The 70,399-nt window shown below is 37.7% G+C and overlaps 3 protein-coding genes and 3 long non-coding RNA genes across 42 annotated transcripts in view; 2 read left to right on the forward strand and 4 right to left on the reverse strand.

Annotated features, from left to right (window-relative positions):
- The window catches only part of LOC125278663, a 14,030-nt gene extending 7,580 nt beyond the window's left edge, over positions 1-6,450 (reverse strand). For 2 of the 31 annotated variants that reach the window (XR_007187202.1, XR_007187200.1), the window contains exons 1-5: positions 6,224-6,304; positions 5,273-5,303; positions 2,952-5,144; positions 2,625-2,798; positions 618-2,400 (exon numbers count right to left, since the gene is read on the reverse strand). This is a non-coding gene — a long non-coding RNA (uncharacterized LOC125278663). Of the gene's footprint in view, positions 1-617; positions 2,401-2,624; positions 2,799-2,951; positions 5,145-5,272; positions 5,304-6,223; positions 6,312-6,424 lie in introns of those variants that run through there. The other 29 variants (XR_007187212.1, XR_007187222.1, XR_007187227.1 and 26 more) reach the window with 29 other exon arrangements.
- LOC125278662 overlaps positions 1-7,218 on the forward strand; it is an 8,591-nt gene extending 1,373 nt beyond the window's left edge. The window contains exons 2-10 of the mRNA XM_048207990.1: positions 2,577-2,811; positions 2,970-3,063; positions 3,643-3,788; positions 4,016-4,072; positions 4,559-4,633; positions 5,088-5,156; positions 5,266-5,319; positions 6,242-6,310; positions 6,418-7,218. Of these exons, the coding sequence (XP_048063947.1) occupies positions 2,619-2,811; positions 2,970-3,063; positions 3,643-3,788; positions 4,016-4,072; positions 4,559-4,633; positions 5,088-5,156; positions 5,266-5,319; positions 6,242-6,310; positions 6,418-6,506 (846 nt within the window). The 5' untranslated portion in view covers positions 2,577-2,618 and the 3' untranslated portion in view covers positions 6,507-7,218. The remainder of the gene's footprint in view (positions 1-2,576; positions 2,812-2,969; positions 3,064-3,642; positions 3,789-4,015; positions 4,073-4,558; positions 4,634-5,087; positions 5,157-5,265; positions 5,320-6,241; positions 6,311-6,417) is intronic.
- A 9,517-nt stretch (positions 7,219-16,735) lies between these two features.
- Positions 16,736-34,950, forward strand: LOC125278665 (gastrula zinc finger protein XlCGF49.1-like). 2 transcript variants are annotated; one of them, XR_007187231.1, is made up of 3 exons: positions 16,736-19,043; positions 19,518-19,611; positions 34,817-34,950. XR_007187231.1 is itself a non-coding variant. In XM_048207992.1 (3 exons), exons 2-3 carry the CDS (start codon positions 19,518-19,520, stop codon positions 31,954-31,956), a joined length of 534 nt encoding a protein of 177 aa, XP_048063949.1. In that variant the 5' UTR covers positions 16,736-19,043; the 3' UTR covers positions 31,957-34,658. The 2 variants fall into 2 exon arrangements, 1 of the variants encoding a protein (XP_048063949.1); XM_048207992.1 differs by lacking the exon at positions 34,817-34,950 and adding an exon at positions 31,517-34,658.
- LOC125278666 lies at positions 27,686-31,523 on the reverse strand. The gene is made up of 3 exons (XR_007187232.1): positions 28,132-31,523; positions 27,960-28,003; positions 27,686-27,870 (listed from the first exon to the last, which is right to left on the reverse strand). It is a non-coding gene; the product is annotated as an uncharacterized LOC125278666 (long non-coding RNA).
- Positions 34,951-37,131: 2,181 nt separating the features above from the next.
- On the reverse strand, positions 37,132-48,739 carry LOC125278667. Of its 6 annotated transcripts, XM_048207995.1 has the most exons (14): positions 48,602-48,739; positions 48,370-48,502; positions 48,137-48,287; positions 47,931-48,040; positions 46,167-47,092; positions 44,584-44,765; positions 43,375-44,368; positions 43,227-43,298; positions 42,954-43,093; positions 42,730-42,867; positions 40,186-40,334; positions 39,264-39,381; positions 39,037-39,150; positions 37,133-38,134 (listed from the first exon to the last, which is right to left on the reverse strand). In XM_048207995.1, exons 1-13 carry the CDS (start codon positions 48,633-48,635, stop codon positions 39,040-39,042), a joined length of 3,258 nt encoding a protein of 1,085 aa, XP_048063952.1. In that variant the 5' UTR covers positions 48,636-48,739; the 3' UTR covers positions 37,133-38,134; positions 39,037-39,039. The 6 variants fall into 6 exon arrangements, with proteins under 6 accessions (XP_048063953.1, XP_048063952.1, XP_048063951.1 ...); XM_048207996.1 differs by lacking the exon at positions 39,037-39,150 and having other exon boundaries at positions 37,132-38,134; XM_048207994.1 differs by having other exon boundaries at positions 37,135-39,150.
- Positions 48,740-64,978: 16,239 nt separating this feature from the next.
- The window catches only part of LOC125278676, a 10,913-nt gene continuing 5,492 nt past the window's right edge, over positions 64,979-70,399 (reverse strand). Inside the window, exons 2-5 of the long non-coding RNA XR_007187234.1 lie at positions 70,096-70,316; positions 69,840-70,001; positions 67,113-69,377; positions 64,979-66,061 (exon numbers count right to left, since the gene is read on the reverse strand). This is a non-coding gene — a long non-coding RNA (uncharacterized LOC125278676). The remainder of the gene's footprint in view (positions 66,062-67,112; positions 69,378-69,839; positions 70,002-70,095; positions 70,317-70,399) is intronic.

The raw sequence follows: 70,399 nt of genomic DNA on the forward strand, positions 1-70,399 counted from the left end.
TATCCCACTGAAATCCATACCATTCTTAAATATTTAAATAAAATTACATTTTTTACAATTGTTTTTACTGTATTTTATCAGATAAACATAGCCTTTCTAAACATAAGAAACTTCATATCCTCCTTACTAGTCCCAAACTTCAAAAGTTTGTGTGCGTGTTATGTATGTGTCTGTGTAGACTTCAGATGCAAAAGCCTCCAAGTGCCATCTGAAATTTTCTTATAAAATGTGCATCTTTATCAGGCTTCTATGTTTAGGTTCAGTAATTTAACTTTAATGGCAGTTCTATTTAAAACAGGAGCCTGATAAAAATGCTCACTTTATAAGAATATTTTAGATGACACTTAGAGGCTTTTGCATCTGAAGTCATCATCCTTTGAGTTCAACTGATGATGCTTTATAGTACATCAATTGTGTTGATGCAAATATATTGGTAGGCCAGTAAACAAACAACAAAAAAGGGTTTTTTTTGTGTTAAGGTCTTAATACTATGGCTTGCAATGAGCCGTCCTATTGGACGCTGAGGAGAAAAGCCAAGGAGAAGGTGGATCAACAACTGCAGACAATAAATGCAACAACTTCAGGGAAGGAGTTGAGTTGCATGCACAGTGACTCACGTAACGCCTGTCAATGTCAAATCGATGATGAAGACACATTTATGGACTGTCTCTCTCAGATTGACGAGACTGAAGCTGTCAATATGGCAAGTCTTCTTGATGATAGTGAATCTGACCCCGAGTCGGAGTCTGAAACGGATCCAACTTCCCTAGAAGAAGATCTGGCAACCTGGGCTACTGAAAACAAAATCTCACACGTGGCATTAAATTCATTACTAAACATACTACGTCAACATAGTTTAAATCTGCCAAAAGACTCAAGAACGTTGCTAGGAACGGTGCGTGGGAACCCTCAAATACAACACAAAGCTGGTGGCCAGTATTACCATTTTGGAGTACTAAATTCAATCACAGAGGTGCTACATCAGAATGTCAAGATTCTGAGCAACATTCACACATTGGAGCTTCAGGTCAGCATCGATGGTCTGCCCCTCTACAAGAGTTCGTCAACACAGTTCTGGCCCATTCTTGGAACACTGCAAAATATCAGACAAGAAGAACCAGTGACAATAGGTTTATTTTGTGGCACAGGTAAACCTACCTCACTGACCGAGTATCTCGAAGACTTCATCACGGAAGTAAATGAATTGGGTAATGGATTTGAGTTTGAAGGAGTGAGGTTAGCTTTACAACTTTCTTCGATGGTTTGCGACGCACCTGCTCGTGCATTCCTAAAAAACATTAAAGGTCACACAGGCTATCATGGATGCGAAAAATGCACACAGGATGGAGTGTACCTGGAAAACCGGATGACATTTCCAAGAAGCGACATGCCACTAAGAACCAATGAGAGCTTCAGAAACAAGACCGATTCTGATCACCATCATGGCACGTCACCCCTTGAACAAACTTCCCTGGATATGGTCTCTGGCATCCCCCTCGATTACATGCACCTTGTGTGCCTTGGAATCATGAGAAGACTTCTCCACTTGTGGTTGAAGATGGGTCCTCTCACTTGTAGGCTGTCGGGATTTCAAATAAACACATTAACAGAAAGGTTAGTGAATGCTCAGAGAAGCGTGCCCATGGAGTTCGCAAGGAAACCAAGGGCACTGAGGGAAATTGACAGGTGGAAGGCAACAGAGTTCAGGCAGTTTTTACTGTATACCGGACCTGTTATGTTGAAAGATCTCCTTACCACAGAGGTGTACAAAAACTTCTTGCTGCTTTTTGTGGGAATCTTCATCCTGTGCAACAACAGTCTGATGGAAGATTACTGTGATTATGCCAATGACATACTGGTTCTCTTCGTCAATCACTTCGGTCAACTGTATGGGCCACAATTCCTGTCCTATAATGCACACTGCCTTGTACATCTTGCAGATGATGCAAAAAAGCATGGCGTGCTAGACAACTTCAGTGCTTTCAAGTATGAGAATCACCTGAACAAACTCAAAAGACTTCTGAGGAAACCAACATGCCCTCTGAGTCAAATAATAAAAAGATTCTCAGAGATGCAAAGAAGCTGCAAAAAACCTCACAAAACCAGGCCACATCTGCTCAAAAAGCAGCATGCAACTGGTCCTCTACCTGCATCCTTTCATGAAGCGACACAGTATAAAGAGTTAAGGACAAGCCCTTACACTCTTAAACTGGACCGGGCAAACAGTCACGTTTACATCAGTGGCAAAGTTGCAAAGCTGCAAAATATCATTTCATTCAGGGATGAAATTTATGTAGCTTACAGTTCATTCAACCATCAGGAATCTTTTTTTGACTATCCCCTGCCATCCTCTACACTCGGCATTTATTTAGTTGACGATCTCTCAACCACCGTCGAGTTCTGCAAATTTGAGGAAATAGAGAACAAAATTTTTCTTGTCCCATATCTACGCCATTTTGTTGCAATTCCACTTTTACATACAGATTAATTCTTTATCAGCACTTTTTGTTCCATAGTTTATGCATTTGAATTACATAGTTGAATTTATCGAATTTAATACACAATATGGGTTTCAGGCTGGCAGTTCTTAAAAAAAAAAAAAGAAAAAAAAAAGAAAAATGTACCTAATAGTGGAGTTTGAGGGAGAAGGGACGACTGGACCAGTTGCCAAGTCCTGGTATGCTGACGGATACTCTTGGTGGCCACCATATAAAGACATTGACAGGCTGTTAAAGAGTGTTAAAATCATGGAGACACCACAGCCAGAGAAGGGGTGGACCCGGCATAAAACAAGAATCCTGCACGAGTCAGGTAAGAGTAAATTATACTGTAAATTAAACATGATCTTGCCCAGCATACCTGCATTTCATTTTTCAGAATCTTTGTACATTTATCTATACTGTAAAATGTGGTCTCACATAAAGCTTTAATAAACAAAATTGAAACCGTACCTGCATTTCTTTTTTCAGCATCTTTTCACAATGTAGCCAACAACTGGAAGAAGGCCAGTTATACATCCGACATAAATTCAGAACCTGAAATTGCTGGAAAAAGGATTCCAAAGTAAGTCCTCATAAAAGACAAAGAAATGTTTTGAAAAACACATGAAAATGCCATATACTTTCGTTTCAACCACCTTTAACATAGTTCAACTGAATATTTAAATTATTGAATAACAGCTTCAGTATGATTGTTACAGGTTTTAAAGTGTTAGTTCGCTCAGAAATGAAATTTCTGCGATCAAGTACTCACCCTCAAGTCGTTTCAAACCTGCAAGACTTTCGTTCATCTTCTGAACATAAATTATGTTGATGTCTACGCTCAGACATCAACGCAACTACCACCTCAAGGCCCAGAAAGGTAGTAAAGACATAGTTAAAATAGTCTATGTGACTAGTGGTTCAACCACAATTTTATGAAGTGATGAGAACCCTTTTTCTGAGCAAGATGTCATCAAAAATATTTTCATTTGTGTTCTGAAGATGAACAAAGGTCTTACAGTAAATTATGAAAATTATTCAATTTGGGTGAACTATCCCTTTAAGAAATAAAGCAAAATGTTTTTAGTCCATTTATGAGTATTTGCTATCACACAAGGGGCAATTAATGTGTGCAGTTGTACTTTTTTCTCTGTGTTCCTAGAAAGAAACTGTGCTCCAACCACATCTACTCATCGGATGATGAGGCACCAGAACAACCACCTCTTAAAAAAAGAAAAAGTGCAGACAAAGAAAGTCTTCCACCAGCACCAAAGCCTCCTTCAATTCCAAAACGCACAAAGAAAAAAGGTAATGGAAAATAAATTTAAAAACATGCAATGGTAATAAAATGAATGCTATGAATAACAATACACATTCCATTTAAACTCAACCAGAGGTTGCTTTTTTTTTTAATTTTTAAAATCTAGGTAATTCTCAAATCTGGTTGATTTTACACAGAATGGCCCAGTATGAAATAAGTAAGATTAAAAGTGCATAACAGCCAGAATACAAAAAATAAATTTCCCTTTTATCAGGTCCTGTTGTGCAACCTCAGGTTTTGCAGAGCAGAGCTGTAAACTCTTTAAGCAACTGTAAGTCTGAAGATCTCTTATCTTTAATCATTTTAATTGTTCTATCCACATCTACAATGATTATTTAAAGCTACAACTATGTCAGCGGTTCTTAATCCTGTTTGTCACACATTTTGTGACATCTCTTAACACATCTCTTATCACTTCAGACATTTGTGCTATTCAACCGTGGATTTCACAGGATCCACCATGATTCCAGTTCCAAGGGAGCATATATTTTCCATTCAAAGGACATTAAAGTGCATAAGACATCCCTTTAAATTGTATTTATTCATAGAGTTATATTACGTCACACTTCTCTAGTTTCATCAGGCAGTGGCGTTGCGCAAATCCGTGAATGAATGTTCCTAATTGAACTAAACTTTAACAGATTTCCTGTGCAGGAAAAGAATTAAGAACCGCTGAATTAAATAACTGTTGAAACATACAGCTGCAGAACTGTAGCTATCAAAATGAACATCACTAATGACCCCCGACTGTCAACAGCATTTGTCAATCAGCAACAATGTGATATGGAAGACCAACAGCAGACCTGGTGTGAGAGTCTCCCCAGCTTTCAAGGTAAATTATTAGTTGTATCTGGCTGGTGGGAATGCTCAAATGAAGTCCAACATGTGATCCAAATAATGGGTTATTTGACTCAAAGAAAGTTTTGTGAATTGTGTCATTCCTAACCCATAAACTATTTTCTAATTTCATTACTTTAAACTAAACTCATTTAAGCCTGGCTAATTTAAATATTCAAGAGCAAGACGCAAAAGAAAACTTGCGCGTGCTGTGAGAGCGCACACACACTTATTTCAGACAACGTGCAAATACCGAGTTCTCCATCAAGTCTTGCGTAGCAGTAATATTGGAGTGGAGGCTATCAATACATAGAGAAACTTCATATGCATTACTTTTACAATTATGTTTATCATCTTTAAAGTGTGCAAGTTATGGGGAAATGCCCTATTGATGGAGGAACAGTAACCTCACAATTACATGTGCAACTTACACACTCCACCTTTTGCAGCTCCAGTGCGTGTTTCTCAGCCAGACCATCACGGAGACGGTTGGAGTGTTGATCCACCTAACACACAAGGTACAAGAGCACAATCAGGGATGAGGAAATCAGAAACACATTCACAGCATTTCAAACTAAATAAAATTTTTAAAACTAAATAACATAATATTTTGCGTTCAATCCATAGAGCACACCTTTTCTGTCATGAGACCCTCAGGGGACCACCTTGGACGAACGCAGAGTAAGATAAATGCACATAAATTCACTTAAGTAAATTTTACACCTCTCAGCCAAATAGGATAAAGTTAATGGAAGGGAAAAAAAAAAAAAAAAACATCAGTTCAAATTGCAATTGCAATTTTACTATTAAAGGGTTAGTTCACCCAAAATGTTCCACACCCGTAAGACCTTCGTTAATCTTCAGAACACAAATTAAGATATTTGTTGAAATCCGATGGCTCAGTGAGGCCTCCATAGGGAGAAATGGACACTTCCTCTCTCAAGATCCATAAAGGTACTAAAAACACATCTAAATCAGTTTATCTGGAGTACAGTGGTTCAATATTAATATTATGAAGTGACGAGAATATTTTTGGTGCGCCAAAAAAACAAAATAACGACTTATTTAGTGATGGCCGATTTCAAAACACTGCTTCAGAAAGCATCGAAGCATTGTGAATCAGTGTATCGAATCATTAATTGGATCGCGGTTCAAACTCGCCAAGCTGCTGAAATCATGTGACTTTGAAATGCAGATTCGACACAAAAGATTCATAACGCTCCGAATCTTCCTGAAGCAGTGTTTTGAAATCGGCCATCATTAAATAAGTCGTTATTTTGTTTTTTTGGCGCACCAAAAATATTCTCGTGGCTTTATAATATTAATATTGAACCACTGTACCCACATGAACCGATATAGATGTGTTTTTATTACATTAATGGATCTTGAGAGAGGAAGTGTCATTGCTGGCTATGAAGGCCTCACTGAGCCATCTGATTTCATCAAAAATATCTTAATTTGTGTTCTGAAGATTAACGAAGGTCTTACGGGTGTGGAACGACATGAGGGAGAGTAATACATGACAGAATTTTCATTTTTGGGTGAACTAACCCTTTAATTCGCAAATGTAACAAGTCCAACTTACCCACTCCAATTTTCTCAGCGACTGTGGGCATCTCTCAGGCAGACCATCACGGAGCCGGCTGGAGTGTTCATCCACCTAACACACAAGGTACAAGAGCATTAATTACAATAAGGAGGAGGAAACAAGAAAAGCTATTTAGAGCACTATACAGAATTTTAAACAGCATAATATCAGATGATCTTTTCAATCCATAGAGCACACCTTTTCTGTCCTGAGACCCTCAGGTGAGCACCAAGGAAGAACACAGAGTAAGTTATATTTGATCACTATTACAGAGTTGTAAAAAAACAATAAGCTTCAAGAAGCTGTGGTTTTCGGTGAATTTATAACAGCTAAGGAGATGCACACCAGTAATGTTTTTTTTCTAGTGTACGTTTATAAAAGCTACATAAATATCCTAATTGAACTAGGATATAAGTTTTAAGATATATAACTAAGGCCTAATCCTGGCTTAGCCTAAGCCCTGATTGTGAAACCGGGCCTATATCACATCGAATCATATCGCCGATACATATCATCGCGTTTTATATCGCAATCGTAATATAACGATGTATCGTTACACCCCTATTTTTAACTGTTAATGTGTTTGATTGTGTTAACTTTGATTTTCCTTACACACACAGCAAGATTTGCAGTCTAAACACTTTTTTCCAGCCCGTTTTGATTGAGAACATATAAACTGTCCTGATTATCAGCAGTTTCTAAACAATCAGATGATAGTATATGAAATAATGAAATAATTGCTTGTATTGGCTGATACATCGGTGCATCTCTAGTTGTAATTCATGTAATTCTTTGGTTTTATACTAGTGGTGCGCACAGATTAATTTTTTTCTCACATATTCTGAATGTCTTCGGCAGATTTCAAATGAGCCATTTTAATCTAGATTAATTCCAAAATTAATCTAGATTAAAATGGCTCATTTGAATTCTGCCGAAGACATTCAGAATATGCGAGATACCCAAATTGTCCCTGCGTCCCAATGTCCGTACTATCCATCCTAAATAGTATGTGAGATTAAAATAAGTGTGTCCCAAAGCATAGTATGTTGAAAAGAGTATGCCAAAAGTCCCCGGATGGTCTACTATTTCCGGTAGATTTTCAAAGTGTGGATCCGTGCACACTATAAAGGCTAATATTGCCCACAACCCATTGCGCATTGGACGAGGATTCAGTTCAGAACTACAAACACGAGTAAAAAGTGTTAAAAACTACAAAACATGGCGAATATGCACGATCGACGCTGAGAGGTTGTTTGAGTGACTAATAATCAGTTCAAACTGATAGAAAATATTTATTTAATGTTATATGTGTTATTTTTCATCTGCAAATACCAATGTGGACTTTTATAAAGATCTGATTGGCCATTAACTTTTAAATGCATCATTATGCATTAATATGAGGAGAGTTCTCCACATGAAAGACTCGCGACTGCAGATCAACGTGCTGCATTTCTCTCNCTTTTTTTAACTTGTTGCTAACACATTGAAGTTGTTTAATTGCAAACGGATTTTGGATATCTCAAACGGTTTGGCCGTGGCGAGGCAACGAATTTATGGCAAGAAAAGGGAAACAAAGTGTTATAACTTCTGCATACATTAATTGATTTTGATGAAACTTCGGCTTAGTCTTCGTTGTACAAGGCTGATCACATGGATGTGACTATTGTGATTCAAAGTCATAGCGCCACCAACTGGAAGCAGAAAATGTGTCACTTTCAGCATACATTGAGATCACCCTCTTATTTTTACCTGATTTGCTTCAAAATTCATCAGAATAATGTTAAAACTTGGGACATGTAATCCTTTGAAAATGGGCAGGGAGGAGGGGCTCTATAGCGGCACCTTGTAGTGCAGTAAATGTGGAGTGAATTTGACATAGTCCTTTGTTTAACCGTTTTAAATGCCTATTGCCCGCTGTGCACAGTTGCCCTGAAGCCACCGGGGTGGCGGTGCCACCGGGCTTGGGCCCGCCATCGCTGCTCGCAGCTATATTTTGTATATTGACATCTTTCCGCGTTTGAAACATCATTGATTCTCATGTTCATTCATGGTTATTTGATGCTATAAATGGACTCGTAGTAAGAGATGATCGGTTTACGAGCCTCTTGAGCTGAGGCGCTACAGCAATCTGTCACGACCATGGTCATGACACATTAAAGAAAACGGGTTTTATTGTTTGAATTTCTTAAAAAACTACACAGTTTTAAAGCTGGGACTGTGTTAAATATCATAAGTTTCCTGCTCTGTCTTGTCTGTCGACGTGTTGTCAGTGTCCTCCTTGCTCCGCGATGCATTTATCACTGTGTGTGGCATGACAGCACCACGGCTTGACAGACAAAGCAACAGTAACTAAGGGGGGCGGGTCTTTGCGAAGGGTCAGTTCGGCTAGGTATACATCCGCGCTAAAATATCAAAGTGAAAGTCATCATAGCTTGCGTAGAATAGACCCAGCTCCCAACCCCAATTTGAGAATAGATTAACAGCGATATTTTTTTTTATCGCCCGATAAGAGTCTCGCGTTAACGCAGCACGTTAACGCCGTTAACGGCCCACCACTAATTCATACACAGCGCAGATCATAATCAGAGAGTACGTTTTTAAATAAAATTGTTTTTTTTAAAATAAAGATTGAGGAAGCTTGCTGGTGGTGACGTTGATCCATGACCATGGTGTGCTGTAGTCGTACAGTTATCTTGTTTAGCACAACTGATTTAAAATAGTTCCAGTCTTCACATACACCCTTTACATACCACCCCAATTAGATAATATCCTATCCTTAACCCTAATTATTCTCATTCCTGCTTACTTACAAAGCTGCAAGTATCTTGTGGAAAGCAACAGCCAGCTGCCTGGAACTCATCTGACACATGAGGGAGCATACTTAAAATAAAAGGCTTTTAGTCTAGCTACAGTCTTGGCACAGAATTGCTCATTGTATGGGACGTGTAGCAGAACTTGCTGTGAAGGAATCCAGATGAGCAGCTTACAGGCCCTCAGCCAAGCTGCATTTGCACATATATGCCCTGTGGACCACTTGGCTGCAGATGAGGTGTCCTCTCCACCATCTTCACTTCATACCTCTGACTTCTGTACAGGCCCTCCATAGACTCAGCACTCTTAAGGAGAGGGCATTTGATCTCCAGCAGTTCCTCAGAGTTCAAAACTCCATCGAGACTGGCTGACAGTCAGGGCTTGCTTGCACACATGACTGTGCCTCTGTGGCTGACTTTAAACCCACAAGCTCTAGCCACAGTAAGGCAGATGCCTCACTTTCTAAGCAATGGTGAGTTGCCGCATTCCCATGGAACCTGGGGAAGAGGTGCTCTCTGATAAATGTTTGAGAGTTGCCTCTGATGGGGACCTTCTTGGCAGCAATGAGACCTTACGAGAGTCATGCCACAGGTGAGAGGAACTCTGCTCAAGAGTTACACACTCCAGTGGTGTACATTTGTTGGGACCAATGGTCACGAAACTGTCATAAAACATCATGCACCTCTGGCAGATGTTGGTACCATTATGGTCAGCATGTGGTGAGGATGCAGGCTGTTCTGGCTCCTGTCCCTGCGCAGCACTCAGACATTTGTGCAGAAGGCTTGACCACAGGCAGTCGAAGAAGCTTGAGACCCTCTCTCAGCTCATTCTGGGTGTGAAATGAAGGAGTGGGAGGCAGAGGATGATTGTTGCGCATTACCTCTGGTCTCAGCAGCACATCAGCAGCTCTGTGGTGGGAAAAGGTGATATCCATTAACCTCTTTGGGCAGAGGTTCCTCTGGATCCCCACATTCCAGAGTCACTGTTCATCTGTGCAGGCAATGCCAGCGAACCCACTGGACACAGCATTTTCAACCTGAGACCAAACATATTTACTGATGAGTTTGTATACTTAAAAGAAATTTCAAAACATTCACAGTTGTCTTATTCTCATTCATTATTTTTACACTTGATGTTTACCAACATTATTCCTTATATCAGGTGATAGCGTTTTGACTTAATGTTAACACTAGGGGTGCAATGGTTCTCGGTAAAAAATAAAACCGTACGGTTCTCCACTTACGGTTTGGTACGCACTTGCACCGCGGTCCATCTCGAATGACGACGCATCTATTGGTTAATATGGTTTGTTGAAAATAGCAATGTGGAAAACAGTCAGACAGAGTTCAGATAATGGATGCCCAAAACCTTACAACAACGATAATCAAAAAGCATGGACAAAACAGTCACTCTTTGTAAACTGTTAACTGCGAGTACCGTATGCTCTAATGTCCAGTCGGTCGGGTGTTGATAGCGTGCGAGCGCAGGTGAGACCTGAACAGCACATGTTGCTATCTGTGTTTAAACTAAACTCATTTAAGCCTTGCTGATTTAAACATTTAAGAACAAGACGCAAAAGAAAACTCGCATGCGCTGTGAGAAGATTTGTGTGCGCTCATCCGAAGCGCGCACATGCTTATTTCAGTCAGCGCGCAAATACTGATTTCTCTTTCAAGTTTTGCGCTTTAGCGGACAAATTCATACAAAAATGATGTCAGCATGCCCGTCTTGGCAAGTATCCTAGCAAACATAGACGGTTATAACTTAAGTGAATGTATATTAGTCGAGAAAGACAGCGCATATGTAACAGTATATGTACTGGATCGTGCATGTCTTAAAGGGAAAAAACTATTCCTGCCAGGAATAGTTTTTTTTCCCCTTGCTGCCTGTTTTTAATGTTAAATCAAACAACAAATAACAAAGAAATCACTTACTGCTCTTGACTGAATAATTTTTGTAATTTCAACAATGATTCATCTTTATTTATTTTATATAGTAAAGATAATATGCAGTGTTATTTTATATTTGATTACTTTATCCATTTTCTGTACCTGAAAACTACTGTAAGATACCTTAAAATCCTGAAAAGCACTGTTTATTTTATTTGAATATTTGATTTATTGTACTTATTTGTGATGTTGCTTGTAGTTTAATTGTTTGTTCTTATTTTCTTTATTTTTATTTGACAGTAGTCCTATTTTCCCTGAACATAGCACATACCGAACCGTACCGAAACCGTGACTCTAAAACCGTGATACGTACCGAACCGTGAGCAATTTGAACCGTTGCACCCCTAGTTAACACTAATCTGCTTTTTGCATTGTTCTGTGTTTTGCATTTCAAAACACCAATTTAAACACCAATTTATGTCCAATTTAAGAAAGAACTTGCCATCGGCTGGTGCAACCCTACCCTGGACACCATTCATTTACCTTACTCCACTGTACAAGTAAGAGATTTGACAAGATACTTAGCCTGCAGATGGTCATCAGTTCACATGCTAATATGCTTAAATTTATACATTTGTAACAGACTTATGTTAACAAAACGAATGTTGCAAAATATTATCATGAATAACAACAATAACAATAATAGTATGTGTGATAAGTCTTACCTTCCATAATATCGAGGCTGCCTGGCTACACGACCTTCCCAAAAAAACGATACACGAACATCCAGTAGTCTCCACTGATCCCTGGTTACTAACTAGCACCCACACAGAGTGGTTCCGACTGCTCGACTGGCTGGAGTGCACATTTGCTTTTAAAAAGACAAAATCACCCTCACTGTGTAACAGTACACGACCCACTTTCTCACTATGTAAATATTGGTAGGCCTCCGTACTTTTATAATTCTTCATTGCTGCTCCATCAACTCCTTCTGACAGGACGAAGTAGTTGAAAATGTCCCCATAGGTTACCTCTGGCCACTTCTTCATATCGTCTACCCATGTTAACAACGACGATGGATGGGACAATATAAGACCATCTGATCTTCGTATGACATTTTTTCTGTGCTCCCAATTTAAAACATTTACGGGATTTACTTTATTTGTCTTTTTGATAAAGTAATAGCGAGCTATAAACAATCTTATAACCACTGATCTATCTACCGGATGTGCCACGTCAGTATAGTGGAAGTCGGATGACAAAATGCGGAAGAGCGGAGAATTAAAAATGGGCGTGGCAGATTAAGGTGAATACAGTGATGAACCTGGATGATAACAAGGTGACAGACATTCAGTTAATCCAGGTAAAAATGCAATGTACTATTGCACTACAACAAAGCTGTAATGACATTGTTGTGTATGTCTTTTTCTCAATGATTGTGTGTATACAAAGAAAGCAATGCTTTGATAACTATCGAAATTCAAAAAGATTATGCTAAATAGAGATTTTTTCCTCTCTCAGAGTAATGAAGTGGGTGGAAGTCCTCGCATGGAACGTGAAGGTTTTTTGAGAAGCCTCCAGTTCCTGGATTCAGCAGGGTTAAGGGTTGGTGCAATCGTCACAGATCGCCATCCTTCTATACAGAAATACCTAAGGGAGCAGTGACCTGAGATCCAGCATTATTTCGATACTTGGCATGTCTCTAAGGGTAACTTTTTGCCAGCATTTCAGATTAATCAGATATAGACAACATAAACGTAATATCACAATTTGTGCCTCAAATGACAAAAGTGCTTTTCCACTGCATTATCCGGTTTTGGACTGCTCACTTTATTTTGGTGCATTCCACTGCATGGTTACGGCTTGGTGCGTTACAGCTCGCTTAAATAGTACCTCGTTTGAAGTTCAAAGTGCACCATACTGGTAATAAATGTGACGTGTAAACAATGCAGACCACTGATTGGTCACAGAGAATTGTCATTGGATCTGAAACACAAGACACCAAACTCTCTAGATTTAAATAGTCAATAACAGCCACCACAGAATCTTTTTTAGACAACCATCACATGCAACTTGAAAAAAGAAATGGCTGTATCGTGTTCAGTAGACGAGGTGCAGAAGTTTCTCTCATTGGTAGTTGAGGAATGGATCCATGGCAGTAGAGGAGGAGCAACTTTACAATCAGTCTATAATCCCACCCACTTTGAAGCAGTACTAAACTGGTGTGGAAAATCAAACTGAAATTAAACAGAGCGGTGCCATTATATAGAGCCGAACCACGCAGAGTGCGCATCCACCTCCAAGACAGGTGAAGAGGCTGTGGAAAAGTGGAAGTCTAACTAACCACATGCAAAATGTGCACCATCATAACAGCGACTTATTATTGTCTGCACCCACCCACCTCTCGAGATGCGAGCTTGGCTGACACCAAGTAAGGATTTTATTCATTTGTAATGCTACATGATTGTTTGATAACAACCATAAAAAATAACAAATGCTGGGCCAATGCTTTGACAGGCCCGACCTGCAGGAATCTGGAGGTAGACCCTGGTCACGTTTTTCTCAGATGGAGCGGGAGCCGTTTTAGATAGATTGACAGTGTGTATGTCAGTGTCATTTTGGTGTAATAAGTATTGGTATTAGTCATTTGTCATTATTTATTAATTAAATTTAGTATTACTAGCTTGAAGCCTTTTTATGTCTCTGATGGGAATGTAGATCTTATTTTCACAACTACTCAAGATGGGAGGACAACACATATTTTTCTTCCCAATTAGCCCCAACACCATCTGACAAAGGTCCTGTAGGCAGTATGACAGTATCGCCTAAAAAAAAAAATTAGTAAACTGTAGATTAATAATGCATTTAATGCAGGACAGAAACTTTTGTAGATATGATTGATTATGCACTTACTCTTCAATAGTAAAAATATCTTGGTTTTAGTCACCATAATACTGAACCATGGATGCATATTCAAGTTGAAGAACCCATGGGTTCAAGCAGACGGCTTCAAAACCTGAGTGTTGAGTCATGTATCCAGGTTGAAGTTCTGCTTCTACACATTTGTCCACAACCTGTATATATATAAAAAATATTACTTGTAACATTTAAATAGTTTTAGTATTTTACCCTGTAGTATTAGAAATTTATTCTATAGTATAAATGTCAATTAATGTAATAACACATAGGCACTGTCTTACAAATGTTAAGTTTCTTTGCAGTCATAGAGTGCTATCTTCTCTCCTACTCTGCTGTTGTGTCATTTATAGGCTGGCTAATAACATGATACCCATTCTCTGCACTTCTGTCACAAACCTGCCTAACCTCCCTACAACACAGTCTTTCAGGACCAGTGTCCATGTGCTGACAGTAGCCACAGGAGCACCTGAATGAGAAGCATAGTACAGTTTAACATGATAAATAAAAGTTGCTGGTTAATTAGGGTAAGTTGCATTACCTCTCAATTATAGATTGGATAACCCCCCCAATGTTCAAATGCCTCAGTTACAACCCCCCTATTCTATTCAAATATGAGTTTGTCCAAATAAATTAGAGAAAAAAATACTCCCCCTCCATTGAACCGATTGGTAACGTCCAACCAATGCGCGTCGCACTTTCACCAAAACAACGTGAATGGCACTCTACTGTTTGAATGAGAGTGAGCGGTTAGCTCATAAATGAAGAGAACCGCTTCCCAGCCGACTATATTGGGACGTTAAAAAGAATAAAAGCATGTACTGAGAAGGAGGTATGAGAATATTGATGGATCCGAAATGGTTAATATTCATATTCATGCATTTTATTAATCTTTATGATAATCATTTATGGCTTATGATTTATCAATTTTACTTTTGCTTTCATATATTCATGTACTCCTACTTTATATATTAATTCTCATCATATTTTCAAGTATTTACACCCTTATGGTCATTATTCTTTTATATTTAAGAGTATTTATGCTTGTTTATATTCAATTGTTCTTTAAAGGGTCATGAAACCCCCCTCTTTCAGCTCAAGTCTAGCTCACAATCTTTTTGAAAAATGCAACTTAAATGGGCGTGGTGGCTGTGAGAAGAGGGGAGGGGAGAGGAGAGGAGAGGAGAGGAGAGGAGAGGAGAGGAGAGGGGGGAAACTCTCATCGCCAGTAGCCCATGCATATTGACTGTCACTAAAAATCAGTGGTAAAACGTGAGGAAATACTACATTTTTTAATAAAACTGGAAAAGTTAAAATCTAATGAAATACACTGACACTTTATTTTTGTCTTTTCAAGAGTTACTGAATGCCCTGCTACATACAGTAATCGTAATTCTATTTAAAACATATTAATGTACATGTGTAATTACAGTCATTATAAAATATATAGTTGTTTATATACACACTATACATGCATATATTTGGAAAAAAAAAATAACGCTTAAAAAAAAACCTTGCTTACATAGCATAGATCTACGCGCCGAACCTGCAACACGCTCAGTCAGTCAGGCTGCGTGTCGACTGGAGCAGAGCAAGCGACCAGAGCATTTTTAGATTCATTCCTATGGAAGTTGAGCGTCACATTTAACTTACGCGCGGCTTAACTTCCATAGGAATGAACCGAAAACACTCGCGCTTACCCGCTCGCTCCGCGCCAATGGACACGCACCGTCAGTCAGTCAGTCTCTCTCGCTGTGTTTAGTGCCGTTAACCGTCCTCGTCATTGGAAAGATCCTCGTGGTGTCATGAATAATTAAGAGAGTGTCTTCTCATTGGATAAAAAACTCAGTCTCGTTAATAATTATGAAACACCGATGAGTCATCAAAGAACTATCATGCTCTGCCACGTCACAGCCTGTGACGTGGACAGGATGAAGATTTTAAACCCGGAAGACGAAAATAGCGTATAAAAACTAAAATTTAACCATTTCCCCCCTACTATTAAATCTAACAGATGCTAACATTGTCTTCAATGGTGTTCAACACACATACCTCTGTTAAAATCTCAGAAATTTTGGTTTAGGGTTTCATGACCCTTTAAGTATTACAGTGTGACAGGTCACGCTGACACGATTGTGCAAAACATTTGAAATGACATTTGAAAAGTGTAAGATTTGCAAAATACAAGGGAAAGGCCCCTATGACATCACGGATAAATCCACTGACCTTTCTAAATTAAAGGTCCCGTTTTTCGTGTTTTTTTTGAAGCTTTGATTGTGTTTATAGTGTGCAATATCACATGTGTTCATGTTTCGCGTGTAAAAAAACAGTATTTTTCACATAATTTACTTATCTGTATACCGCTGTTTCCACTGTCATAAAAACGGGCTGATGACTTCCTTGTTCTATGAAGTCCCTCCTTCAGAAATACGTAACGAGTTCTGATTGTGCCAGCGGTTCCTGTGTTGTGATTCGACAGCAGTTTAGCGCATCTTGCCCGGAAAGGTCACGCCTCTTACCATAACGTGGAGATGCACGCGCTCAGTGTTATTGTAAACATGTCTTTAATTTTACCCTATCAATTTGAGCCGGAATCAGACCCGGTGATTGGACTGCGGGATGAAAATAACAGCGACGACATGGCGACAAACACACTCTACAAACGCAATTCTTGTGTATTCCTGTGGGCGGAGGTTAGTCAAAAAACTGTTTTAGTGACGTCATTAAAGAAGGAAGTAGAGGGATGTAGTCCAAACTGGCCGTTCGATGTAGGCGACTTCTGTTAAATAAAATATCTCGCTTGGCATTGAACTTTGAGCTTTAAAATTTTACAGATTTTATTTATACTCTAACAACAACATTACACACTAACTAAAGTTTGAAACATGGGATCACAAAGAACGGGACCTTTAATTTATCACTTAAAACTTGCATATGAAATAATAATTAGATTTAATTTAAATCCATTTTGTTGGCCATTTTATTTATTGTTTTTTCCATTGCTGCTGACACAATTAGCAGATATAGGACGGCCGGGCTGAGCAATTGAACGGTAATTTTACATTTATTTTTAAAGCTTTAAGTCTAAAATAGCAACACAAAGGAGGATTTATAGAGTAACTTACACACTCTTCTTAGATCTCATTAAGTTTATGTGATGTCAGTTCATAATTCACAGTCATTGGTAAAGTGCTGTCAGGCAGATTCACAATCAACACAATGTGTTTCTTGTATTTATAAAGGCTACACTAGTATTTTATTCACTGATGTTTTTTTCTTCCTGTTATTCTTCTGAAAACAGGCCATTGCTTCTGAACAAATTTTAATTGACACTTTCTAAATTCTCAGTAAATGTACACACCTATGAAATATAGATATGTGGTGAGTATTTCTTTTTTTCCTTATTGATTATCTCTAATTTATCAGACAACAAACCTGACAACCACATAAAACCATATAATCTATGCAAATTTGCTCAAAAAGGAATCATGAATAATTAATCACAACTCATTTTAATTAATCATCAATATTTAAATCAGTTAATCAAATGAACTTGCTGAATTAATATTACAATCATTAATCTGTTCAGCCAGTACTGATTGTCCATCAACTCTTCAGAAAGGATATTTACCCGTGGCCACAGAGGAAATAACTGTCTTCAGTAGCTGTGATCGTAACCGTTATCAGTGTCATTGATTAATAAGCAGATCAGAATCAGCTCGCAAGAGTGTGCTCATAAGTGTTATTTAGCTAACTCAGGAAGAAATACTAGACTAAACACACATAAACACTTACACAGGAAATGAGAGAGTGGACATGAGTTGAACTGTATCATAACGGGAATGGAGCGATGAAAAGAGTAATTTAACCAGCTGGAAGAACCATCAGTTTCTCTCTCTAAAGCACATTTGTTAATAAAGGGGTTCACAATCTTAATACTAAATCCGTGCTGTGCAGCCTGTGCTGTTCGGATCTGCAGTCTCAGGAGAAATTCTTGATGGTCTGGTCCGATGGTGCTGAAGTTGTAATCAATATCTTCATTAAAATTAGAAAATGAAGACACCTCGTATCATTAATTGAGCCGGTTGACAAGGAAGTTGCGCATGGCTTAAAGGGAACGAGGCCTGGAGCCGGGTGGGATCTCACGTGAGCAGTCCGTAAGTGTCAGCGGGAACAAAGAAGAACCAGAAGAGAGAAGACGATCTGCGTGAGGCTTTTTAAGAAGTCACACCTCTGAGTTTTGGCATGACCAATGAGAAAAGTGCGATTCTCAGGCGGGAGGGTTTCTTTGTTTGAAAGCGAGTTCATTTGCATAAGGGGAGTCAACTAGTAAGTTTGTGTCCATTTATGCTCTGATACATATAACAAATATACAATGCATTCTATGATATTGAGATGTCCACCAAAGTCATTAGGAGTAATTTAATATGAAACACTACCTAGATGGACTACAATATCTAGATGTATCTATAAGTGTCTTTTTAGTGTGTAAGTGTGTGTGTGTGTGTGTGTGTGTGTGTGTGTGTGTGTGTGTGTGTGTGTGTGTGTGTGGCAAATGGGGCAGACCTTCAGGAGTCTGCATGCTGTGAAGTTTGACGTGTACAACTGTGTGTTTGATCGCTCTAGACTCTACAACAGAGAACCAGAAAGTCTCTTTTAAGAGCGTCCACATCACAATTTGATTTGCTAAATAGGCAGCAACTCACACAAATGACCCTTGACATTGAAGACTTTACTTGTTATTGATTTAATTACAAATATGCAAAAATTTCATTTTTAATTGGACTGAACCTTTTAGCAATATTTTTGGTATTGAATAAACTACATTTATACATGAAATTTTGCTTATTTTACTTGATTACTGATTCTTGAGAGATAAATTGTGTTTCAGTTTGGACGGACACATGAATGAACTCATACAACCTTTTTAACATGTTTCTTTCTATCTTATTTGTCACAGTTTTTATTTCAATACAAAGATTATCTGGTAAAACAGATTTCTATGCACTTCTGTGATTGTAGACAATGCAGCGTGTGAACAGGACTTTTATTTTGGAGTGACGACATGACGTCATAAGACGGCGCCGCGCTCCTGCATCTGCTGTGATTCTGCTTAAGAAAAGTTTGTTTTAAAAAGTTAAGCTGTTTTAAATGATAGAAACAGTTCAATAGTTGTTACAGTTTTTTAAAAGCGATGTGAAGTGAGTTTATTTACTATTTAATGCAACATTGTGATTCTTTATCTAACATTAATGAAGGGTTATTGTGTGTAAAGCTCATCCACTGATGAGAAACAGTAAACCTGCGTCTCATTTCTCTCTCTCTATATATATATATCATAAATCAGTTTATCATGAACACGAGTTCAGTCTCTGGAGAGTAATGATGGAGAAACTGAACTTTTCAACTCCGAGTCAATTGAATCAAACACTTTGAGAAGTGATTCAGTGAATCACGACACAGTGAACATGAATGACAACAACAAACAGTAACAAACTAACTAATCATGTTTTCATCAAAGTGTAATCATTTAAATATAATATATAATTCATTAAATTACCAAATGTAGATAATAAATGCCTAAATATTAAGTGTTTATTAATTTGCAGCGTTAGTTTTGAGTGTTTTTTAACAGGTCATTGAAGACCATTAACTCTGTTATTCTCTTCTTAAAGATGGCGTTTATTAAAGAGGAGACTGAAAATATGAAGATAATTATTAAAGATGAGACTGAAGACGTGAAGATCGAAGATATTGAGGAACAAACAGGTTGGTTTTATTCTTATTGTTTTATTGATCCTAAAATGTCCAGCTCTACAGAAATAGAGAATATTTTGTGCAACATTAAACCCAACATCTACTTCTGAATAGACAATGAAAAAAAATCTTTGAGCATCTTAATGCTCAAAAGTGCTTTACTTACATTTTAACATACCTGAACATAAACAGCAGTAACTGAACATTAAATCAGGCAAAAAATAATTATTTTATAAATAATAATTTAATGGGTGTGTGTGTGTGTCATATGGAGAAGTCAGCAGGGGAAGTGTGTAAAACATTTTGAAGTAGAATCGAGTGAACTGCTAATATTTGATGAAACCAGTGAAAATATTCACCTTGTCATTTGTGGTTCAGGTGTAGGTTGGAAATCAATAAGCGCTGGCAGATGAAATGGTGTGAAAATGACATGTTGTGACAAAATTATCATGGTTGTCGTTTACATGTTTTTGTTAATGTTCTGCAAAAGTTCTGATACAAACTGAAATAAGTTCAAAAGGTCTTTTATTAAACTAACAAATTAAATTAGCAGTGTACAAATTTTAGTTGAAATCCGATGACTCTGTGAGGCCTTCATAGGGAGCAATGACATTTCCTCTCTCAAGATCCATAAAGGTACTAAAAACATATCTAAATCAGTTCATATGAGTACAGTGGTTCAATATTAATATTATAAAGCCACGAGAATATTTTTGGTGCACCAAAACAAGAAGATAATGACTTATTTAGTGATGGCCGATTTCAAAACACTGCTTCAGGAAGCTTCAGAGCACAAATGAATCAGTGTATCGAATCTGCTGTTCGGAGCGCCACAGTCACGTGTTTTCAGCCGTTGACGGTTTGACATGCGATCTGAATCATGATTTGATACACTGAACAGAGCTGTTGCAAACATATCCACATTGCTATGATCAGATGCTTTCTTTATGCTGCCACCGCCAGTGGCATAGCGTCTGGGCATGCAAGGTATGCATGTGGATATGGGCCCGGGCGGATTGGGGGCCCGATACGGCCTACCCCAAAGTAGGCTATACTTAGGGTGTCTGCGCACCATCCGCATTGTGAAATTTTCGCCATTAGGAGTGTTCGCGGACGACTGCACTACCCATCCACGTGCACGTCTGCACATTTTAAGATACTGCACAAGATGTGAATAAACGTAGACTGTGTTGAGAAGCCGTTTTATCACTCCTATAAATATTTTAACCATTTCCGTCTGCATGTTAGTGATAATATCTCATTTATATTAAAGTCCTGGGACTCTTTCGCATAAGACCCCGACCCCACCCCACCCCATCCCCAAGGGGGACCCGTAAAAAAAATGTGCATATGGGCCCGGGGATGACTTGCTACGCCACTGGCCACCGCTGTCATTTTTTGTTGTCTGTTTATTTTGTTATTGAGAGAAAAACGTGCAGTACATACTACATATTCTATCAAACGCCTCTCAGGAGTGTGTATATATATATATATATATATATATATATATATATATATATATATATATATATATATATATATATATATATATAATATATATATATATATATTTACTCTAGCCAATCATTTGTAAGTGTGAACTCATGAAAACCATTGCCACAGGTAATCAGACAATATTTATTTATTTTTTTGAAGCTTTATTTTTGGCATCTCGTAGATTCAAATCTATAAATCAAAATGTATTGCATTTATGAAGAAAAATGTTCAGCACCCAAGGCTCTATTGCTATTGCCTCAATGGTGTTCAGTGTCTTTAGGTGGATTAGGATTGTTTGTGATTTGGTCTTAGTGATTTAGGAGTCCTCTTGACTACTCCTAACGCTTCACAGATTTAGGAGCTAGTTTTAGTGCTAAAATGCTTTGTGAAATACTCTCAGAGCAAAAATCTAGGACTCCTAAAATTAGGACTGACACGCCCATTATTTTTAAGAGTTTCTCCTAAATCGTTAAGTTAGGAGCTACTTTTAGCCTTAAGATGTTTTGTGAATACGGCCCCAGGTTTCTTTCTGCCTGCCGCTCCACAACAAACTAAAAAACAACTTCCTACAAGTCATCCAGCTGTAAACAATGCAGAGAAAAATGGTGGGAAAAAAAATTGGGTTAATAATGTATATATTACATATTAAACAACATCAAATAAAAAAATTGGGTTAATAATGTATATATTACATATTAAACAACATCAAATAAAAATATAGCTGCAAGCAGCAATTCGGGGCCAAGCCCCAGAAGGGGCAGTAGCGCAATACGGAGCAGGTAGAGCAAAAACATCAGAAATTGAATGTACATGCAAAACAGCTGGTTCAGAAGGACAGGTGGAAATGAAATGAAAATCAATAGAAGTTCAGATGAGAATGAACACAGAATGAACTAAAAACACTTGTATCTAATTCAAGAGGAATAAAGATTAGTACAATGCTTATTTGGATAAAAAAGGAATCAAAATGACTCATTACACACAATTGCATAATGACCACCCAACACGGGATTCGAACCCACAACCTCCAGGTCCAGTGTCCATTGCGCATGTCATTGCACCACTGTGCAGGTGACTGTTGACACAACTGCCGAAGTTCACTAGTTTATGTGAAAATGGACTCAAAAAGAAGAATTTTTATGAAACTGCACTGAATGTTATATTTAATAACTTTACTTTAGATCATTCTGCAGCTCATCATGCTGTAGCGCAATACAGAGCAGGAAGAAGAAAAACAGCAGAAAATGAACAAACATGAAACACCTGGTTCAGAATTATGGGCGAGAATGAACTCAGAAAGTATAGAAGCTTAGATGAAAATGAACACAGCATGAAACAAAAAGCATTTATTTCTAATCTAGAGGCAATAAAGGAATCAAAACACACAATTTCATAAAACCACTCCACCCGAGATTCGAACCCACTATCTTTAGGTACAGGGCTCGTCAGGTACCTGGCTTTACACATTGAGCTACATTATGACACATGTTCAACATGTTGTGGAAGAGAACTTTTAGTGTAACAAAGAATTTACAAAAAAAGCATTTCTTAGCATGCTAACCATATTAGCATGCCAAGCTAACTTAATGCTAATGAAGCTCATGGTTAACTTGATAGCTGAAGAGCCACATTAAAAAGAATGACAACTGGTTAGCATGCTAAGCAATTAGCATGCTAAGCTAACTAGCATAAGATAACAATCACAAGGAAGGTCACATTCAGAGACAAATATCTCGGGAACGGTAGCGAATATCAAAAATCCGTTCAGTCATTTCTATGCGGCTCGGTCCAAAGATCTTCTGAGCTGATTGTGGACAAAATAGGACAAAATTTGTGGGAGGAGTAGCGAAAAAACTGTTTTTCATTTATTTCAATATGGCAGACAGGTACATTTAAGGAAAATGACAAATGACACATCGTTGGAATTGGCATTAGCCAGGGAATAAAATGACATAAAGTATACACGTTTTGGAAAGTGTTTTCAAAAGTTATAAGCATTTTTGCAAAAAACATTATATCTGTGGAACAGTAGGTGGCGCTGTGTTGAAACTTCTCAGGTACCTTCGGGACCTACTAAAGGTCATACATACTAATTTTTGTGAAGATATGTCAAATAGTTTAAAAGATATTGAAATTTATGACAAAATTCAAAATGGCGGACATGCTTTTCATCCGATGTTGATAAATTCAATATCCCCGGATTCGGCATGGCCCAAGGAATCCATAGACACCAAGATCTTGATTTTCTAATAAAGTGTTCAAAAGTTATTGGCCAAAATATCCATTTTACAGATCTCATGACCTGTTGGTGGCGCTGTTCCCAAATTCGGCAAGGAACCTCAGATCATGGTCTTGATCAAGTGTACGAATTTTTGTTTTGATCGCTCAAAGTTTGGCTGAGATACAGCCTCTATAGCAATTTTGGGTAAACCTCATTAACTTCGTGACATCATAACTTTTGAACAAAGATGAATAAAAAAAAAATCTGCTCAGTCATTTCTGTGCGGCTCAGACCAAAGATCACCTGATCAAAGTCTGGACAAAATTGGACAAATTTTGAAGGAGGAGTAGCGAAAAAACGGACTACTGTACTTTTCAAAATGGCCGCTACTGTAATGGGTGGAGACTTAATGTAAGAATTTGAATAGAATCAGCATGAAGAGACAAATCAGATGTACTAAATTGTATTTTTCTAGAGCAAATGGTTCAAAAGTTATAACCTTTAGAATGTTGAATTTTTGAACTGGTGGTGGCGCTATAGAGTTGGTCCTTGAGACTCCAAAATTGGTCAGATTTCTAGACATGACCATCACTACAAGTGTGCCAAATTTCATCATTTTCTCATGTTCCGTTGATAGGGCTGCCATAGACTCCCATTCGGGAGGAAGAATAATAATAATAAAAGGGAAAACGTACAATTACAATAGGGGCTACAGCCCCTTTGGGGCTTGGCCCCTAATAATAAAAGGGAAAACGTACAATTACAATAGGGGCTACAGCCCCTTTGGGGCTTGGCCCCTAATGAAAATCAATAGAAGTTCAAAGAATGAACACGGAATGAACTAAAATACTTGTATCTCATTGAAGAGGAATAAAGATTAGCACAATCCTTATTTGGATAAAAAAGGTATCAAAATGACTCATTACACACAATTGTATAAAGGAACCCCACACGAGATTTGAATCCACGACCTCCGGGTCCAAGGTCCATTTCTCATCTCATTGCACCACTGTGCAAGTGAATGTTTCCACACCTGCCGAAGTTTATTAGTTCATGTGAAAATGAACTCAAAATGAAGAATTCTTATAAAGCTGCACTTTAGATCATTCTGCAGCTCATCATGCTGTAGTGCAATACAGAGCAGGAAGAGGAAAAACAGCAGAAAATGAACAAACATGAAACAGCTGGTTCAGAATTACGGGCAAGAATGAACTCAGAATGTACATAAGCTTAGATGAAAATGAACACAGCATGAAACAAAAAGCATTTATTTCTAATCCAAGAGGCAGTAAAGGAATCAAAACACACTATTTTATAAAACCGCTCCACCTGGGATTCGAACCCACTAACTTCGGATACAGGGCTCTTCAGATAACTGGCTTTACACATTGAGCTACTTGAGGATGCACATTCAACAGACTGTGGAAGAAACCTTTTAGTCTAACAAAGAATTCACAAAAAAAGCATTACTTAGCATGCTAACCATATTAGCATGCTAAGCTAACTTAATGCTAATGAAGCTCATGGTTAACTTGATAACTGAAGAGCCACATTAAAGAGAATGACAACTGGTTAGCATGCTAAGCAATTAGCATGCTAAGCTAACTAGCATAAGACAACAAACACAAGCAAGGTCACATTCAGAGATGAATATCTTGGGAATGGTAGCGAATATCAAAAATCCATTCAGTCATTTCTGTGCGGCTCGGTCCAAAGATCACCTGAGCTGATTTTGGACAAAATTGGACAAAAATTGTAGGAGGAGTAGCGAAAAAACTGTTTTCCATTTATTTCAATATGGCGGACAGGTACATTTAAGGAAAATGACAAATGACACATCGTCGGAATCGGCATAAGCCAGGGAATAAAATGACATAAAGCATACACATTTTGGAAAGTGTTTTCAAAAGTTATAAGTGGTTTTGCAATAATCATTACATCTGTGGAACAGTAGGTGGCGCTGTGTTGAAACTTCTCAGGTACCTTCAGGACCTTCTAAAGGTCATACATACCAATTTGTGTGAAGATATGTCAAATTGTTTAAAAGTTATTGCAATTTATGACAAAATTCAAAATGGCGGACACGTGGTTCATCCGATGTTGACGAATTCGATATCCTCGGATTCGGCATGGCACAGGGAATCCATAGACACCAAGATCTTGATTTTCTAATAAAGTGTTCAAAAGTTATTGGCCAAAATAGCCATTTTTCAGATCTCATGACCTGTAGGTGGCGCTGTTCCCAAATTTGGCATGGAACCTCAGATCATGGTCTTGATCAAGTGTACCAATTTTAGTTTTGATTGCTCAAAGTTTGGCCGAGATACAGCCTCTATAGCAATTTTGGGTCAACCTCGTTAACTTCGTGACATCATAACTTTTGAACAAAGATGAATAAAAAAAATCTGTTCAGTCATTTCTGTGCGGCTCAGACCAAAGATCACCTGATCAAAGTTTGGACAAAATTGGACAAATTTTGAAGGAGGAGTAGCGAAAAAACGGAATACTGTACTTTTCAAAATGGCCACTACTGTACTGGGTGGAGACTTAATGTAAGATATTGAATGTGATCAGTATGAAGAGAGGAATCAGTTGTATTGACATTCATTTTTCTGGAACAAAGGGTTCAAAAGTTATAACCTTTACAAAAGTGAATATTTGAACTGGTGGTGGCGCTATAGACTTAGTCCTAGATACTCCAAAGTTGGTCAAATTACTTTTAATTACTATCACTACAAGCATGCCAAATTTGATAATTTTCCTTCTTATGGTTCATTGATTACCATACAGGGGGAAGAAGAATAACTACGAATTTGGACATAAAGGAATTGCATGTGATAGCTTCAGATTAGACCAGTTTTAGGCAGAATGCCTAGAACAGACACAAGTTCTGCATCTTTTCCTGCCACAGTACCTCATGCGGTCTGGGCATGTGTCACACTGAGTTTCGAACCCACGATGCAGAGCATTCGGGATCCGTGGCGTAACACATTGAGCTAATCAGCCATGCAAGTTCATCAGTATGCTAAGCAGAGGTTTCAGTGTGAGAAAGAGTTCACAAAAAAAAAAGCTTCATAGCATGTTAACCATATTAGTATGCAAAGTTATTTAATGCCAACTAAGTTTTGGTTAACCTGTTGACTGAAGACCACATTAGAAAGAATAGCAATAGTTTAGCATGCTAAGCAATTACTGTGCTAAGCTAACTAGTATAAGACAACAAACACAAGCAAGGTCACATTCAGAGATGAATATCTTGGGAATGGTAGCGAATATCAAAAATCCGTTCAGTCATTTCTGTGCGGCTCGGTCCAAAGATCATCTGAGCTGATTTTGGACAAAATTGACCAAAATTTGTGGGAGGAGTAGCGAAAAAACTGTTTTTGATTTAATTCAATATGGCAGACAGGTACATTTAAGGAAAATGACAAATGACACATCGTCGGAATCGGCATAAGCCAGGGAATAAAATGACATAAAGCATACACATTTTGGAAAGTGTTTTCAAAAGTTATAAGTGGTTTTGCAATAATCATTACATCTGTGGAACAGTAGGTGGCGCTGTGTTGAAACTTCTCAGGTACCTTCAGGACCTTCTAAAGGTCATACGTACCAATTTGTGTGAAGATATGTCAAATTGTTTAAAAGTTATTGCAATTTATGACAAAATTCAAAATGGCGGACACGTGGTTCATCCGATGTTGACGAATTCGATATCCTCGGATTCGGCATGGCACAGGGAATCCATAGACACCAAGATCTTGATTTTCTAATAAAGTGTTCAAAAGTTATTGGCCAAAATAGCCATTTTTCAGATCTCATGACCTGTAGGTGGCGCTGTTCCCAAATTTGGCATGGAACCTCAGATCATGGTCTTGATCAAGTGTACCAATTTTAGTTTCGATTGCTCAAAGTTTGGCCGAGATACAGCCTCTATAGCAATTTTGGGTCAACCTCGTTAACTTCGTGACATCATAACTTTTGAACAAAGATGAATAAAAAAAATCTGTTCAGTCATTTCTGTGCGGCTCAGACCAAAGATCACCTGATCAAAGTTTGGACAAAATTGGACAAATTTTGAAGGAGGAGAAGCGAAAAAAACAAATACTGTACTTTTCAAAATGGCCGCTACTGTAATGGGTGGAGACTTAATGTAAGAAGTTGAATAGCATCAGCATGAAGAGACGAATCAGATGAACTAAATTTAATTTTTCTATGACAAACAGTTCAAATGTTAAAACCGTTAGAATGTTGAAAATTTGAACTGGTGGTGGCGCTATAGAGTTGGTTCTAGAGACTCCAAATTTGGTCCAATCACTATTCATGAGCATCTCTACAACTGTGCCAAATTTCATCATTTTCTCATGTTCCGTTGATAGGGCTGCCATAGACTCCCATTCGGGAGGAAGAATAATAATAATAAAAGGGAAAACGTACAATTACAATAGGGGCTACAGCCCCTTCGGGGCTTGGCCCCTAATAAATGCTTTACATTCTTGATGGGGAGATTTTTCATTTCTCAAGCAACTCTTCGGACAAATTCCTCAACTTCACTAAAAGAAAAGATAAATTCTGTTGTCAGAAATGTTGTGTAACACAAAAATCCAACAGTCTGTGTACAAACAAAAAATTTAAAACATACCTTGAGTGATAAGTGGGGCCCTGGAGGAACATCTCTTCAGCCTCCTGCCAAGACAAATAAACCAATTAATAAAATTAAACAAAACATGCACACACTGCAGAACATAAACATGCTCATGTTCAAACATGTTACAATTTTTCACTATAATAAGATGTACACTTGCAAATATTACCTTCATGCTGACCGATCTATTAAAATGTGCCTGCAGATGAGTTTGCACTTTTTCCAGCCGTGTTGGTTGAAAAACAGAGGCATCATAAAAAGGACAGTGAAAATGACTGCAGCATTTGGTGCACTGTTTTAGATCTGGCAGAGACCCCCCCTTTTTGAATTGTAATATCCATCTGAGAAAAAATACACACAAGTCACACACAAATTATTTAGACAACCCAACAGTTCTACGCAGATTACTTGATATTTTGATGAAAATAAACTCGAGGCTGCATACTCCAAAGATCGTATTTGTAATTATTACAGAACTTTTCTAATTGTTACACTGTTATTGTCTATGGTAGCACTTTGAGATTTGTAAAGTACAATAAAAAGAACGTGCAATATTATTTTTCCTACACATACTACAACTACTAATAGTAAATGTAGTAATTAGTATGAAATAATAGTAGTTAATACAGCTATACGTACAGTAGACCTACATAGTACTAAAATAAGTTACACATAATAATTGTATTATATATTATACATTTTATTTTAACATTTTTACTTTAACGTTTTTTATTTTGTTAGAAAACATATTAAGCATCCCAGAATGGTACAATAACACAGAAAATAAGAGCAGGCTGTAAATATTATAAAAAAATGCTACCTTTCGACACTAATTTTGATCAAATCAAACCCTGTGTCTCAATCAGCTCCCTAGTTCCATAGGTCGTGAATCAGTATAATGAAAGTGAATGTGGCTGATACCCTGATCAGTGCCCTGACTACTGAACTAGGGAGCTGATTGAGACACACGGAAACACTGACTAAGCTAGCAATAATAGGTTACGCACCACGCATTTGAAAATAACTGGGCAGAACACAATTCACGGCTTATTTGGTCGAACTATCCATCTAAACTAACATTATATACTAAAACAGTCTATTCGTTTGTTGGTGTAATAAGGTGTCACATTGATTTATGCCATAAAACCTGGTAATTTTCAGGAATCACTTTAATAAAATTAATAACCTTACTCACTTGTCCGATGTTGCTACTTGCTAGCAGTTTATAATGTTGGAAATTATTACGGTTACACACGCTACAAAAAAAAAAAAAATTCATCCGAACAGCAGGTGGCACTGTCTGAAAAAGCGATAGTTCTGGGAGTGCAGGTCTGAGCGTGCAGGTCTGAGTGTGCAGTTGGATCTCCGGGCCTGCAGCTTCACCTTACTCACTGATATGGCTTCTCCGGATAGTGAAGGCAAAAGGTCAGAGACAAATTGTGTGGGGTTGCCCTTCTCGATGTTCTCAGAAAAACCAGCTATCTTCATAATTTGTCAATGAGATCTGGCCTCTAAATCCGTTACCTTGGACTTCAGAGACGCATTCTCTTTTGATAAACTTGCTAGAGTGCCTTTCACTGTGTTGGCTGACGAGGACGAGCCTTTTTGACAGCCTTTTTGACAGTCTTTTTTAGATTTTAGACATCATCAGCGTGTTAATTATGTTGAGTGATCAAGAGCAACAAAGTTTTAAATGATTCATTTCGACAAGTGTGACGGAGCTAAGTGAGAACGTGTCCTACTCCATGTGCTGCTCTCCAGCGCCCCCTTCCATCATCATTCTTTCTGAAGTATTTCTACACCTCTGAGGCTGACATTATTTTTGTCGCTGCCATCGGAAAATTCTATCAGTTACGTCACGTGAGGTATCAGTCTTTGGTATTGGGGGTATTTTTATGAGTACATGTGCAAGTATATGAGCTTGGTATCAGACCCGATACTGATACTGGTATTGGTGCATCCCTACTGAAAACCCCTGATTTAGATCATGTTGAGGTTGTATGTGTAATCATGGGAGCTGATTAATTATTGTTCATGGTCATGATGGCAGCTGGCAGCAATAAGTGTGGCACATATTCAAGCCTTTAAAATAGTCCTTTATTAGTTTTTTATAAAAAACTGACTACAGGTCGGCTCCGTAGCAGATTTCAAGCAATCAAGAGCTTAGAGAGTTACATGTAAAGTACTAGACAGATTCTGCTAGTATTGGACATTTACAAGTAACAGTATAACTGTAAAATGTAAGTTTTGTGCTGAGGAAAGCACATCTCATAAGCATTAATTCTTTAATTGTTATTATTTTTTTAAGTTGCCAGCCATCACCAGCATTTTTGATTATTTTTACAAAACTTTAATGACCCCAGAAGATTTTGTTGTATGAATAGCTGAACATGCAATATGTCAAGAAAAGTAATACAGATGATTGCATTAGTTTGCATGTACTTGATCAAAGCTTTTATCGCTTCTTCCTGCTGCTTCTTCTGTGTTTTGATCTGGAGGTTTTGTACTGATTCAGATAAGTAAAAGCACCCCTACCATATACCAGGAAAATTCTGTCAATGGCGGGAAAGTGTTGTGTCCTAAATTATTCTCAAAATGTGTCTTGAAACCGAAATTAAGGGTGTACTCGCACTAGGCGATCGAAAACGTGTGAGCACTTTTGACCCTCAAAGTCTAGTTTGTTTGGCTAGTGTGATTGCTCCGTACCATGCCCTGGCCCGCTTGAAGAGATTAGGCTCTGTACGGCTGTAGTGAGATCGCTAACCGTGCCGCAGTACAGAACAGCTACTACTTTTGTGTGTGCTATGTCTGACATCATTACAACGACAAATATCTACTATTACTAATAGAATAGTTCACTTTTAAATTAACTTAATTAATTCAAGTATATTTACGTTTATAACAGTTCTGGTTCTCGCCTTATTGGTGAACAGGAATAGTAGTCTGCAAATTTCTCTATCAATGCCAGCTCTCCTCTAACAAGCTGATGATCTTCACCAGATGTAAAAAATACAGGAAATGTGCAGTGGTGGGTCCCTTTGGACCAGGTTTGAAAACCACTGGTGTATTGAGTATAAGATCTATAGACGGGATGGGCAACTCTGGTCCTGGAGAGTTTAGCTCCATCCTTTATCAAATACACCTGCAAAATTTAACCCAACCCCAAAATTTAACCCTTATTCTTGAGGACTGCTTGAAAATTACAGGCACATGTATTTAAATAGAGATAAAAGTTAACTCTGCAGGTCCTCCAGGACCAAAGCTGCCCATCCCTGATCCATAGGGTAGATCAGGGGTGTCCAACCCTGCTCCTGGAGAGTTACCGTCTTACAGACTTCAGTCCCAACCCTGCTCCAACACACCTGCTGTAATTATCAAGGAACCCTGAACATCCTGATTAGCTGGTTCAGGTGTGTTTGATTGGAGTTGGACCTGAAATCTGCAGGATGGTAGCTCTCCAGGAGCAGGTTTGGACACCCCTGGTATAGATCATACATGTTGTTGGTTTTGATGCTTTAAATGTCTAAATTGTTTTATGTCTATTTTTGCCCTAGACCTAACGGCACTGGCTAGCCATGAACTTAATGAAAGGGAAGAAGAGAAAGAACATAATGATAAACATGATTTCATGACTGGGGAAAGGTCGACGCTGACTAAAAAGACTTCCTCACGAAAAAGAGTTCAAAAGACAGAAACTAAAAGATATTTCACCTGCCAACAGTGTGGAAAGAGTTTTGATCGACATAAAAACCTTCAAGTCCATATGAGAATTCACACTGGAGAGAAACCTTTTTCTTGCCAGCAATGTGGAAAGAGTTTCATTCAAAAAGGACACCTTAAAGTCCACATGAGAATTCACACTGTAGAGAGCCCATTCGCCTGTATACAGTGTGGACAGAGTTTCAGTGAAAAAGCAAACCTTATAGTCCACATTAGATCTCACACTGAAGAAAAGCCTTACACCTGCCAACAATGTGAAAAAAGGTTTCAGTAAGAAAGGAAACCTTGACATCCACATGAGAGTTCACACTGGAGAAAAGCCTCACACCTGTCAAGAGTGTGGAAAGAGTTTCAGTCATAAAGGAGGCCTTAAGCGACACATGAGAATTCACACTGGAGAAAAGCCTTACACCTGTACTATGTGCGGGAATGGCTTTTCACGGCAACAAATCCTTTCCATCTGCTCATACACTCTAGTTACCAGGCAGATTTTCTAATATCAGGTTTCACAGAGCAAGGGGACTTAAAGGCACAATTAATGATAATGAGTTCATACAAATATGCCACCAACTCATTCATATTTTCTTTTATGGGGATTTTGCATAGGGGTTACAGTTACATTACATGTATTGCAAAATACATAGGCCTAATGTTTTGAGGACCAAGTTTGTAGTCAAAGTATGGGCAGGCCATAGTCAATGTAAATCATATTGTTGGTGTTTCGTCTGTACCAGTGAATGTGCCATAACTGTTTATCCGCCGTCATCGGTGGCCCTGCTTGCTTATTAGCCTGCGCGTTCACGGCAGGCTCCGTTGTGATGGGGAGGAGCTGTGGAGGGAGGGCTGTAGCGCAGCAGAGAGCAAGGGGGAGTGACCTGTGAGTTGTGCTTGTTCAAATTTTCAGGCTAAGTCAACGTTTTCTAAAAACTCCCTACTGCAGCTTTAAATAATAAAACAAAAAAAATCAAAGGATGTCACAATGTTTCTGTGTCATCAGTAATGTCAGTGTGTAAAGCAGAGTGCATGGTTGGAAATGTAATGTAATGTTGAGGCATAAATACAGAAAACAAATCAAACAAAACATAAAGTCCAAAACCAAACAAAGTCCAAAGCCAAAGTTCCCAAAGCTCTCCTTGGCTCGACTGTAGATCTCTTTTTAAAGGAGCGCCTGAAGCACTGGTCACAGGTGAATCCAATAGACTGCTAATTTGTGGGAACAGGTACCAAGCAGCAATACCCGAGACCAACAGCAGAGGTCGTCACACCTGGTACCATGCAAAATCCACAGGCCTGCTTTTGTGACCAAGGGCACATGAATGTCTACTGGAGAGGTGAGACACACTCAGTCTGTGGCCAGGCTCAGGGTGCATGTTGAATGCCTGATCCGGCAGGTGAAGTAACACAAGTTGTTTGACACAGTCATCCCCTTGTCCATTTCTGGTAGCATTAATCAACTTGCATTGTCATGTCTTCTCATTAACTACCAGAATGGGGCCACTTGTCAAGGCATGGGCCCAGTGAGTCTACACAGTGTCATTCTTGTCTGTCTTTATTATTTGGCACATTGAATTGTAAATATAGTCTGGAAACTGTCTAATTTTCTTACTATGATGGCCTATTTTTTTGCTTGCCTTTACTACTGAAGTTCAGAAGCACATCATGATTCTGTTCACGCATGGAGATGAACTGGAGGATCTGAAACAGGCATTGATGAACATCTGAATGTGGAGGATGATTTTACTGTTTCAGTATTAAAGGTAAATCAGACATTCAGGTACAAGAACTACTACAGAAGATCGAAGGAATGATGATGGGAAATGGTTTTTCTCCAGTGTGGATCCTAAAGTAAAAATCTTCTCACACTCAAAGCACATGTACTCTCTCACACCAGTGTGTATTTTCTCATGTTTATTTAAATAATACAGCAGTGAAAAACTTTTTCCACACACAGAACATGAATGTGGCTTCTCCTTTGTATGAACTCTCAGATGTTTCTTCAGGTTTGATGCCCAGAGAAACGTTTTGCCGCATTCATTACATGCGAACTGCTTCTCTTCTTCTTGTTGTGAAACTCTCCCCACATTGATCACATGTGTGTGACTTCTCTCCAGTGTGAACTTTCATATGACTCTTAAGATATCCTTTTTGTGTGAAGCTCTTCCCACACTGATCACATGTGAACGGCTTCTCTCCTGTATGAACTCTCATGTGAAGCTCAAGATATTGTTTGGTTGATAAACTCTTTCCACACTGAGTGCAGATTGTAGATTTCTTGTCTCTTTTTCTTTAAAAAAGTCTTTTTAGTCTTTGAGTGACTCAAAGGTTTCTCTCCAGGTTTGTCATGATGTTTCTCCTCCACTTCACTCAGTTCTTCACTCTCCTCACTCTCTTCCATCAACTCTGAAATTACAAAAAAAGTTAATTTTCAGTATATTAAAGTAATTCAAAATGAGGATTATGAAGTGAAAGAACATAAAAGTGAATCTTCATGTACTGAAGTAGACAACGGCTATGAAATATTCTGATAACTTTGATGCCTTTTTATATATTTATTATATGTCCCTGAAACAATTATTATATTTAAAACATTATAGACAAATCACTGTTGTGTTTGTCTGTAGTGTACTGTTTCTGTAGTAAGAACTATTAAATAACTTCTACATTTTATGAAAAATACAACTTTATCAGTAACTATAAATCAGATTTTGTTTGTCAAGCTTACAACCCTGTCAGCCATTCTGGAAAGTGAATTTACTTGATACAGTTTGGTGTTTACTGATATTACTGTTTTTTCTTTTGAAACAAGTCTAAAATTTTGGTCACATTATTGCAAATTTTGAACCAGATTTAAAATAAATGTAAAATAATCTGTATTTTTACCTGATGTTGACAATCAATATGAACATTTTTCAAATCTCACTTTACTGACCATTTGTTGAATATTAGATGAACTGCATATCTAAATGTGTTGTTGAATCTTTCCAACATGAATGTTGTTCAGCATCATGAATGAATGAAGAATAAACACCAACCTCTTTGTTCTTCAGTATCTTCAGTGTGTTTCATTCTGCAGGTTCTGGATCACTCATGTTCTCACTGTCCTCCTTAATAAACTCAGTCTTTACTGGTTTCAGCTCTTCCTGATGGTCGTCTGATGGGAATATCCCAGCATTTATTGATGCATTCCAGTGGGAGGAGCTTCACTGATGATGAATCCCAGTGTGGGAGGAGCTGATCTGCCAAAATAAAAAATATATCAGTTACGGGGTTTGTTTTATATATATAAATGATAACAGAATATAATGTAGCAAAATTATTCCAAATATGGATAATGGTAAGAAAAACAGTTAAAAGCACAAAGACAAAAATAATTGTTCATATTTGAGGTCCACAAATCCCCTCAGTCTGTTGACAGCAATGAAATGAGCTTTAAGTGTCAATTCACAGCAGATCTGAAGACATCAGCATAATAAATGAGGTGAAAACAGGAACTATTGACATGAAATAAAGAGTGTTTTCAGCAGTTTCTCTGTTAATATTGATGTTGAAAAATGTACCCAAATTTACCCCAAAAAAGGGTAAATATTGATAATATTGATATTCATCTCATTCTGAGTGTTTGCTGTTAGAAACTGTAATACCTGTAGGGAAGGACCTTACGTCATTTATTAGCTCAATTTAATTGTTACAGGGAATAAGAATTGAATCAACTGTAATTGATTCACTGTAAATGATTCAGAATTAATATTTAACCCTTCATCAATTATTCGTCCAGCGAAAATTGAGGTTAAAGTATTTTACCAATTCTGGATAAAATATTATTCTGTGGCCAACAGTAACAACATTTTATTATGATTATTATGATTATAATTATTATATTATTATAAGCAAGAGGTAACTTGATCTTTAAGTTTAAGGCAGTAATTTGATACACAGCACAAGAAACTCGTATATGTGAAAATCAAAACAAGCTTTATTGACTACTTCTAATGATTACAGGAAACTAAGGCTAAACACACACACACAAACATTCACGGAGTTGATATGAGTTATGAAGAAAGTCCCAAATACTAACTAACATCGCAACCTGAGGAAAATCACAAAAGCAGAGCTTTGGCTTGATTCTTTAGGTTTAAAGGAGCTTTACCAGTTTCCAGCAAGAGAGAGAAGTCTGCTTGTACCTGCGTTTGCTCTGGGCTCAGACTAAATACTTGGGGTTTCGAGTCTGACGACAGCACGAGGGCGTGGCTTGTTCGCAAGGTCAAGGAGCATGCGCCGTTTACATGCTCCCGGAAGACCGCAAACTTCAATAGTAATCGCGCAGAAGCCCTCGTTGTTTGTTTAATTTTTACTCAGTTGAAACAAGAATGATATTACTGTGTTAAACGTTGAAAAAAAAGCTAATTTGGCATTTGGGAATAATGTTTTATAATACTGTAAAATCACGTGACACTGTTGCTTGGTGTCAAGGGCACATACAGTGAAAAGTTTGGAAAAATCACTATTTTTTTAATGTTTTTGAACGAAGTCTCTTATGCTAATTAAGGCTGCATTTATTTCATAATAAATACAGAATAAACAATAATATTGTGAAATATTATTACAATTTAAAATTGTGGTTTTCTATGTTAATATACTTTAAAATATAATTCATATCAGTATATCATTCTAATATGCTAATTTATTATCAATGTTGGAAACAGTTGTGTTGCTTAATATTTTTTTGGAACCTGTGATACATTTTTCAGGATTCATTGATGAATAAAAGGTTAAAAAGAACAGCATTTATTCATAATATAAATATTTTCTAACAATATAAATCTTTACTATCACTTTTTATCAATTTAACACATCCGTGCTGAATAAAAGTATTAATTTATTAAAAAAAAATATTTTTTTAAACTTTATTCATCAAAGAATCCTGAAAATGTCTCACAGGTTATAAAATAATATTAAGCAGCACAACTGTTAAATCATCATATCAGAATGATTTCTGAAAGATCATGTGTCACTGAAGACTGCAGTAATGATGCTGAAAAATCATCTTTACCATCACAGGAATAAATTATATTTTAAAGTATAGTAAAATAGAAAACCATAATTTTAAATTGTAATAATATTTCACAATGTTATTGGTTTTTCTGTATTTATTATGAAATAAATGCAGCCTTAATGAGCATAAGAGACAAAGTCAAAGTAGTTTCCAAAGACACACACACACACACACACACACACACACACACACATATATATATATATATATATATATACATATATACATACATACACACATATATATATATATATATATATATATATATATATATATATATATATATATATATATATATATAGAAAGAGAGAGAGAGAGAGAGAGAGAGAGAGACTTGCTTAAAGACATAGTTTACCCAAAAAATGAAAATTTAAACACCTTTAAACCTGTGACTTTATTTCTTCTGTTGAACAAGAATGCTGGTAACCCATTTTCTCGTGTTCAACAAAAGAAACTCTTACACAGGTTTAGAACAACTTGAGGGTGATTAAATGACAATTTTATATTTGGGTGAACTATCCCTTTAACACAGCTTACATTTTTTATAGTGTAATTTGAGATCAATTGTATTTCACTGGTGTGATGTCTTCAAATGACAGTGTAATAAATCTTAACTATATTACCATTTTATTTCTAAAAAGGACTGTTTATTCAAAAGTAAAAGTTTATATAAAGCAGTTAAATGTGTCAATTACATCTATTAGCTTAGGAGGCATTTATAGATGTTTAAATAAAATGTTAAACATGCACTCTTCACTGGTCTCTCACACAAATTCATAGTACAAAATAATACATGGTGTTCAGTAACATATCTAAAGGTAATCAAGTTTACACAATTTGCATGTTAATACAAACACAAGAGCATTTTGTGTGGTTAAATTGTTATTTGGAATGCAATTCATTTATATGCACCCAGAGAACAAACTCAATGAAACTTAAGTAACCCTCTGTTATTCCTGGAACACAAAACTAACTGTTACGACCCCGATGGTGATGAATCAAAGGATAAAGGGTTGTAACATTAAACTTGGGAGGAGACACATACACAAATATGTCATAACCAGGTGATGTGTACAAGGAAAGGACACAAGTCTGAATAAGCAAATGATTTATTTACAATATGCAAGGGTATGAAAATAGCATGAGAAGGGAAAAAATATGTTTAAAATGAAGAAATAGAAATAAGAATATATACCATTTACACATATGCAAAAAAGTTATAACACATTACAAATGAGTAACAAATTGGAAGGTCCCTAGAAAACACAGATAGAGGCTATAACACAACAGAAGGCCTTGCGAGTTGCGTCTTGACTCCAATTTTATGCCACGGTACAGCAAACACATTGGAGACTGGGTCAATGACGAAACAGGAAACACAGGGTCAGGTGCAGTGACACTATGAAAGTGAAAGTAAAAAGTAGGAAAAGCACTCAAGGGCAGAAAAGAACAAATATTAAAGGGTTAGTTCACCCAAAAATGAAATTTCTCTCATTAATTATAAAGACAGTTGTAATGACAGTGCAGCGCTTTCAGGTTCTACATCAGTTCTTCACATTAGCAACACAACGCATGTGTGATAATGAGGCAGACCAATAATGAGCCGGCGTTCTGGCGTAGAACCCGGAAACACTGCTCTGTCTCTACAACATATACAGAGTAGGAGACTGACAGGTAAGAGAAGAAATTAAATAAAGTCATTATTTTTGTTTCATATCATTAAGGTTGAACCACTGTAGTCATGTTGACTATTTTAGTTTTTATGTCTATTATGTTTTTACTTCTTCTCTGGACCTCAGGGATGCAAACAGGTAAGGGGAAAAAAGTTAGAAAATTAGGGCAGGGGCATGCTCCAAACAGATTTTCAAAACTGTAATTTTACTCGCGCACACAAAAAAATTGTTGCAACATTTCACCAAAATCAAGATTGAATAGGCTACATTTAGTCAAAACCTCATGTTATAAAAAGATGAAGTGCTATGGCTATTTAAGACAATATTGGCTGATTAGAGCTAAACTGTTTGCCCTCTCTCTCCTTTCACTGTTGCCACATCTCAGACCTCAAAAGTTTCCACATCTCAGACCCCCCACCCACAAAAACACATTAGATCTATGCAAATCCCATAAGTGACCTATTTTGATCTCAAAAAGGTGAGTTGTCACTGAAAGGTGAGGAGTTTGCAACAATGAATGTGGTAATTATGTAGCTTTCTCTTGGGAATAGGAAACCTCTCAGATTTGATCAAAAATATCATAAATAGAGTAATTAATGACAGAATTTTCATTTTTGGGTGAACTAACCCTTTAACATAATGCATTTTGTTTGAGCTTGTGGTACACAAACTTCCTCATTTCCACTGCATGGCGTTGTGTCAGCTGGCTTGGACTGATGCCTCTCGTCAGGGCAAGAGCATTCTGGACAGATAAATGAAAAATATTTAATGTCATATTAAAGTCCATTTATGTATTCAAAAGAAAATGTTGCACAAAGAAACAAGTTGTGGCTATGAAGCTTTGTGATGCCTTACCAGTAGAACAAAAGCCCCACAACTGCTGGAATCGTTTTGTGGTGCAGAGCAGAGACCACCATATTCCCAGAATCCTCCCAATTCATTAGTATGACTGTACCTCACAGCCATATACCTTCTGAGAAAATAAGTGGAATGCATTCAATTATTTACAAGGTTAAATTGAGTATTTCTAATGTTTCCATAATTTGGCCTAGTTCAACTTTAGATTACATCTAAGGGTGCTTTCACACTGGCAGTTCAATTCTAAACAGAGCACTGGTCGCATGAAAAATTGATAATGTGAAATCTGTCATAAGACCCTGGAGCACACTAGGGTACTGAACCTGACACTACCTGTACGAGGTGGTCTGAGCTCAGAGAGTTCTGTAGCACTGGAACTAATCACTGTAGGACTAATCCATTGAATTGGCTCTTTCACTCTCTCTCCTCTCCACCTACAGCTGGTGTGTGGTGAGCGCACTGGCGCCGTTGTACTGTGGCTGCCGTCGCATCATCCAAGTGGATGCTGCACACTGGTGGTGGATGAGGAGAGACCCCTGATATGATTGTAAAGCGCTTTGGGTGTACAGTAGTACATATGAAAGCGCTATATAAATGCCTCATTCATTCATCTATTCATTCATTCATAATCTATGGTATGATTCATGTGAATATGAAAGCAACTCAGGTTCGCATTTGTACAGGAAGTAAAGTAACTTGGGCATGTGTTTTTTAGCCGATGACGACACACACAGACCTCAACAAACGTGCCCAATGCGAAAGCCCTTAAAAGATCAATATGATGGCCGATAAACAAGCAGAACTTAATTCTGTTGGAGTGAAGAGTAAAATATGTACAATATGACACTACAACATACTATGATTAAAAGAAAAACATGTACAGTAACATTACTCAATTTGTAAAAATTCTACATCTTACCTCCACATATCAACATACATGACATGGTTTCCTAACTTTGAGTCCAGTATTGATACTTCCATATTCGGAACATCAGCTACCAGAAGAATCCAGTGATTGTTGCTCAAATGGATTGGAAGGAAAATCCACTTCATTTGGGAGAATGCCACCTTAAAATAAAAGACAACAAGAAAAAAAAAGTGGCATACTGTTGAGATAACATTCATGTTTAGGTGAATTTCTTTCTATGCATTCATTCATTTTTATTCATAATGGTTAAACAATTTAGTTTTACTTAAAGGAACACTACTTTTTTTGAAAATGTGTTAAACAGTTGAGCTTTACCGTTTTGAATCCATTCAGCCGATCTCCGGGTTGGCAAACTTTCAGCTTGCTATGTGGAGACTAATTCTCATGGCGTAATAATCAAGGAACTGTGTTCTCCATGGGTGCAGCAGGTGCAATGATATTACACAGTGTCTCACAAATGTCTCTATGGTTGCAAGGCACGCTCCCTGTGAATGCAGGGGGTCACAACCATATCATTGTGCCTGCTGCACTCATGGTACGGCAGCAAAGTTCCTTGATTATTACGCCAGAATGAGAATATAGTTTCTAGCCATATCAGCCAAGAAAATTACAACTTTTCATTTTCCATCAGTCTTAGTATACAATGTAACTACAAGAAAGGGTCAAGTTTTAAATAGGAAAAATATCAAAACTCTTTGGTCATTTTTGAGCGAGATGCTAACGGTCTAATCAGATTCAATGATTCAATGATTCAAGTGGTACCGAACTAAAATGAACTGTTTAACTCTAGGGGAGTTGGAAAATGAGTCTATTTTTAAAAAAGTGGAATGTTCCTTTAAGTTTTGTAATAAGAAAAAATAAAATGTCTAATATATAATGAATGATTCCACCAAAACAGCTCGTCTGCGTAAAATGGCACATCTTTTTACATTAAAGGGAGGGTTCACCCAAAAATGAAAATTCTGTCATCATATACTCATAGCTTAGCATAGCTTACTCACCCTCATGTTGTTCCAAACACATACATTTCTTTCTTCTGTTGAGCACAAAGGAAGATATTTTGATTAAAGTTTGTAACCAGGCAACTTTGCGGCACCATTGACTTCCATAGCAGGAAAAAAAAAACTACTATGGAAGTCAATGGTGCCCCAAAACTGTTCAGTTTAACACATTCCTTAAAATATCTTCCTTTGTGTTCAAAAGAACAAAGAAATTTATACAGGTTTCATACAACAACAGGCTGAATTAATGATGACAATTTTCATTTTTGGGTGAACTAACCCTTTAATGTAAAAAGATGTGCCATTTTACAAAGACGAGCTGTTTTGGTGGAATCATTCATTCATATAATCGTACAATATACCTTCATATAATATACCTTCATATAATATACCTCAATAATCATATAACTCAAACTCGTTGTGCTCCTCAAACCATTGCTGATCCATTTTTGCTTTGTGTCAGGAGCATTATCCTGCTGAAAGAGGCCACAGCCTCCAGGGAATACCATTTCCTTAAAAGGGTGTACATGGTCTCAACAATGCTTAGGTAGGTGGTACGTGTCAAAGTAACATCCACATGGATGGCAGGACCCAAGGTTTCCCAGCAGAACATTGCCCAAAGCATCACACTGCCTCCACCGACTTCTTCCCATAGTGCATTCTGGTGCCATGAGTTCCCCAGGTAAGTGACGCACACTCACCCGGCCATCCATGTGATGTAAAAGAAAACATTCTTCCATTGCTCCATGGTCCAGTTCTGATGCTCACGTGTCCACTGTTGGCTCTTCCGGTGGTAGACAGGGGTCAGCATGCAGCTATGCAGCCCCATACTCAACAAACTGATGCACTGTGTATTCTGACACCTTTCTATCAGAACCAGCATTAACTTCTTGAGCAATTTGAACTACAGTAGCTCATCTGTTGGATCAGACCACACGGGCCAGCCTTCACTCCGCACGTGCATCAACGAGCCTTTGTGACGAGGATATTTTGGATATTTTTCTTACACAGACATATTTCTTAGTTTCTGAAGGCCTTTATTAACCCCCCAGATCTGTGTGGAGTACATTTATGGTGGATGGATGCACTTTCTTGAGCCTCAAAGTCAAACTTGTTAATCCCATTCACTGCCATTATAAAGCTTGGATGCGTCAGGATATTTATTAATACAACTCCGACTGTGTTCATCAGAAAGAAGAAAGTCATATACACCTAGGATGGTTTGAGGGTAAGTAAAGCTTGAGATAATTTTTTATTTTAAAGTGTTCAAACCTATGAGATTTTTCTTCTGTTGAGCTAAACGGAGGATAATTTGAAGAATGTTTGTAACTGCTGATGGTAGCCATTGACATCCATAGTAGAAATCAATGGCTACCGTCAGCAGTTACAAACATTCTTCAAAATATCTTCTTTTGTGTTCATCAGAAGAAAGAAACTCATACAGGTTGAGTACTGACAATTTTGTTTTGAGTGAATTATCCCTTTAAACACAGTAACATATAAATATTGTAGGAGTTACATTAGTCATAATCACCTTTTTAAACATCCAGTCATCAAATTGGTCACGTTCCCAAAGCAGAGGCATGTATGTAGAAATATTGAAACAGAAGTTTCCAGTGTTGGCCTCTGTGTTGTTTTCGAGTGTCAACGTGTCCAAGTATGCATTTATCACCTGTGACAAACAGTAAAGAAATTTAGTTTTGAAGACTTTATCAACCCTATTCTTCCCTTTTAACCTATCTTAATACCTAATTCTACCTTATCATTTAACCAGTGAGGATGTTTCAGAGATTTAAAATCCCTGCTCTCTAACATCTGTCCACAGACAGACAACCTAACTCCACTTTCTACCTCAGCAATGTCATACTTGATCAGCTCTGCCAGAAGTGTCTCAGCCTCTGTCAAATAATACCATATTTTAAATTTCACATTGCAATAACACCTTAAATTATTGCCATTACTGTAGTTGCAGTATAATCAATGTATAACTTGAACATACTAATCAATGTATAACTTGAACATACTACTCACCTGGCAAACCTATTGTAGTGCAGTCTGTAAGCAAGTTCTCTTTCGAAGAACCAGACTGGTTCCCTGTGTCACCTACAACATAAAAAATTTGCATTGAATGGTGACTTAACATGGATGCAGAAAGCATTCCTTCCCTTAGTCACCTTACCACTGATTCTTTTCTCAATTCTCCTTTTTTTGGCTTTCACCTTTCCTTTTCTTTTCTGTGGTGGAAGTACACGAAGTTTCAGTTTTATGTCATCTTGGTTACTTAGAAGTGGTAGTAAGTCTTCTTTTGGGACAGAGCATTTCATCTTTCCTGCAAGTTCATGAATGACTGCAGTTGCATTACGTAACAACTCATGATCCATGCATATGTATGATAGATCCTGGAGAATTTTTAATTTCTCTCTAAGGGCACACTGTGCAGTGGAAACTTCATTTGCCTCCATGTCTGTCTTCAAGCACTGAATGTCACAACAGTCTATGGCAACAGGATGTACAGTATTTTCCTTACATGTTGGCGCGCTGCCCACAAAGCTATTGGTGCAGACAGTAGTGTCCTTGTCAATCACTTCCTTCACCTCCAAATGTTTTTGACTTGACACAACATCCGAGTCAAGAGTGACATAAGGACTGCTGATGTAATCTGGGCACAATGAGTACCATGAGTTGTCAGTGTGTTTGAAAACAGCAAAAAAATGCTTGCAGGGTAAAAAAGTGGAATTAAAAGATCTGCATTCACATGACGGAAAACAGTCTTTGTCTCCGAGATCCACTGTGTACCATTCACATGAGTGCTCACTCTGGACTTTATAAAGCCCCTTTCTCTGCTCTTGAACCTGTTGGGAGGTACAGTAACAAGCTGCCTCTAGGTTTTTCAGGCAATGTTGCACAAAAGATCTTGGACGGTCCCAGAGGAACTCAGGAACATCACCACTGTATACTCTGTGTTGACTGCTGTACATGTAATTAAGTTTAGCATATGAGAGGAGCTGCTCTGGGATGAATTCAGTAACAATCATTTCAACCAAAGATGATACTGTTTTAGTACCCGAAATCTTCAGGTAAAAGCTCTTCAAGGAGTTGTTCATTGCTTCAATGCCATTGTTTGTGGTTACAGATACATTAAATCCATGAGGGGAGAATCCTCTGCACCACCTCTGGGGAAAAAAATAAAATAAAATAATAATCTTTTAAATCTAGTTACAAGTAACAAGCAAAAAAAAGCCTTTCTGATCTCCCTTTACACTACATAAAAAATACCTTTACTGTCATTGTACATAAAAGCACTACAATTAATTATAATTCCCACTGTGACACAATGCACAGACATCAAAAAAAAATATTCTCAAGGTGACACTGTTGTAACCCCTACCTCTTTAATATTGAGCCACCTTTTCTCAACATAGTTTCGAACAGCTGTGTTACTCTTATACAAGACACTGTCCCTGAGCTTACTTATCGCTGCCTCACATGTTTCTCCATCATGTGCAGATGCTACACTACGAAGGAGGCCAAGAAGTTCACTGCGATCCTGATCAGAGAGTTGGTTCTTGCCTGCAACAGGTACATTAAAATGTTACAACTATTACTGTTTAATACACACATAATTTGTAGCGTTGTCCAGTTAAATAAATTAACGTGAATGTTTCCACATGATATCAGTACTTTTCTATTACACACATTTCTTTGTAGGAAAAGTTCTTCATCGTATAACAGCTAAAATTATATGAAAAAAAAAACCAAATGACAAATATATTTGTTCATTTAAAAAAAGTAATACTAATATATTATATATATACAGTACAGTCCAAAAGTTTGGAACCACTAAGATTTTTAATGTTTTTAAAAGAAGTTTCGTCTGTTCACCAAGGCTACATTTATTTAATTAAAAATACAGTAAAAACAGTAATATTGTGAAATATTATTACAATTTAAAATAACTGTATACTATTTAAATATATTTGACAAAGTAATTTATTCCTGTGATCAAAGCTGAATTTTCAGCATCATTACTCCAGTCTTCAGTGTCACATGATCCTTCAGAAATCATTCTAATATGCTGATCTGCTGCTCAAGATTTCAGATAAACACTGTTCTTTTGAAATTTCTATTCATCAAATAATCCTGAAAAAAAATATTGTACACAAATATTTTGTACAATTGTACACATTAAATGTTTCTTGAGCAGCAGATCATCATATCAGAATGATTTCTGAAGGATCATGTGACACTGAAGACTGGAGTAATGATGCTGAAAATTCAGCTTTGCCATCACAGGAATAAATTACTTTGTGAAATATATTCAAATAGAAAACAGTTATTTTAAATTGTAATAATATTTCACAATATTACTGTTTTTACTGTATTTTTAATTAAATAAATGTAGCCTTGGTGAGCAGACGAAACTTCTTTTAAGAACATTAAAAATCTTAGTGGTTCCAAACTTTTGTATGTATATATGTATGTATATATGTATGTGTATATATATATATATATATATATATATATATATATATATATATATATATATATAATTTCACTTAGTATTTTGTTTAATATTAATTACTGCAATGTAAATTAAAAAACTAATTTTGTGTGGGGCAAATTATATGCTATATACTTAATGTAGACACATTTGAAATGAGTTGAGATTTGATTTCTGAATTATTTCAGTGCCCAAATAGTGAACTTTGCACTTAGCAGCACAGAAAACAAAATTACTGAATTTGAAAATGTCCTCAAAAATGAGCAACATGTCTGTGACTGTTATCAACACCCCAAAATTAGGGTTACAATTGTTGGTGCCTCAGTTAACTGAGTTATGATATACTGATTTGAAAAAAAGTATATATATATATATATATATATATATATATATATATATATATATATATATATAGGGCTAGACATTCGAAAGAGAGAAAGAGAAAAAGAAAAGAGAAAGAGTATTCTTACTTTCTCTTGTCCAGCGAATCCAGGCTTGCTCTCGATGGAAAGAACACAGGTATTTTTGAGCATGTGGGAAAACCAATTGAAGTGCCTGGTATTCTTGTTCACAATAATCAGTCATGAAATATTTTGGATTCCAGGCATCATTCCATTTTTTTATTAAAGACAAGGCCTCAGAGATCGCCATGGTGGATTCATTTTCACAGATGAACTCTGCAACAGGTTTGTAGCCAACATTTGTCCTGACAACAACTAGAAAAAGTGGCAAGGCATATTTTGTCGTTCGGTATGTGGCGTCCAGGAGAACCATGTCTCCATACCGTTTCAGAAGTCTCTGCTGTTCTTGGGACTGATGCACAAATAAAAATGTGTTCTGAATGGACTCCTTTTCTTCCCTTTTCACACAATCAACATCTTGCGATACTTTATTGTCCATGATTTGGGCTTCTGAGCATTTTCTGAAATAAAAATGTGCACTAGGGTCGTCATCTTTCCATTTCTTGAGCTTTTCTTCCAAATTAAGCTGATCAAGACCAGAGTACCTTCCTGCGACTAAAGACAAATGCACATGATTTTGAATAGTATGGCTAGATGGAAAGTAGCACTGATCATGTGACTTTGGGAGGACACAATCGGAAGCGGAGAGTTCAGTGTTCACAAATTGCCGAAGCACTTTTTTAAGGAAAGGCACAGAAGTAATGCCTAATGACACATACTCTTGAATTTTCTTCTTCACAAGAGGGTGGATATTTCTTGTGTATGCACTTTCTGCCGAAATCTTGTGGTGTTGGTGAGCTGTCTCAAGTGGCAAGTTGATGTGAATAATTTCAGATGACTCTGCTTCATTTTTCTGTAGAGCTGCTTTCAGAGTGTCCATAATCATTTGTTTCCTCACTTTAGAAGCTCCTTTTTCAATGCTGAATTTGTCAAATCTGGAAAAAAAAAGATTTTTTTTTTTTGTAAGAAAAACTACAATCCCAGGCTTCCGGCAACGGCCAAACGCAAGTTTGAGTTTGGCCGAAGAGTGACCTCAGACCCGACGTATGATGTAGGATGTAAGAGTAGCATAGGCTTAGGTGAGAGTAGTGCACCATGTATAATCGTATGTCTTTTAATTTTTTATTTGTTAATATAGTTTTAACTTATTATAAAAACCCTATTCAAGTCAACTTCACTTTTATGTTGTTTTTTTTTGTCAGATACCATCTTTGATGAACATGTCGAAAATTAGTGCGCAAACAGTAGCTCGGGTAGGTAAAAAAAACACGAGGAGAAGCATCAGAATAATACACCAGCAATCACAGACTATCGCATTCAGATTTCTCAGGACATCCATCGAGTTTGCTAAAAAACGGTAGTTCATTTGCCCTGAAATTTATACTGAGGTTGTGTGAGAAAAACACTGCTAAGGAAACAAAACAAAATGCTGATGAACAACAATGCCATTTTGCCTTGCCTTTAAACAACATATCTCTGACTATCGACACACAAAACTATCATCTATCGGCACATATTAAACCAATTAAACTTTTGTTGACTAAGCCTCTTCTTGTTGACTAACCTTTGGTTGACCCCTAAATAAATTTGAATTCAATGTATTTCTCTTCAAGTTTATACATTAAACCTATCAGTGGGTAAAGAAACATGCTGTTAACTTAATACAGAATAAGTATTTTTGTGTTTTAAAATATTTCTAGAGTAATGCAATTAGGCTATTCAAATATTAAAGGTTTTTTTTCAACCTTATTGTACAGATGCAATGTTGCTTACCTTCTAATGTACCTAATAAAAAGCTTGGCTGTGCAGCCAACTTTTTTGGTTGTTTGAATGTACATTCTCTTTCTTTTGCCAGAATATATATGTTCATCTTCTGAAAAGAGCTGAAATGTATGCAAAAGTATTAATAGAAAAGTATGCTTTGGTAAATTGTGCATTATAGTTTACCTATGAAACAAAAGAAATCCCCTAAATCTTACCTCCTGAGTTTTGCAATTCTTTCGCGGATTGCCATGCTGACAGCAATGAATTATTCTGTTTGTGACAGAAAGTGGTACATCCTCTGACAAATCTTCCACCTGCCAAACCAGACGATGTGGCCCTTTTTCTTTCTTTCTTTTATCATCAGACCTACAATGAAAAGACAAGAAATTATAATAATAATCTTCAGTTCTATAAAAGCAACCAAAACATCTCTTATTGTCATTCTTACCAAACAATGAAAGATGTCAGTGTTTCTCTCTTGTGGCATTCTAGTACAGTGCTGAGGTCAGATTTATTGGTGACGAAACCAGACACTGTGTTTTCTGTGATGTTCAGCACTTTAAAACAATCAGGGAGCCATTCTGTTCCAAAAAATTTAGGAAGATGGTCTGTAAGGAAGGACTAAGGGAGAACATTGTGCATTTGAATAGACTTTTGAACTTTAAATATTATAAGCTTACCTAGAGTATTTCTGGTCTGGTCTGCCTCTGCCATTATGCACAGGAAACAGAGGACCTAAAAAAATGTATGAAATGAAATGTGAAAACAGATTCTTCTTATATCATATATTGTATGTGCACTTCAATGCGTGATGTCTCAGTCTAGATGCTTGGTGTCTCAGTCTAGATGCTTGGTGTCTCAGTCTAGATGCTTGGTGTCTCAGTCTAGATGCTTGGTGTCTCAGGTTAGATGCTTGGTGTCTCAGTCTAGATGCTTGGTGTCTCAGGTTAGATGCTTGGTGTCTCAGGTTAGATGCTTGGTGTCTCAGGTTAGATGCTTGGTGTCTCAGTCTAGATGCTTGGTGTCTCAGGTTAGATGCTTGGTGTCTCAGTCTAGATGCTTGGTGTCTCAGGTTAGATGCTTGGTGTCTCAGGTTAGATGCTTGGTGTCTCAGGTTAGATGCTTGGTGTCTCAGTCTAGATGCTTGGTGTCTCAGGTTAGATGCTTGGTGTCTCAGTCTAGATGCTTGGTGTCTCAGTCTAGATGCTTGGTGTCTCAGTCTAGATGCTTGGTGTCTCAGTCTAGATGCTTGGTGTCTCAGGTTAGATGCTTGGTGTCTCAGTCTAGATGCTTGGTGTCTCAGGTTAGATGCTTGGTGTCTCAGGTTAGATGCTTGGTGTCTCAGGTTAGATGCTTGGTGTCTCAGTCTAGATGCTTGGTGTCTCAGGTTAGATGCTTGGTGTCTCAGTCTAGATGCTTGGTGTCTCAGGTTAGATGCTTGGTGTCTCAGGTTAGATGTTTTCTAATATATTATTATTATTTTTTTTTTTTATTATTATTATTTATTATTATTATTATAGCCTTTATAAATTTGAATTATTGAAAACTCGGTTGAAGTGCATATACAATATGATATAAGAATAATCTGTTTTCACATTAATAGATTTTTTTTTAATTTTTTTAGGTCCTGTTTCCTGTGCATAATGGCAGAGGCAGACCAGACCAGAAATACTATATGTGTATATCATATATCATATCATATCATATAATATCATATTAGAGTATTATATCTTATAATATATAATTTGAAGTTCAAAAGTCTATTCAAATGCACAATGTTCTCCCCTAGTCTTTCCTTACAGACCATCTTCCTAAGTCTTCTGGCACAGAATGGCTCCCTGATTGTTTTAAAGTGCTGAACATCTAAAAAACAGTGTCTGGCTTCGTCACCAATAAATCTGACCTCATCACTGAACTAGAATGCCACAAGAGAGAAACACTGACTTCTTTCATCAACCTGAGACACCAAGCATTTGGACTGAGACACCAAGCATCTAACCTGAGACACCAAGCATTTGGACTGAGACACCAAGCATCTAGACTGAGACACCAAGCATCTGAGACACCAAGCAGACTGAGACACCAAGCATTTGGACTGAGACACCAAGCATTTGGACTGAGACACCAAGCATTTGGACTGAGACACCAAGCATCTAACCTGAGACACCAAGCATTTGGACTGAGACACCAAGCATTTGGACTGAGACACCAAGCATGAGACTAACATTTGGACTGACACCAGCAACATATAAAACATTACACCAATATGTAATAAGCATCAGTTAAAATGAGTAGTTAAAACACTGACACTTAACATATAATCGCTGAAACACCAAACACCAGTGTTTGAATCCTGTGAGCATTTAGGACGTTCACTCGACAAATTAACTGTAATTATTTAAGACATTTGACCATGTTTGGAAAAAAAAAAGAATATTAAACACCTTTAAAATAACCTGGACGTTTTTTTCTCTGAGTTTTTCTTTTACTGTCATGGTTTTTCGCGGTCTTCCGGGAGCATGTAAACGGCGCATGCTCCTTGACCTTGCCAAGCACGCCCTCGTGCTGTCTAACCTGAGACATCACTCGCGTGCAGCAGTCCCGTTTGGATTGGCTGTCTTTCAGGTGACGTCTTCTCGGGAAAGCCCTTCGTGGGTGCGCGGAAGCTTTAAAGTTGTTGCGCGCAAGTTTTCTTCTTTGGAGACTTTGGTCAGATGTTTACAGAGTGTTTTGGAGTCTGGATGTGACGGCTACGAATGATCAGCGGCGCACTTGTAGTTGAAGTCGGGTGTTAGATGGAAAAAGCCCCGGTCAAGGATGTTCTCAATGACCCAACTTTTCCGCCGTGGTAACGTTTCGGTACCGGGTTTACTCCACCTTGACTTTGACCGATTTCTGACTGATTTCTTTTCTTCCAGCTTCTGACATTAGCTTGTCGGAACGTTAAGGGAATCCTCCAATGAGCCGTTGCTACGGAGATTGACGCCTCGTCATTGTCTATTTAACGTGATATGCAGAAATCTGTTTGATTAACAACTTTATGTTTCTTAATATTTTCCTGATACCGAATTTCAATGTTTCACACCAAACAGAGAATTATACTGTATTTAGAGACAGACACACTTCTTACACACATATTACTAGACTGACCTAATTAAAAACAATGTTTAAGAGAAAGAATCCTGTGAGCAAGGGTATTTCCCATAATTAGGCCTATTTCGTCCACAGGGTGCAATTTTATTAAAAACGAATTAAATCTAATAAATTTTAGCACCACTAAAGTATAAACAATGAATTTGACCGTTCAAGAATATTAAACAAACCTTTAAAATAACCTATCGACGTTTTTTTCTATGGAGCTGTTTTTCTTTTACTGTCTATGGTTTTTCGCGGTCTTCCGGGAATGATTTTAAACGGCGCATGCTCCTTGATTTTGCGAACAAGCCACGCCCTCGTGCTGTCGTCAGACTCGAAACCCCAAGTATCTGCGACTCGCGTACAGCGGATCTGTGTTTTGGTGTTGTCCGCCATTGGCTGTCTTTCAGAGTTTTCACATGTCAAGCCAGTTTTCTTCTTTATGTCAAACAGAGTGTTTTGGATTGGATGACGGCTGACGAATATCAGCGGCGCAGCTTGTAGTTGAACGGGTGTTAGATGGAAAATCAGCCCCGGTCAAGGAATCAAAATGCGACTTTTCCGCCGTGGTCAAAAGCGGTGCTATGCACCGGGTTTCAATGACCTTGATTACCGATTTCTGACTGATTTCTTTTCTTACCTGATTACTTGTTCGGACAGCAATAAACTACATGCACAGATTCCAAGCAGCCGTTGCTACGGATATGCATTTTGTACTTTATTTTGCTCGTCATTTCTATTGATACCTGTCTCATGGTTTAGCCGTGCAGAACATTACCAAACGCTCTGCATAAAAGTTTCTTAATATTTTCCAAAAGTTTATTTGGTACCAATTTCAATGTTTCATTCACACAGAATACAGAGAATTATAAACTCTGTATTTAGAGCTCAAAACATGACACACTTCTTACACACATATTACTAGACTGACCTAATTAAAAACAATGATTATAAGAGAAAGAAGATGCATACAGGAATATGTCCAGGGAAAATTTCCCGCCTATTTCTGTCCACAGGGTGCAATTTTATTAAAAACGAATTAAATCTAATAAATTTTAGCACCACTAATTGTATAAACAAAAACAAGCCTAGCATGTTTTTTATGGCTGCTCTTACTAATGATTTTAACACATTTTATTGGTGTTTTGTGGTCATTACCATTATGTGTTGTCCGCCACCAGAGTTTTCACATGTCAAGCCTGTCAAACATTATTTATCACAAATAATAAATAAAAATTAAACATTTTTGGATTATTTTTACCTGAACTAATAAACTAATGCACAGATTTTAATGCATTTTGTACTTTATTTTGCTTCATTTCTACCTGTACATTACATGTAGCCGTCATTACCAACACGCTCTGCTAAAGGCACTTTCCTACTTTTTTTCATCAAAAGTTTATTTGGTAGCCACTTGCAACCTAATTTCACAGTGGAGCAATGGTCATCATGCAAGACTTTCTTGATGCTAATAAGGTAAATAGTTTCTTTATTCTTTGTGTTGGGCATGTACACTTTTTATGCGTCATTACCAAAAGTGTATTTCTGTATTTTTACCATTTTTGGATTATTTTTATCACTTTAATAGTTTAAATGGTGTACATTACAGCTAGCTCACTTTAAGTCATCACCTAATAAGGCTAGTTTTTTTACAAAACATTAGCACAGTCATTAGCTTGCACATTACAGCTTGTGCTGGTAATGACAGGTTGTGGTGGTGATGACTGCAGATACATTAAACATACTGTTCTTTAAAGAAATTGTTGAATATGTTATCTTAAATTAATTAATATTTACCAATTAAAAGTCACTATATTTTAAATTAAGTAATGCATTTGTTTTTAGAATACTAAACTAATTCATTATAATTGTTGTGTTTAGGTGTGAAATGGCTCCAAAACCAGCTGCCCAAAGGTCCAAATCTTACAGAAAACATCTGAAAGATGATCCTGAGAAATATGCAGAGTGAGAAAGAGATATCGTAGAAGATAAACTTTGAAATCCATTTCCCTATTGAGCATGCAAGAACACAGACATGAAAAAAAAAAGCAATGGAAAGTTAATCAACAAAGGAAGAGAGCTAAGGACAGAGAAAAAAGAGAAATAGAAAATTATCTTTCAATGAGTAATTGTTACGGGTGCTGTTGCAGGAGAGATGAGGCGAGAACGGATATCCACAAATGATGGGTTTTATTAGCAATCCAGGAATAGAACATAGCATGACACATGTAACACAACATTAAGAACGGACAGGGAGTGAAAGGAGTGAGTCCATTATATAGGCAGTGCTGATGAGGGAGTCCAGGTGCAGGTGATGAGTGCTGATGGGGAGATGACGAGGGAAGTGAGTGCAGGTGTGGAGACAAGAGGATGATGGTAAATGGAGTCCGGGAGACACAGGAACTGTGACAGTACCTCCCCCTCCCGGTAGGAGCATCCTCGTGCCGTAGATGTAACAACCAGGGAGGGGGGGTGGGCGTCCTGGAGACCTCACGCCGGAGCAGGGAGAGGAACGGACATGACCGGAGGTCTCCAGGACGAGTCCATGGATCCAAGCCGCCATGGATCCTGGCCGTGGGCTGCCATGGCGGGTCAGGGGCCTTGGAAACCCCGCCCACATTCTCCCCACCCACGGGTATTAGCCCCCCCAAAAAAATCATTAAGGTCGCTGAGGAGAAACTTAAGGAGTCGGAGGAATAGAGTGGGCTCGTGGGCAGCTGGAGATACTGGCGCGGCGGCTGGAGCAGAGGGCTCGACAAGGGCTGGAGCTACTGGCTCAGCGGCTTGAAGAGGGGTCCAGTCCATCCCCTCATACACAATAAGAAGCCCCACTGGTACTGAAGTGGGCTCGGCGGAGACTGGAGAAACTGGCTCGGCAGAGACTGGAGAAACTGGCTCGGAGAGGGCTGGAGCAGGTTCGAGACAGGCCGGCTTCTTCCTCCTCCTACCTGCAAGAGTCCTATGAGATGATCCGCCGCTGACATTGGAGTGAGAGGCACGGAGTAAGAGACTCAGAGGCATGAATTAAATCCATACTTTGTGGAAATCCAGTTGCTTGAAGGGTCCGTTCTTCTGTTACGGGTGCTGTTGCAGGAGAGATGAGGCGAGTACGGATATCCACAAAGGATGGGTTTTATTAGCAATCCAGGAATAGAACATAATAGAACATAGCATGACTCACGTAACACAACATTAAGAACGGACAGGAGTGAGTCCATTATATAGGCAGTGCTGATGAGGGAGTCCAGGTGCAGGTGATGAGTGCTGATGGGGAGATGATGAAGGAAGTGAGTGCAGGTGTGGAGACAAGAGGATGATGGGAAATGGAGTCCGGGAGACACGGGAACTGTGACAGTAATGTTTTGTGGAAGATTTGGTATCAGCCATATCACCCTGTAGCCCAAGACTGGTTGCCCACTGAAGCTAAGCAGGGCTGAGCCTGGTTAGTACCTGGATGGGAGACCTCCTGGGAAAACTAGGTTGCTGCTGGAAGAGGTGTTAGTGAGGCCAGCAGGGGGTGCTCACCCTGTGGTCTGTGTGGGTCCTAATGCCCCAGTATAGTGATGGGGACACTGTACTGTAACAAGCACCGTCCTTCGGATGAAACGTTAATCCGAGGTCCTGTCTCTCTGTGGTCATTAAAAATTCCATGGCACTTCTCGTAAAGAGTTGGGGTGTAACCCCGGCGTCCTGGACAAATTCCCTCCATAGGCTCTTACCAATCATGGCCTCCTAATAATCCCCATCCATTGAATTGGCTCTATCACTCTCTCTCCTCTCCACCTACAGCTGGTGTGTGGTGAGCGCACTGGCACTGTTGTACTGTGGCTGCCGTCGCATCATCCAAGTGGATGCTGCACACTGGTGGTGGATGAGGAGAGACCCCTGATATGATTGTAAAGCGCTTTGGGTGTACAGTTGTACATGTGAAAGCGCTATATAAATGCCTCATTCATTCATTCATTCATTCAATTACATGTTTGTGGTGTTTCATTTTTTAAGCAATTGTTGAACAAAAAGTTTAAGTAAGACACAATTCGTCCGTGTGTCAGATTAGATTCTAGTTGTTTGGGGTACGTAACATGACTAATGTGTTATTTCAGCGTTTTACCTGTTCTTAACTGCCCTCCTGTTTCATGTTTTGTTTTTTGTTTTTATTCAACGTGGCTATGAAATGATTAAATAGTCTGTTTAGACTATAATTATACTGAACCAATCCTGTTCACAAGGAACACAGTTCATGTTTGGTCTTCCATAATCAGATTAAACTATGTTTTGATGTTTAAACAGATTACTAGCTGGTCTTTTTTGTTGTTGTTGGTCTGAAGTCACTTAGGATCTTAAATTACAATAGCTTATGATCAGTGATTTGTCATCACCGCAACAAACTGTCATTACCAGAACTGCAATGTCATCACCATCACCATACATATTTTTGCCAATAAATTATGTATAAATTACAAAAACATCCTACAATTATATATTTCTGACAATGCTGGACAGTCTAAATGATCACTGTATTAAAAAGTTTTGATATATGGCATTCACATAAAATAAGCTTATATTCCAAGCCAGGGTAGATTGATGAATCAGAAATGTAGATACTTAAATGACTATAATTAATCTTGCAGGTAAAAATCAACAATCCCATTAAGTTCAAGATAAAACAGATTCCATGTGAAACCACAAAATGTTTTAAAAGCACTGATTTATCATTTAAGTTTTATTTTTTTCATATATTCAATGATGTGATGGTAATGACACATTTACTTCACATAATTAAGAAAATGGCAAAAAATCATAAATTCCCTTATCTTATGGTCTCAACCAAGCTCATAATGTTGTTCCTGACTTAAGGACTTATAATTTGATGTATTCCAATTAGTAAAATTTGTAATTTTAATTTTCAAAATTGCAGCAACCCAATTTGGCCCTTAATCTGAGAAATGCCCACAAACACATAATGCATTGAATCCAACATGTTAGTAATAACATCATAGCAAATGTTATTCTGGATATAGTTGATACTTTAAGTAATCGACAATTGTCCCTTTTGAGTTTCAAGATTGAGTCCTTAAACATAGTTTAAACTTTGACCAGAGTCACGAGTGATCGGGTCAGGATGGATTGCTCACACAAGGGAGGTATTGATAGGACAGATTCGTCTCCGTTGATGGGTGTTTTCCTGTTCCGTCCGATAATACAAGAGGGTTTTGTGAGAGAGTCAATAGATTTAATGTAATCAAATCCACGTGATGGGTTCTGATTAGTTTATTGCTGATGAGCTAAGTCGCCCTTTAGACAGAGTCCTTTGTTAAAAGAAGTCACGTCATCAATTCTGTCAAGGCTAGGCGTTTCCTGTCAGGAAATGGATCTTTTGGACCAAATGAAGCTTTGTTCAATCATGCCTCTGGCTGATAGAGCCATTTGGTAACATCTGTCGAACGGAGCCCTACAAAACTGATTATTGGAGTCACAATGTGTGTGAAAATCCTATAAACTGCTCTATTGAAAGACAATACTGTTATTTCTCACAACACGACGTGGATAAAACACCAATAATACAAAAACACACTAATGACACTCATCTTCATCAACCACTGCTGCTTAATAACTATAACTATGAAACATGGTTTTATTTTATGATAACAATCATTGTAATAATAAAGTAAAATAAAGTTAAAGTAATTAGAGATTTAACATGTAACAGTTTTATGTGCAGAAACTGAAAACTCTCCCCGTCTCTGAGACAAATCACAAATCCTGCTGGAAAGATCTCACTTAGAGAAAAACTCAGAGATTTTAGATTTCTACTTAAACTATTTGCAATTTTTGTAAAGCTTTCATTCACTGAATGGACATCATTGCATAAGGAACTACTTTGTCAATTTCTGGAACATGTTTTTTATTAATATGATCATTCATCTAAAACTATTATAAATGTTTTACTCTTAATTTAGTATGATGTTGTTATTAAACAGTGTTTCGTTTTGTTTCTGAATGAATCTGCGTTTTGAGCGAATCAATCGGCTGAATCAATTATTTAGTGGTGCACTCATAAAGAGAGCCATTTACTTCATTCCTGAATGAATGAGTATAACTTCAATAAATAAATCATATTTCCATATTAATAATTAATAATTATCATTTACTCACCCTCATGTTGAATCAAATAAATTATTTTAAAGCATTTTTTTGTAATATCTCTTGGGGGTAATTTCTCAGCCAAATTTGACATGTGATTAAATTGCGATTAATTCGATGAATTAATCACCACATTGTGCAATTAATCAGATTAATTCATCTAAAACTAAATGTTTTGTTTTTATTTAGTAAAATGTTTATCTGTACACTGAGTGTATTCTGATACATTATGGTTTGGTCTGTTCAAATAAAAATATTTAACATTAGTTTCTTGTTTTCTCACTGTGATGGAGTGTGATCGGAGGAGGCCTGATATGAAACGTCAAAAACAGCCACAGACTTAAGATTTTGTTGAGCTTCTGTCTTGAGGCTCAGTTTAAGTAAAGCTCTCTGTCATTGGTTATTGATACATCACATGATCATCCAGACGGGATGTTGACAGTGGTGGGAAGTTTAACTTTACAGAGAGTAGCTCATGATGGCAGCTGTTATTAGTCCAGCATGTGAAAGAAAAAGATAAAAGTTTTCAGAAATATAAACCAGAATGGGAGTCTGTGGAGTAAAAGGCTTCCTCAGATGCTGAACTGCATTAAGTGTAGAAGATAAATGATCGAGGGACGAGTAACAGCATCTCCAGTATTGCTGGATAAAGCTAATTTCACTACTGCAATCAATGTACTTATTATTAGAAAACCAAACTTTCAGTTCATATATATATTATATTGCTGTAGTTATTTAGCAGCAGTGGTTGATGAAGATGAGTGTCATTAGTGTGTTTTTGTATTATTGGTGTTTTATCCATTTCATGTTGTGAGAAATAACAGTATTGTCTTTCAGTAGAGCAGTTTATAGGACTCCAATAATCAGTTTCTATCAGCAAACACTCAGAATAAAGTGAGATGATGTGAATGTCTTGTTGAATGAGTGTTGATAGTCTGAGGATCATCAATATTAACAGAGAAACTGCTGAAAACACTCTTTATTTCATGTCAATAGTTCCTGTTTTCACCTCATTTATTATGCTGATGTCTTCAGATCTGCTGTGAATTGACACTTAAAGCTCCTTTCATTGCTGTAAACAGACTGAGAGGATTTGTGGACCTCAAATATGAACAATTATTTTTGTCTTTGTGCTTTTAACTGTTTTCTTACTGTTCTTTACTACTTTTCTAGATATCTGTCAATATTTTAATGGAGAAACAGAATAAAGTTCTGAATTAGCATCAGTTACTTTACGATAGACCAATATAAAATTTGAATGCATGTAGTTTATGGGTGAAATACAAAAAGGGTTAAAATTGCACAAAAAATAATTAATAAATTAATTAAAAAAAGAAAAGAAAAAGAAATAAAACTTTTCAGGCATATTTAGAACGAGAATCAGTTGATGACAAATTCAAACACTGTATTGAAGGATCACAATGAAGCCCAAAATACTCTTTAATTGTCATTTTAAATCTTTATTCTTTGCCACTTTCTTTCAAACCACCAGTTTTCACCAATTTGTCAGCAAGAAGTTTTTAATCATTTAAAATATAATTAAATTTAATATGATCTCTTACTCTTTTATATATTTTTATTAAATACAGGTCAAAATAACTGATTCCTTTTTGCATTAAATATATCAGTTACAGTAAATGATAATGGCACATTAAAACATTTTGTTTTCACTAAAGTAATTTGAAACATTAAACAGACACATTTCATTTAGTGAATTTTCTATGTAAAATCACTTTTGTCCATTTCATTTGATGCAGACACTACAGTTTGATTTCTGGATTTCAACCCTATAAAAACAAACACAGTAACTGATTTATTTTTGATTTGGGCAGATCAGCTCCTCCAACCAATCTGTAGTTCAGTCAGTGAAGCTCCGCCCACTGCAATTCACTTAATGAAGCTCCTCCCTCAGCAGTCACATCATCAGTGAAGCTCCTCCCACAGCAGTTCATCAATAAATGCTGGAATATTCCCATCGGACGAGCATCAGAGCATCAGGAAGAGCTGAAATCTGCAAAGACTGAGTTTATTAAAGAGGACAGTGAGAACATGAGTGATCCAGAACCCTGCAGAATGAAACACACTGAAGATACTGAAGAACAAAGAGGTTGGTGTTTATTCTTCATTCATTCATGATGCTGAACAACATTCATGTCAGAAAGATTCAAGCACTTCTGCACATTTAGGTAAACAGTTGAACTATGAAATGATACATAATGTTAATTTTTAATACTCAGTTTGAGAAATCTCATATTGATTGTCAACATCACATCAAACTAAATATTTATTTTACCTGTATTTCATGTCTGGTTCACAATTTCTAGGAGTGTTGCCAGAATTTAGGCATTTTCAATCCAGTTTACAACATTGCTAATTTTAGGAATAAACTGTAAACACCAAAATGTATAAAGTAAATGAACTTTCCAGAATGGCTGACAGGGTTGTGAGTGAAACTTGAGCAAAATCTCTTCTTACAGTAACTTTGGTAACAGGGTTGATGAATGCAGTCATTCATTTGTGTAAAAACTGAGACAATGGATTGAGATTATTTTCTTGTCCTCCCATCATGCTGTAGAAAAGAGCCCAGATGATGTCACTTCCTGTGTGGTTTTGAAAGGAGGAAAATCATGTCAGAAGTAACAGGGTTGAGTGAATCATGTAGGACACTGATAATAACACATTTAAAGATGCAGTCAGTCTAGACTTTGAGCATGTGAACTTTCTACAGACACGGCAATGTCAAGATAAATAACAAATAATAATCACTCAAATTTTAAAATATTCAATCTACTCCACTTTACTACAAACTTCACTTGATCTTGTGTTTCTGGTGTCTTACATTCACATGTGTATGAATGGAAGTCAGTGGAAGCAGAAGTCTGCTGTGAACGCCCCTTAATAATTACACAGTTTTAGGAAAATTAATTAAATATCAATCTAAAAGTTGGTGTCAAAATATGGCTGTTAATATCACATTAGATCATTTGGACACAGTCTCCTGATAACAAATCATTCTAAATTATAATGTTGACATGCATTTCCTGTAAAGCTGCTTTGAAACGGTGTATTGTGAAAAGGCGCTATACAAATAAGTGTGAATTGAAAATTGATAATTTTGTCTTTGATCAAATATATTTAATAGTTTTCACTACAGAAGCATGATCTAATGTTTTAAATGATTTTCCTGCTAAAACAAAAGCTGAGATCAAACACCCTGCAATAAAACAATAAAACCCCCTGGAGAGAAAGAGAAAGAGCTCAGGACACGCCTTGACCAAACTTTTCTCCTCGTTTATCTGTGCAAAATAAAATGTTATACTTGACTCATTCTGGACTCTGCATCAAAATGATCTGAATATTTTAAAGCAGTTGTCAATCACAGCAAGTCTCAATTTTATGACCTTTAACTTCATATTTCTCTCTTTCGATTATTTTGATGTACTGAAAATTAAATGACTTTTTCTCTCTCATTTCAGACCTGATGGAAGAAAGCAATGAGAGTGAAGAACTAAAGACATTTCTAAAGAAAAGAGCCAAGAAATCTACAACCTGCACTCAGTGTGGAAAGAGTTTCACAAAGAAACAACATCTTAAGGATCACATGAGAGTTCATACAGGAGAGAAGCCGTTCACATGTGATCAATGTGGGAAGAGTTTCACACAAAGAGGACATCTTAAGAATCACATGAAAGTTCACACTGGAGAGAAGCCACACACATGTGATCAGTGTGGGAAGAGTTTCAGTCAATTATCAAGTCTTAAAGCACACATGAGGATCCACACTGGAGAGAGACCGTTCACATGTGATCAATGTGACAAAACATTTCTTGGGGAATCAAACCTGAAGATACACCTGAGAGTTCATACAAAGGAGAAGCCACATTCATGTTCTGTGTGTGGAAAGAGTTTTTCACTGCTGCAAAATTTACATAGACATCAGAAAACACACACTGGTGTAAGAGAGTACATGTGCTTTGAGTGTGAGAAGACTTTTATTACAGAGAGTGATTTAAAAAAGCACCAGAGAATTCACACTGGAGAAAAACCTTACAAGTGTTCACACTGTGACAAGAGATTCAGTGTGTCATCATCTCTGAAAACACATGAGAGGATCCACAGCAGAGAGAAGCTGCACACGTGTGATCAGTGTTGAAAGAGTTTCACTATTAAAAGTCACGTGAAGATACACATGAAGATCCACACTGGAGAAAAACTTTACAAGTGTTCTCAGTAGGGGTGCAACGGTTCAAATTGCTCACGGTTCGGTACGTATCACGGTTTTAGGGTCACGGTTTCAGTATGTGCAATGTTCAGGGAAAATATGACTACTGTCAAATAAAAATAAAGAAAATAAGAACAAATAATAATAATAATAATACAAGCAACATCACAAATAAATACAACAGAGCAAATATTCAAATAAATAAACAGTGCTTTTCAGGTTTTTCAGGTATCTAACAGTAGTTTTAATGTACAGAAAATGGATAAAGTAATCAAATATAAAATAACTCTGCATATTATCATCACTGGTTAATAAATTAAATATTAACCATTTTTTAGTTACAAAAGCTATTCAGTGAAGAGCAGTGAGTGATTTCTTTGTAATTTGTTGTTGGATTTAACATTAAAAACAGGCAGCAGGAATAGTTTTTTTTTCCCTTTAATTTTAATCTTAATTTATTTGTTTGTTGTTTTGTTTGAATATGGCGTTATGTTAATATAGATTTTTATAATTAATTAAAAGTTGTAATCAATATAATGAATTAGAAATACGTTTTTGCCTAATAAATATTTTTAAAACCATCAACAAATGCGTGTTTTATTGTGGTTATTTAATCATGTGAAGATGTGGCTGGATTTTATGGGGGTTAATTTTATTAATGGGAGGAATCATATCTTAAAACAATGTCTGGGCTACATAAATCAGATGTCTTGCAGACGTATAAACATCTGATAAACGTCTGTAAAAGAGCGGATTGCCGACGTTCTAAATTATTAACGTCTTATGTCACATTAAGCCGAGTTCAGACTGCACGATTTTCAAAGCAGTCGGGTCACTGTTCTTTTCACACCGCATGACTATCTTGGCCAGCATTCAGTCGCTGCTGTGTTCAAACTGCACGATGGATCGGCGACAGATGGTTTCACACTGCATGACTTTACAATAGTAAGAATCGCCGACAACTCTGTCTGGCACGCAAACTACGTTTCACAACCAAAAACACGCGAGATGTGACAAGGAAACAACGCGATATCACGCGTGCAGGACCGGAGTTATTATTATTATTATTAAAAACGGTGGCCCGCAAGAAGCTTGCAATACGAATTGCCTGTGCGCTGATTTGCAGCAAAAACAAGAAAAAGAAAAGAAGAATATGGAGGAGGAAATGGTTGAGGAGACTGTGGATTGTGTGTTTCTGCAACGAGAGTTGGAGGTAAATAATGCCGAGTTCAGACTGCACGATTTTAGCCCCGATTTTGGCTCGCCGACAGGTTTTGAGAAATCGCCGACAAATGCCCGAAATCACAGGCAAATCGGAGCTCGTTCACGCGAGTGACAATCACGCAGTGTGAATGAGCAAAGACGCGATATGAGAGAATCGCCGACGAGTCGCCGACGCCCGTGAGATATTTGGCATGCTAAATATCTGGACCTGTCGGCGATTCAAAATCCTGCAGTGTGAAAAGTGTTCTGACTGAAAACTACATCGGCGATGACCGACAGCCAATGAGAGAGCAAGATACAGAGCAGCGGGGAGTTCGGGGAGGAGTTATAGACCATAATATCAGCAAGCATGGCTTCATTCACATAAACATTACATTTCTATCAAACAGAAACAAAGCACAAACATTTGCTTGACCATCCGCAACAGCAGCACATTGAAAAGTTATGTATTTACCTCCAACTCTCGTTGCAGAACACACAATCCTTGTACTTTGCGTCTCCCCAAACATTTCCTCCATATTCTTCTTTTCTTTGTATTGTTTTCGCTGCAAATCAGCGCACAGGCAATTCGTATTTCAAGCTTCATGCGGGCTACTATTTTTAATAATAATCCCACCGTGTGTCTCAATCAGCTCCCTAGTTCAGTAGTCAGGGCACTGATGAGGGTATCAGCCACATTTACTTTCATTATGTACTGATTCACTACCTAGGGAGCTGATTGAGACGCAGGGCCAGTCTCACGTGAGAACTCTGGTCTTGCGCGCGTTGTTTCCTTGTCAGGTCTCGCGTGTGTTTGGTTGTGAAACGTAGTTTGCTTGCCAGACAGAGTTGTCGGCGATTCTTCCTATTGTAAAGTCATGCAGTGTGAAAACTTCTGTCGCCGATCCATCGTGCAGTTTGAACACAGCAGCGACTGAATGCTGGCCAAGACAGTCATGCAGTGTGAAAAGAACAGTGACCCGACTACTTATGCCGAGTTCAGACTGCACGATTTTAGCCCCGATTTTGGCTCGCCGACAGGTTTTGAGAAATCGCCGACAAATGCCCGAAATCACAGGCAAATCGGTGCTCGTTCACGCGAGTGACAATCACGCAGTGTGAATGAGCAAAGACGAGATCTGAGAGAATCGCTGACGAGTCGCCGACACCCGTGAGATATTTGGCATGCTAAATATCTGGACCTGTCTGCGATTCAAAATCCTGCTGTGTGAAAAGTGTTCTGACTGAAAACTACATCGGCGATGACCGACAGCCAATGAGAGAGCAAGATACAGAGCAGCGGGGAGTTCGGGGAGGAGTTATAGACCACAACATCAGCAAGCATGGCTTCATTCACATAAACATTACATTTCTATCAAACAGAAACAAAGCACAAACATTTGCTTGACCATCCGCAACAGCAGCACATTGAAAAGTTATGTATTTAGCTCCAACTCTCGTTGCAGAACACACAATCCACAGTCTCCCCAAACATTTCCTCCATATTCTTCTTTTCTTTTTCTTGTTTTCGCTGCAAATCAGCGCACAGGCAATTCGTATTGCAAGCTTCTTGCGGGCTACCGTTTTTAATAATAATAATAATAATAATAACTCCGGTCTTGCACGCGTGGTATCGCGTTGTTTCCTTGTCACATCTCGTGTGTGTTTGGTTGTGAAACGTAGTTTGCGTGCCAGACAGAGTTGTCGGCGATTCTTCCTATCACGCAGTGTGAAACCATCTGTCGCCGATCCATCGTGCAGTTTGAACACAGCAGCGACTGAATGCTGGCCAAGATAGTCATGCAGTGTGAAAAGAACAGTGACCCGACTGCTTTGAAAATCGTGCAGTCTGAACTCGGCTTTAGAAAATCGTGCAGTCTGAACTCGGCTTAACTTTTCAATGTGCTGCTGTTGGATGGTCAAGCAAATGTTTGTGCTTTGGTTCTGTTTGATATAATTGTAATGTTTATGTGTACAAAGCCATGCTTGCTGATGTTGTGGTCTATAACTCCTCCCCGAACTCCCCGCTGCTCTGTATCTTGCTCTCTCATTGGCTGTCGGTCATCACCGATGTAGTTTTCAGTCAGAACACTTTTCACACAGCAGGATTTTGAATCGCCGACAGGTCCAGATATTTAGCATGCCAAATATCTCACGGGTGTCGGCGACTCGTCTGCGATTCTCTCAGATCGCTTCTTTGCTCATTCACACTGCGTGATTGTCACTCGCGTGAACGAGCACCGATTTGCCTGTGATTTCGGGCATTTGTCGGCGATTTCTCAAAACCTGTCGGCGAGCCAAAATCGGGGCTAAAATCGTGCAGTCTGAACTCGGCTTTAGTGTGGGTCACCCTGGGAGTTGGCATGATGCCAGAGCATTTCGCTTCACAGAAGTTTGTCGTGTTCTTGAAGAAGATCCTCATTCACTTGTTCCACAGGGAATGCACATAATTGGGGATTCTGCCTACCCTTTGTTGCCTCAACTTATGAGGCCTTATAGAGACAATGGCCACTTGTCTGCTAGGCAAAGATATTTTAACAGAAAGCTCAATACTGCTCGTGTGGTCATTGAGCATGCATTTGGCATTCTAAAATGTAAGTTTAGGAGGCTCCAGTGTCTGCAAATGAGAAGCATTTCAAATATCAGTTCAGCAGTCTCAGCATGCTGCATTTTGCATAATCTTTGTTTAGAGCCCAGTGATCAAGTAGTTGTGGTAGGTGATGGTGTTGATGATGAACCATACCCCCAGCAACCCCACAACACTCATGCCTGTCATTATAGAGACCAGATTTGTGGCCAGATCTAACTTGTATGTGTATAGTTAACATACAAAACAAAAGATGAAAAGTAAAGATTTGAATGTTCAGAAATATTCAAAAAATGATAAAACACAAACAGATTTTGTGTTGAAATAAAGAAATTTGTTTTATTGAACAAAATTAGTTTGTCATTAGAAATTGTTATTTGGGGGGAAAAAAACAGAGGACATTTTGGGCAAAGGTGTAAATCAAAAGAGATAACATCTTTAGATTATAATTTTATTGGGGTTCATGTGGGTTCTGTAATAGATGCATAATTTGCTCTTGTCTTTTCAAATAACTCATCCATTAGCTGGTGGGGGTGGATGAAAAATGAAAATGACCAATGTTTCAGTCTTGTAACACATGACAATGTTATTTCAGAAACAAAGTAAAGCAGTCTTCAACTTACTGTATAGTACTCCCAGGTGATCTTCCCTTCCCCAGTTGCACGGCGCCTGTCTTTCACTCTCTTATAAGTAGTTAACATGTTTGCTAGCTTTTTTCGAATTTTCTCACTTGACAAGTTGTAGCCCTTTAGTGAGAATAAGTTTTGTATGCCATTTTGTTCCGAAAATAAAGGTGCTGATGAGTTTTTGTAAGGTCCAGTAGAAATAGTGTCATTGTATGTGTTATTTCTGTAAAATGGAGGGGATAAGGAGAGAAATAGATCAACAAAGAAAATTATGTAATTTAACAACTGTAAAAAAGGCCACACTCAGGTTATATTCACGTGCTTTAGTTCCCCTTGCAATACACTGAAGTTGACTCACACGCAGCATCCATCCAGCGAGCCAATCAGCGCTCCGTACAGGACGTGCAGATCAGCGGTCCCGCCCACTGAGCTGAGTCATATCGATCGGAAAAGCGGACGGATACTAGCTTGTGCTGTAGCGATTTATACCTTGCTAAAGTTGTGTGCGTGCATATAAAGTGAGTAATAGTCTGTTCATATATTGTTTTCTACATTGTTTGTGAATGTTGAACTGCCCCGAGTGTTTATAAGTTTATGTATGTGAGTGACAAAGACGAACTAGCGTGTAAAGATGTTCATATGTATATGCATACTAGTTTCCTCCCATATATCACTATTATGTTTATAAGACAAATTCTATGTGCCATTTGATCATTATATGGTGTATTTAATATATATATTTAATATATATCGCTCAATTCTGAGAGTTAGAGCACTCTTTTGGTGCATACGCAGTAATAATTTAGACAGAGCGGCTCCATCTTTGTCCTCGCGCTGAGGTGTCGAATTTCAACTGCTCAATATTAGTCATTTCTAGTAGCGCAACTTTCAATATAATGGCACATTTGTTTTCTTATTTGATTGTTTGATTACTGTATTTAGTGTATTCTTTGTGCAGAAATTGTACTGTTATTATATTTATTGTGACCACTGTTATTTGTTATTGTTATTTGTACTCATATATTTTTCTTATATCTTTATCTTGTCGAAAAACCACACACACATACATGCAAACCAGCCAATAAATGTGGTGACAATAAATGGGTTATTCCCACATATCTGAACATCTGTCAGAAAGTCTCTTACCGGACGCTCCGTAGTGGATTTGTTATCAACCGGCAAATTCACATAAACCAAGAAAAGCTATCAGTAGCCACTCAGTTTTACAACAACAGTATTGCCATTTATCTTCCTTACAGTATTTGATGCAATACCTTGAGATTCATGCCTGTCTGACTGGAAGGAAGGGGATGAAGGTTGAATGGATGCTGAAGGGTTTCCACACACTGCACCAGGTTGCAGAGTGGAAGGTGGTGGGTCCTTGACAGTGGAGGTAAGTAGTACAGGGGGCCTAGTGGTAGTAATGGGGCACTGGCTGGTGGATGGTGGTTTCACAAAACTGAGGTTTAGGGGTGCCGGCGACCTAGTGGAGGTAGTGGGACATGGAATAGAAGGTTGGAGAAGCTTTGCAGCACAAGCTGGGCCACTGAGGAGAGCTGTTTGGAGAGAAGATTGTAGATGTGGTCAGTGTCACTCAAGAATTATTTCCTGTATATTCTTGTTCATTAAGTAAATGTGTACCTTTTGTTTCAACAGCTGATACTTTCTCCATGACAGAGGAAAGGAACATTTGATCTGGGGGAATAAATGATAAATAAAACACTTGCACAAATCATTGGTGACTTGTAATTATTTCACAGTCATGTGGTTTACTTACCATTTTGCATCCTTTCAGCGATGTCCTTGGAAACCGTTAGCATGACAACATTGCCTTTGCTGTCTAACACATTAATGGTTACGTTGTCCATTTTGTTGTGTGTTACACAGGGTAATGCAGGTTCTTTATATATCCTAAGGAACCATGGGACCATAGCCAACACCTGTTCCATTCATTATTAGTTATAGTTAGCAACAATTGCAATTACCATTTTAAGTCCACTTTCAGTTTTGGCTCAACATTTGTATCAGTGACTTCCATTGTTTTCATGATTTAGTGATTAAGTAACTCTATGTATTAATGGTATTAACGCGCGTTTAAGATGTGTGTATAAGTGGTGTTTTGGAAGGGTGTCTTCCAAAACAAGATAACATATTGGATATATACTTTAGTAGTATGACATAGGTGTTTCTGCTAATACAAAATGATAAAAGTAACCTATAAAAAAATTCCCTGGTGGGTATGTGTTTTTTAAGAAGGTTTCAGCAACAAGATTTACAGTACCCTCCAGCTGAGCTCTTCTTAACATTTTAAACATAACACCATTGATTTTCATATACAGAAAAGCACAATTCTGTTGGATTTATATTGTGATTTAGACCAACTATTTGAAAGTGAACAGAATGTTGTCAAGTTGTTAAGTTGAAGTTACAGCAAGTTGTTAGCAGTTTGCTAACCACATGCAGGTGAAGTATAAACACAGCAAAATAAACTAGAGAATATGAAGAAACCAAACAAATGGAGGAACATAATGTATTATGTATCATTTGTATAGGAGCATACATTTATGACCACATTAGATTGCATGTTTTTAAGATTAACATTTTAGTTATTAAAAATGCTCATTTGAATAGGTTATGCTGCTGAATACTGTAAAAGGTCTGTATAAAAAAGAAAGTCATGCAAAATAAACATACACAAACTCTATATTAACAATAAAGTAAATACAGTAAAACAATATTTAATAAATATGATTTATAAGATGAAGACGACATAAAAACTTATTGAACTGTTTTAAAAGTCCATATGAGAATTTCTGAAACTGAAGTCGTCGCAATAAACTTGAAACGCACGTCATCGGTGTCATCAGTGTATCCAGCCAATCGTGGACCAGTTGTGTCGTCATCAGAACCTGTGCAGCCGCTCTTCAGAAGCTGCGCTGGCTGAGTTCTTCGGCTACTCTCGAATCGCTCTCGCGGTACTTTGATGGCACACGTCACAGTCACGTGGCGTCAGCGCTGTATCAAGTCAGACAAAATTTCTAACCGGCATGCACTGCTTCAAGTCAGCCGACGATCGGTCTTTGCGGCGCTGCATCAAGTCGAACAAGCCTTATATATTTGAATCACTTTTTCATCCTGGCCCGCGTTAGACGGCGTCATCGCGGATGACGTCATTACGTCGGAGCGTAAAAGAACCGGTGAACCGTTTTTTTCAACCGGTTTATTGAATCGAACTGTCCGAAAGAACCGGTTCGTGGAAAAGAACCGAACTTCCCATCACTAATTTATTAGTAGTATTATTTCAGTTTAAGAAGGAGAGACAGATTAAATGTTTAACATGGTTATCATGTATACCATGATTAAACAACATATGAAAAAGAAACACGACTAGCAATTGAATCATGATTTATATGCTATTTGGAAAAATCAGCCAAACTTACCGTGTTTTTACTGAGGTTGTTCAGTGATGGGTAGGATGGGAGAACTGGTGGTGGACTGGATGGGAGGACTGGTGGTGGTGGGCTGCTGGTTAGTACAATCTAAATGGTACAAAAAGAGAAATGTATTCACCTCCTTTAATAAGAACAAATGTCCCTTTTTTTCTAGCAGGGACTGTGCTCCATTAGGAAACGTCCTGTACATTTGTCTTTTGTATTCTTCTGTCTATAAATGCTGCCCTATGGACTCATTATCTCATATGAACTGGATCGATTAGGTGTTTGGTCCATAAACCATCAGAAAATTTAAAAAAATGCTGACCAGTGTTTCCCAAAGTCAAAGATGATCTCAAATATCAATTAATTATTGCAGCTCTAAAAGAAACACCTATTGGATAAAACAAAGACCAAATTTGATGAAGCAACAGATGAATAGCTATTTTTGGCCCATTGTGGTTTGCCCTGTGACAGCAGTACCAAGAAAATGCCCAACTGTAATTGCTGTGTCCTATTTATTTTTATGTTGACTATGGAGTAAGATTTTAAATAATCACACACACTTACCAACAGTTCAAAGAGAGCCTTCATCCTGTCAAGGCATTTTTCAGAATGGTCTGACAGCTGCCATTTTGGCTGGAGGACTGGTGCGGACCAGGTTTTCTGCTTTTTGGTTTTCTTTCCAATAAAGACCATGGCCTTGTACCCCAATGTGTTTAACTTTTCCACCTGAAAATAAAGATATATATTATGTAATATATACAGAAATATAAACAATTATAAATGTCTTAAACATTGTGGGCTACAGACGTTAAACACATACCAAGACAGATGCCTCATCAATAACATGAGAGGTGGTTTGGTTTTTGTTTTTGTTTTTTAACCACGTCTCCTTTCTGTCCTCAAATTTCAGAAGTTTTTTTGCCAGTCTTTGCTTTCTTGGCTGCACTTGATTGGCAATATTTGCAGGTCTTGGTGGCCACACCAATAGCTGCTTTGCAACCAACACATGTTGTTATTGTTGACCCTCGTGGCATCTTAAAACTAGAATAAAAAACAATAAAGATTTAATAACCAAAGAGACAAAGGATCTGCCTTATTAGGTGTTACATTATAAATGTTTGTAA

The sequence above is a fragment of the Megalobrama amblycephala genome, linkage group LG11 (genome assembly GCF_018812025.1).
Source record: "Megalobrama amblycephala isolate DHTTF-2021 linkage group LG11, ASM1881202v1, whole genome shotgun sequence".
In the NCBI taxonomy this organism is placed as follows: Eukaryota; Metazoa; Chordata; class Actinopteri; order Cypriniformes; family Xenocyprididae; genus Megalobrama; species Megalobrama amblycephala.

What these genes read in the sequence shown, in the direction of transcription:
- LOC125278665 (XM_048207992.1), top strand. Translation starts at nt 19,518, where the DNA reads ATGGCGTTTATTAAAGAGGAGACTGAAAATATGAAGATAATTATTAAA. An exon ending in AGATATTGAGGAACAAACAG is followed by an intron (nt 19,612 to 31,516) that starts GTTGGTTTTATT and finishes TTTTTGCCCTAG; the next exon opens with ACCTAACGGCACTGGCTAGC.
- LOC125278667 (XM_048207995.1), bottom strand. Translation starts at nt 48,635, where the DNA reads ATGGCAGAGGCAGACCAGACCAGAAATACTCTAG. An exon ending in ATGACTGGATGTTTAAAAAG is followed by an intron (nt 40,335 to 42,729) that starts GTGATTATGACT and finishes TTTTATTTTAAG; the next exon opens with GTGGCATTCTCCCAAATGAA. An exon ending in ATGTATGTTGATATGTGGAG is followed by an intron (nt 39,382 to 40,185) that starts GTAAGATGTAGA and finishes TTATTTTCTCAG; the next exon opens with AAGGTATATGGCTGTGAGGT.